This window comes from Lepidochelys kempii, chromosome 2, assembly GCF_965140285.1.
Source record: "Lepidochelys kempii isolate rLepKem1 chromosome 2, rLepKem1.hap1, whole genome shotgun sequence".
NCBI lineage: Eukaryota > Metazoa > Chordata > Testudines > Cheloniidae > Lepidochelys > Lepidochelys kempii.
This window is the reverse complement of record NC_136381.1, coordinates 56,286,888-56,358,976: the sequence shown is the minus strand read 5'-3', so window position 1 is coordinate 56,358,976 and position 72,089 is coordinate 56,286,888. Positions and strand designations below refer to the sequence as shown.

At 41.4% G+C, this 72,089-nt stretch overlaps 1 protein-coding gene across 1 annotated transcript; it reads left to right on the top strand.

Annotated features, from left to right (window-relative positions):
* Positions 1-28,765: 28,765 nt before the first annotated feature.
* PI15 (peptidase inhibitor 15) lies at positions 28,766-55,218 on the top strand. The gene is made up of 6 exons (XM_073329382.2): positions 28,766-28,917; positions 29,479-29,820; positions 51,235-51,353; positions 51,693-51,825; positions 51,986-52,101; positions 55,083-55,218. Exons 2-6 carry the CDS (start codon positions 29,548-29,550, stop codon positions 55,216-55,218), a joined length of 777 nt encoding a protein of 258 aa, XP_073185483.1. The 5' UTR covers positions 28,766-28,917; positions 29,479-29,547.
* The last annotated feature ends 16,871 nt before the right edge of the window (positions 55,219-72,089 follow it).

Here is a 72,089-nt window from a genome sequence, read left to right as displayed (position 1 = left end):
TATCATTTTCACTATGAGAAATTCAGTATATAATTTCTTAGGATAGGAAATAAAGATCTATACAGTTGAGAAAATGTATGATTTTATGTTATAAAATAGTTGATTTTCTTCCAAAACATTTCATGAAAAGCAAGTTAGATTCTGTTACAGCAGGCATATTTTTGTAATCTGTTTTTATCATTGTAGGCACAGTACAGTAGAAGCAGGCAAAGCTGTCTAAGATTTCCAGCTCAATTTACTCACTTTGCAAACTCACCACAGACTGATTAAATCAGGTGCTGCTGGATCTCTTGCATTACCAAAAATAGCAGTTTCTTTTGGGCTGGGCGCTGTTCACACCAGCTCTTTTCATCAGTAAAACTTTTGTCGTTTGGGGGTTGTGTTTTTTAACACCCCTAAACGACAAAAGTTTTGCCGACGAAGTGCCAGTGTAGACAAAGCCAAAGGGATCCAGGTTCTGTTTCTACCTGTGTCACAGACGACAACACAAGCTCAGACATTATGGCTGTAAGTTTCTCAAGCTGGACACTGAATCAAGAATAAGTGATCAGTAAACTTCTGCAACTCTTGAATCCATATTTAGGCATCTACATAAAGCTTTTATTAGGTGCCTAATCATAAATTCAGGAGCTTATCTTAAGGCTCTTAAATTTCAGTTTTGGATTACTTTTTCTGTTATTTAAAATGAAATATAAACTTTAAACCCTAGAAAATCATAAATATCAAATTAGACTGAGTGTTTTAGTAGCTGTCTATTCGTTCATGGCAGTGCTAATATTTTAAAATGATACACACACATTATTAAGATCTGTTTTCCATGCCTTATTTTGAGACTGCAGATGGGATAAAATGGCCAAGTTTACTGATTCAACAGGCACTGCTTCATCACAGCAAGATGCCATATATGTGAACAGAAAGAAATAAAAAAGTCACTCCCTTTCCCAGTATTGTCGTATGATTTCATAAGCACAACTTTGGGAGATATAATAAAATAAACAGATTGTTTTTTAAACAGATGTTTTTATGCTGGTCTGCATGGGAACAGTTGATATATGAGGGAATAGTCTAAGATCTAGTACAAAAATAATATTTAAATTGGAACGAGTGCCCTTGTGATTTACACCTAATATTGCTCTCCCTCTGACAGACAGCCAAATTTTAAGGGGGAAAAATCCACAATGTATTTCTCATTTCAAAGCAGCTCTGAAAATTTGTAAGGGAAAGCAATCCAAGGATCAAAGATATTTTATATATTTTGCCATAGGATGCTTGTGCATTGATCTACAGTACTACTATCTCTATATAGAACAGTCAAGGCATCACATGTTAAAATAATGTTTTTTTGATAACTAATTTGGTTTAAATGCTAAGATTTGTAATGGGTCCTAAGGGAGTTAGGTACTCAAATCCCATTAAATTTGGATTCTTAGCTATATTTAAAGATTATGGATCCAGTCTTGTGAGGTTATGAGCGATTGGGAGTTGAGAACATTCAACAACTTGCAGGATTAGATCTTATGTCAACTCCTACATCTGTCCTAAACAGAGCTAGTATTGTAGGTCAATGACAGAGCCCCTCATCTGCAATAGCACTAATTAATGGAAAAGTCCTTTGGCTTCTGCATAGTCCACACCCTTTTCATTCAGTCTGTAGCATTAGTATGGGCCCAGAATAGGCAAAGAAAGTGGTGGGGAAGGACTGCTTCAAGCAAATCTGGGGCCCTGTGAAGACTACTGACTGCTAGGACCCAGATTAAGAGCTTGGGAGAGGCTTGCCTTGGAGAGGTGAGAGTGGGAGAGAGAGAGTCCAGAACTCATGTGTGTTTGTGGACGGAATTAGGACAATAGTGGGTGGATGTTTCCTGTTAAAGTGGAGGAGGGGAAAATGTGCCCCCCACAGGACTGGACCAGCATTCCAATTCCCCTGTGGCTCAGGTTATTTTTATCACTCAGATCTGTCAGTCTGCATGCAGCAGCACACACTCCAGGCTATGGATCTGTGGCACAGGAGCAGCAAACATCACACGAACATTTGGGATGGGCTAGGGCTAAGTGCTGTATGTGGCTGCAGATTTGGGAGCATTGTTTAAAGCGTGTAGGACCAAGGATTTTGGCTCCCAATCCAAAGGAACATGCCTACCTGTTCTGGAGCACTGCCCAGCAGTGCTACCTGTCTAGACCCTCGTGCAAGGGTCATGGTCAGGGTAAAGGGGGATGCTTCTAAGCCTGGTTAATCTCCAGCCAAGATGGCCCATTGAGGCCATGGGCTGCTGAGCATGAGTTGGAGAAGCATTGATTCTTCTCTAATTTACTTCAGGGATCAATTTGATCCCTAACTGATCCCAGGACTGGGAGAGCATACTGCCATCTTTGATTCCCCAGCTGGACTGGAGGAGCTAGCTCGTCATCTCTAAACATTTTTTCATGGCTAAATAAGCAATTGTCTCAATATTCAATTTATTTTAAACAGTGTAGATTTATCCTCACATTAGGGAGTACAATGGATTTGACTACAGCACAGGGGACCATTTCTTAGTAGGGAGAGATCAATAGGGACAATCTGTAAAATCCTATTCTTACATTTGGTCAAAGAGACAAAAAGAGGCATCACATGTCTCCAGAGTAAAGGAAGAAATGTCAGAGTTTTCTCTAACACAGACAGAGCTTTCTTTGACCCCTTGCAATGCGTATTCACAGAATTTGGTGTACTGCATGGCCAAGTCGTTCAGGTACAGTGGTAACAAGGATTAATTCTCTAGCCACTGCCAAACCTTGGGTTGGTCCACATGCTACTGGTAGGGCTAACATAGAATGGACATAAGTATTTGTATAGTGGTTCTGGATGGCTAGTGCAATGCATGATGAAATGACTGTGCCCTTGCCAGTATGGATTCAACCCAAACACGCATAAATTGGGATACCTCAGAGCTGACATATTACCAATCCTCCAAATAATATTCAAAATATTAATATTCTCCTTTTTTCTTACTTTTTTTTAACGAATGGACTTTAGAATTCTCCCAATCTCCTTTAATAAATGCAGCATGGTCCATTAACTAGATGTCTGGAAATGGGTCAGCCTTGGGACAAATGTTGAACTGGACAAGCTGTTCTTTTACCTCCTTTATCCATTAGTCTAGTTTATGTAAATAACAGATCGGGGAGGAGTATATTAACAGGTGGAGGAATGTGGGGAATAGTGGCGAAGTGAATTTGGGGATTCATTGAGAGGTGGGTGATAAATGGGGATGAGTGGTAGGGGAGGTGAGAGGAGTTGGGGGCTCACATGCGGGGTAGGGACACTGGGAATGAGATGGGGGGGTGAATGGCAAGGTAACTGGGGAAGAATAGGGGCAGGGACGCCTCTCTGTCCCTCCTTCTCATCTTCTGTGTGTGTGCAAGGATATGGGAATCTGAGCCTTGTCCCTTCCCTCTCTCATGTGAGCTGGAATCTGGGGATCCCTGCCCTCAAGGGATATTAGAGGCCCATTTCCTGCCCCCTCAGATAACCCAGGTTCTGGGGCAGCTTGCCTTCTGGAGATATCTGATCCTCTTTCCCTACCCATCCTGTGAGCCAGGATCTAGGAAAGTCCTGCACCTCTGTATGGGGAATTGAGAACATTCGTGCACCATGAACACACTGATGAGACTGGAATGAGGATCTGAGAATGGATGTTTGACATATATCAGAAACTCTCCAGCACTGGGAAAGGGGGAAGGGAATGCCCACTGAGATGAATGGAACAGTTCACACACCTCAGAGTTATTGTTTTAAGCTGTAGTCCTATCCATGGGATAGTCTCTTTCAACTGAGAACATCTAATTGAGATGAATGGGCCACTTACCAGCTCTTTGATCCTGCATCTCTGGAGTTGGAAATCCAGTCTGGGCAGAAATCTGAGAATAAACTTTAAACCCTGGGGAAAAGTCTGTCTGTCAACTTGTTTTTTGTTTTTTCTTGGAGAAACGTCATCTGAGTACATCAGAACATTTCCAAGGGGCTGAAAGTACTGTTAAAAAGAAAATAAATTACACATGTGAATGCTTACTGATGGTGAGGGGTGATTAGGAGAGCAAGATTAGGTGATAATAGGGGAAGAGGCGCTTGAGTCTGCAATGAGGGCTTGGGGTAGGGATTATGGGGAGTGGAAAAAGACAAGAGGGGTTGGAGAATATGAGGGGTAACAGAAGAAACTGGTAGCTTAGGGGTAGGGTGGGATTCATCAGGCCAGAATTCTCCCCTTCCATGCATATACTGGGATCTAGAAGAGTCCTACCTCTCCACAGGGGTTAGAGCCCCCCTCCCTGACCCTCCATGTGTGTTAGGATTGTCAGACTGAAGGTAATGCAAATTTAAACATCTGAAATCCAGAAAATAAATAATTAAGATACACATTGCCCGTGTTTAGGGTAGCAACCCAGTTTGAAGGAGGCACTGTGCATGGTTGGGGAAGTCTGGCTGAAGCCGAGGGTGAGTGGTGGCAGTAATGGGCTTTGCTCAGGATGCAGCTCAAGCTACATAACCAAGGTAGTGTGCAGCCCTCCAGTAAGCTGCTGCCTGTGATATGTATATGCAGCAGCACAGGGCGGGAGACAGCAAGAAGCAACTTCTTACATGTTATTGGCTTCTACATTGCCAACTAACCACTTAATGGGCTAGGAAAGGTGGGGAAATGATGATGGGGGACCACATGTTTTGGGGAATGGTGGGGCAGGGTGAAGAAGGAGAAAGATGCATAAGTCTTTTCTCTGATACTTAAAGTTATTGTAACCACCAAGTAATATAAGTTGCAAGCTTTTGGAACATAGGGCCAGTGAGAGAAATCTCATCCTGGGTCTGTTAAGCATTCAGACATTGCAAACATTTCAAAGCATGACCATTATTTCCATTCCACTATAACAAAATGTACAGGAGAAGCATTTTGGATGGGTTGTACATAGCAACTGTGTAGAATAGTGGAAAGGCCACTGGACTGGGACTATTCCTAGTTCTGCCACTGACCTGCTGGGTGATGTTGGGCAAATCAGTTAGCCTCGGTATGCCTCAGTTTCCCATCTTTAAATTGGGGATAATTATCTAAAGTTCTTTGAGATCAGCTGATGAAAAATGCTTATATAAAAGCTAGGTCTTTTGATTATTACCTAGCCACAGTAGCATATCAACTGAAGACCTAGATGAGAACTATAACTGTCTAAAAGACCATTAACTCCTACCAGTGAACATTTGGTTTTTGTTTAAAAACTAGGAAATTAAATGGCAAAAATATTTAACACAGATTTATGGTTGCCTGGTGATAGCTCATACTTTCCAGAGTGCTAAACTCAGACTTCTGAAAAATCAGGAAATACAGAGTGAAGGTAAACATCCACACAACTGTAACTCTGCCCTGTTTAAGCAATGCCCCAATATGTCCATATCTCACATGCTTCCACTCTGCCTTTTCACCGCAATGGATAGGTGCTATCTGAACAACTTGTGCTCTGCTCAAACATTGAGCCCCCCTCACAGAATGCCCCCTGAGCTGGCAATAGCCACTGGACATTCTCTGTATGCATTTTTGTCAAGGCTGAGTCCCCACTCTGACACTTCAAGTGCAGAAGGTGGGGGCCCGCAAGGATTTTAAAAATTAATACTGGCCACTCCAGGCTTGTATTAAACTCCCCAGGTTACAGCTTCTCTCTGACCTTGGGTGGGTAGATGCTGCAACCACCCAAATGCAAAAAAGCCCTTGGGACCCAGGAAAGAGCACTTGGGAATTCCTTCCTGTGGGGTACTCTCAAGCCCTTTCACCCCCGCTCCAGGAAAGAGCTGAGAAAGAAAACAAAGGAAATCAGCTGTTGCCACCAGCTAATTAAGCAACCTATGCACACCTCTTTGGACACAAAAATTCAATTCTGTTCTTTAAAAAGGTAAATTTTATTAAAAACAAAAAAAGAAGAAAATACATTTGGAACTTAAGCTTTTTGCTAGATTGAAAAAGAACCACTTATAAGGATTAAGCATCAAAATCTTTCTAGAGGTCCATCTTAAAGGTTACAAGCAAAACAAAAGCACCTGGGGTTAGCACAGAGGAGCCCACAAGCCTTACAAAATAAAAGAAATAAACCTAATCACATTTTCCTAAACATTTCCTGATCTACTTCCATATCTTATCTACTTACTTTATCAGATAAGTAGTTCTTGGTATGATCTGATGATTTTTCATACCTGGCTTAAAGCTTCTTATGGCATTGCTGATATGTGACTCCTCTCTCTGGAGAACAACCACAGGCAGACAAAGGGAAAGTTTTTTTCCCCCAATTTTAAAAAGTTCTAGTCCTCCCATTGACTTTTTTGGACAGGTGCACACTCCCTTCCTTTTATCTGTTGACTTGTTAACCCTTTACAGGTAAAGCAAGTAGAGAACAGCTACTAACAGGGATTTTATAGCTAACTGGCTGGCTGGGTGTCCATAAAAAGGGAGCTACCCTCCCCACCTCATTTATCACAAGTCTATACTACGCTATTCAGGTTCTTATACTGCGCTCATCACTGTAGTATCTGAGTGCCTTCCACTAAGCTACATGAGTATCATTTGTCACATGAGGTGTGTTCTCTCTCTTATCTTCTCCCTAGAGAACAACTGTGTGTGCAAAGTTGTGTTTTCTTCTAGTGTTTTATTAATTATTTATTTTATTATGATATGAACACACTGTGCTGTGTTTATATTACAGAAGGCAAGGTCACAAAGTGTGTCTTTCACTTGGAATAGAAGTTGGTAAGGTTTGTGATGATCCTTAGTTCCTGTGGGTGTTTTTCCCCTGTTCTTGGACCAGCCTCCAACAAAACTCTGTTACCTACACAGATGGCAAACAGTAAGGGAACAATAAATAAGTGACACTTAAAATACCCATAAAACTTTTTCAGTAAAAATGGTACCTTTTTTCCTCAACAGATCTGCTCCTTGTGTGTATTCTGAACACTTGCTTTAGGGACAAAAATAAGGCTTTACTGCATTTTACTCCTTCTAACCCTACAGAGCCAAACAGCTAACAGAGAGATAGCTACCAATTCTATACCATCAACTCAATTGTTTGCTGAATTCCAATCATTTAGGCCCCACTCCTGCACCATTTAAGGCATTGACTTAATGAGCATAGGATCAAGCTCTAACCCTTTTGCCACCATGCTGAAGGCACTGGGGCTGCACAAATTTTTCGATTACTTAATTTAACCAGCACAGTTTCATTACTGTTGATGATGCACAAGATGGATGAAAACCAGCATGACTTGAAGAATCCAGTCTGAGTGTGCAAGGCTGGCAGTTAGAAAAAAATATATATTTTTGCTTGTAAACAGAGCATATTTGATCCATAAGTCATTAAGACATAACACATATAGAGCACCATGATGCCATTTTTAGAGGCACCATTCAGAGCAAAACTATATTTTAAGTGGTACGCAGATGTTTGTGAAGGCCCCTCTCTAGTGGTGTCACTTTTTCACTGCAATACTTTTTGATATACTTTATAAACAGGACATTTCTGCCAGCGACAAGTAACTCAATACAGACACGATATATTTTCTATTAGGGCCGGTTATGTTTATATCATGAGTTAAAGACTTAATTCACTAGGTTCTATAGATGTGAATTTTCCTCTGAAGTGAAAGGTTAAAGGAGCTGTGCAAAACTTATTGATTTCAGTTCACAGAGTCTCATGTAAAGCAAATGTTATCTTCACTGTCAGATGGATTCACAAGAATTCAATTTCCCTTTGAGTTTCAGGACTGAATAAATTCAAAGCAATGCAAAATGCAGGAAAGACATGGCTTTGATACAAAATGACAAATCAGATGAGATTTCTTAGAGATTGGGCCCAGGTTCACTCAAAAGAGTCATGAACCCTTTGATGAATATGGGATCAGTTTTGAGTGTGTAATGATATATAAAACCAGACATGTTTCAAATGGGTTGTAGGTTTTATAATGAAAGTTTTGCATATCTCTGATTAACAATCGCTTATTACTCAAATCATTGAGAACAATGGGCTAACTTCAGTGGTGTAACTCACTGAATTCAATGGGATGAATACACTGTAGTAGGGATGAATATAACCCAATATTATTTGCACAAAGCTGATGTTTTTGTTTTTATTTAAGGTCAGGTTTACAGGTATCAATCAGGAGCAATGCTATTAGGAAAACAAAAGTAACTAAGGAAAATCAAGAACCAGCTAAAGAAATTCACCACTCCTTACTGACTTTGACTGGAATTACTGCTTGTCATTATTTCTCTGAATTTTTTCTAAATAGGTCATTTCAAATAAAGTGACCATAGAGTTTGTTTATACAAATATTTAGTTCGGGGCAAGATGGGATATAAATCTATCCCGCGGAAGCCTGCTATGCATCAAGTGTCTATGTGGATCCTGTTGTTATGCACTAAGGGTTCCCAGGGTTTAATCTACCCTGCTTTGAAACGGGAGTAGATCAAAGTACACTAAGGAACTGTTAGTGTATGGCAGCAAGGTCCAAATGGACACTTAGTGAAAGGCAGACTAGAGTGGGGTAGAATTAATCCCCAGCTTGCCACAAACTAAATGTTCATATAGACAAGCTCTTAGTGAGCTAAAAGTGAGCTAAATGCCATCCATACCACTCTCAGCTCCAGCTGAAGATCTTTACTTCCATCTTTTTTGTTTCTCATTTTCTACTTGGGGATGGAGTAAATGGATGGAGGACTCCTGGCGTGTTACTCTTCTCTCAGTTATAACTTTTTAATGTTACTATAACACCATTGTTTGCAAAGGAGTTACTCTTAATTTACATTGATGTAACTGAGATTCATATGTGGCCCTAAGTATTTGTATAAGTTACAGAGTGTTGCTTTTTCAGATTGTTGTAAATATATATGCTTAGGTCATTCCAGTCTGAAGCCATCCTAGGTATGTGAATTATTTCAAATAGTTCAGCTTTTGAAGCAGTGAAAGTGCAAACAAACAAAAAATATAAAAGGACTGATTCTTGTCTCACTTACACCAATGCAAATTGGAAGTAACTCTGTTGAAGCCAGTGGAAATATATTGGTGTAACTGAGAGGAGAATCAGCTTTCTTCCCCCAGTAAAAGATGAGAAAATAAAAGAACTGAAGGAGAGATTTTTACAATGGGAATTTAGTGTGACATAAATGACATTTATTTCTCTTTTAGCACGCTGTGGACCCTTTATTATTTTTAATGACCTATTTAGAAACATTTCAGGATAAAATGACAAGCAACATTTCCAGTCAAAGTCCGTAAAAGATTAGTGATTGTCTTTAAACTGGTTCATGCGTCATACTGCTTTCATTTGTAATTTATGCTGGCAGCTGGACAATCTACTGAAGTGAATCTCACTTGGCACGACATAAACCTGGCAAGGATTTCTGGACCGTTATGTGCATTCACTTTATGAACAAGTACACCATTCTGTGCACTACCGTATACTGTAACAAATTAAACAGCCTCACATCATCCTCTCATTTTGCCTGCAGTTTTGCTTTTGCAGACAATTGCTGGTGCAAATGATGGTAAATGATTGCCTAATTACCACATTGCACTCACAGATTTAATTGCCATCATTTACACCTGCAATTGATTTTTGAAAATTTTGCCCCAAGGCCTGTGTGATTTAGGAGTCTTTACCTCATTGACTTTCAGTGACCTAAGTGACTTAAGAGCTTCTGAACATCAACCAATAGCAACTACAAAATAGGAGGACAGTTTTATAAATGAAACCTTATGCACAAAACTTGGTGCCTAAAGTTACACAAGAATCCCATGTTTAGACACTCTGTATAAATGGCCTGATTTTCAGAGGTGCTGGAGTCAATGGGAACTGCAATTGCTCAGCATATGACTTTGACAACCCTGCGTTGCATACGAGAAACTGAGGATTTTCTGGACAAAACTCAGGATAGGCTTCTAGGGGCACAAAGCTCTACAGATATAGAGCAGGTTGCACAGAGGAGCCAAGAGGCCAGTGAAGAAGCTTGGCAACATGTGACCTCCAGAAGAGGTAAGCGGAATGTCCGGGTTCCAGTAACACAGACACAGGTAACTAACCGCTTTCATGTTCTCTCCACAGGTATCGTTGCGGAGAGTGGACCAGATGATATGTCTGGGGCGAGAAAGCAGAAGGAGACTCTGCTGGTTGGAAGGCATGAGATGCGATGTCCTGAGGTTGGGAGTTCCACGACCACCACTCCCAAGAGGAGAAGGCAGGTGGTGGTGGTCGGGGACTCTCTCCTCCGGGGGACTGAGTCATCTATCTGCCGCCCTGACCGGGAAAACCGAGAAGTCTGCTGCTTGCCAGGGGCTAAGATTCACGATGTGACGGAGAGACTGCCGAGACTCATCAAGCCCTCGGATCGCTACCCCTTCCTGCTTCTCCACGTGGGCACCAATGATACTGCCAAGAATGACCTTGAGCGGATCACTGCGGACTATGTGGCTCTAGGAAGAAGGATAAAGGAGTTGGAGGCGCAAGTGGTGTTCTCGTCCATCCTCCCCGTGGAAGGAAAAGGCCTAGATAGGGAGCGTCGAATCGTGGAAGGCAACGAATGGCTATGCAGATGGTGTCAGAGAGAAGGCTTTGGTTTCTTTGACCATGGGATGGTGTTCCATGAAGGAGGAGTGCTGGGCAGAGATGGGCTCCATCTTATGAAGAGAGGGAAGAGCATCTTTGCCAGCAGGCTGGCTAACCTAGTGAGGAGGGCTTTAAACTAGGTTCACCGGGGGAAGGAGACCAAAGCCCTGAGGTAAGTGGGAAAGCAGGATACCGGGAGGAAGCACAGGCAGGAATGTCTGTGAGGGGAGGGCTCCTGCCTCATACTGGGAATGAGGGGCGATCAACAGGTTATCTCAAGTGCTTATATACAAATGCACAAAGCCTTGGAAACAAGCAGGGAGAACTGGAGGTCCTGGTGATGTCAAGGAACTATGACGTGATCGGAATAACAGAGACTTGGTGGGATAACTCACATGACTGGAGTACTGTCATGGATGGTTATAAACTGTTCAGGAAGGACAGGCAGGGCAGAAAAGGTGGGGGAGTAGCACTGTATGTAAGGGATCAGTATGACTGCTCAGAGCTCCGGTACGAAACTGTAGAAAAACCTGAGTGTCTCTGGATTAAGTTTAGAATTGTGTGCAACAAGAGTGATGTAGTGGTGGGAGTCTGCTATAGACCACCGGACCAGGGGGATGAGGTAGATGAGGCTTTCTTCCGGCAGCTCACGGAAGCTACTAGATCGCATGCCCTGATTCTCATGGGTGACTTTAATTTTCCTGATATCTGCTGGGAGAGCAATACAGCGGTGCATAGACAATCCAGGAAGTTTTTGGAAAGCATAGGAGACAATTTCCTGGCGCAAGTGCTAGAGGAGCCAACTAGGGGGGGAGCTTTTCTTGACCTGCTGCTCACAAACCGGGTAGAATTAGTGGGGGAAGCAAAAGTGGATGGGAATCTGGGAGGCAGTGACCATGAGTTGGTTGAGTTCAGGATCCTGACGCAGGGAAGAAAGGTAAGCAGCAGGATACAGACCCTGGACTTCAGGAAAGCAGACTTTAACTCCCTCAGGGAACAGATGGCCAGGATCCCCTGGGGGACTAACTTGAAGGGGAAAGGAGTCCAGGAGAGCTGGCTGTATTTCAAGGAATCCCTGTTGAGGTTACAGGGACAAACCATCCCAATGAGTTGAAAGAATAGTAAATATGGCAGGCGACCAGCTTGGCTTAATGGTGAAATCCTAGCGGATCTTAAACATAAAAAAGAAGCTTACAAGAAGTGGAAGGTTGGACTTATGACCAGGGAAGAGTATAAAAATATTGCTCGGGCATGTAGGAATTAAATCAGGAGGGCCAAATCGCACCCGGAGCTGCAGCTAGCCAGAGATGTCAAGAGTAACAAGAAGGGTTTCTTCAGGTATGTTGGCAACAAGAAGAAAGCCAAGGAATGTGTGGGCCCCTTACTGAATGAGGGAGGCAACCTAGTGACAGAGGATGTGGAAAAAGCTAATGTACTCAATGCTTTTTTTGCCTCTGTTTTCACTAACAAGGTCAGCTCCCAGACTGCTGCGCTGGGCATCACAAAATGGGGAAGAGATGGCCAGCCCTCTGTGGAGATAGAGGTGGTTAGGGACTATTTAGAAAAGCTGGACGTGCACAAGTCCATGGGGCCGGACGAGTTGCATCCGAGAGTGCTGAAGGAATTGGCGGCTGTGATTGCAGAGCCATTGGCCATTATCTTTGAAAACTCGTGGCGAACGGGGGAAGTCCCAGATGACTGGAAAAAGGCTAATGTAGTGCCAATCTTTAAAAAAGGGAAGAAGGAGGATCCTGGGAACTATAGGCCAGTCAGCCTCACTTCAGTCCCTGGAAAAATCATGGAGCAGGTCCTCAAAGAATCAATCTTGAAGCACTTGCATGAGAGGAAAGTGATCAGGAACAGCCAGCATGGATTCACCAAGGGAAGTTCATGCCTGACTAATCTGATCGCCTTTTATGATGAGATTACTGGTTCTGTGGATGAAGGGAAAGGAGTGGATGTATTGTTTCTTGACTTTAGCAAAGCTTTTGACACGGTCTCCCACAGTATTCTTGTCAGCAAGTTAAGGAAGTATGGGCTGCATGAATGCACTATAATGTGGGTAGAAAGCTGGCTAGATTGTCGGGCTCAACGGGTAGTGATCAATGGCTCCATATCTAGTTGGCAGCCAGTATCAAGTGGAGTACCCCAAGGGTCGGTCCTGGGGCTGGTTTTGTTCAATATCTTCATAAATGATCTGGAGGATGGTGTGGATTGCACTCTCAGCAAATTTGCGGATGATACTAAACTGGGAGGAGTGGTAGATACGCTGGAGGGGAGGGATAGGATACAGAAAGACCTAGACAAATTGGAGGATTGGGCCAAAAGAAATCTGATAATGTTCAATAAGGATAAGTGCAGGGTCCTGCACTTAGGACGGAAGAACCCAATGCACAGCTACAGACTAGGGACTGAATGGCTAGGCAGCAGTTCTGCGGAAAAGGACCTAGGGGTGACAGTGGACAAGAAGCTGGATATGAGTCAGCAGTGTGCCCTTGTTGCCAAGAAGGGCAATGGCATTTTGGGATGTATAAGTAGGGGCATAGCGAGCAGATCGAGGGACGTGATCGTTCCCCTCTATTCGACATTTTCCAGGGAGGCCTCAGGTCAGGCCCAAGGAGCAGGAGTAACGGAAGCTCTCTAAAAGTTGGGGGGCCACGGGTGCCTGAACTATGGCCCAGGCCCTGCCTCTTCCCTCTGAGGCCTCATGCTGTGCCACCACTTCTCCTCAAGTAGGGTTGCCAGGTGTCCGGTTTTTGACCGGAATACCCAGTCGAAAAGGGACCCTGGCGGCTTCAGTCAGCACCACTGACCAGGCCATTAAAAGTCCAGTCAGCAGTGCTGTAATTCTAAATCAGGCTAGACCCTACCCGTCAGAGCACAGCGCTGTGCCCCAGAAGCAGACAGCAGATCTGGCTCTGAGGCGGGGGGGCACAGGGGCTCCGTGCACTGCCCCTGGCTGGAGCACCGGCTCTGCATGCCCATTGGCTGGGAACCACGACCAGTGGGAGCTGGAGGGGCGGTGGCTGTGGGCGAGATCAGCACACGGAGCCTCCTGTCCTCTCCCCCACCTAGGAGCCGGACCTGCTGGCAGCTTCCGGGGCACAGCATGGAGCTAGGAGAGTCAGGGAGCCTGCCTTAGCCCTGCTATGCCACTGACGGGAGCCACCTGAGGTAAGCCCATGCCCCAACCCTGAGCCCCAACCCCTTGTCCCAGTCCTCAGCTCCACCCAAGCCCAGAGCCCCCTCCTGCACCCAACCCCCTGCCTCAACCCACAGCCCCCTCCTGCACTCTGAATCTCTTGGCTCCACCCCCCAGCCTGGACCCCCCTCCTGCACCCCAAAACCCTCATCCTCAGCCCCACCCTAGAGCCCACCCCTCCAGCCCAGAGCCCATACCCCCTCCTGCACCCTAACCCACTTCTTCAATCCTCAGCCCCCTCCCACATCCCAACTCCCTGCCCCAGCTGAGAGCCCCCCTCCTGTACCCAGAACCCCTCATTTCTGGCCCCACCCCAGAGCCCACAACGTCAGAGCCCTCACCTCCTCTCACACCCCAAACCTCTTCCCCAGCCCAGTGAAAGTGAGTGAGGGTGGGAGAGAGCGAGCCACTGAGGGAGGGGGAATGTAGTGAGCAGGGGCAAGGCCTTGGGGAAGGGGCGGGGCTAGGGTGTTTGGTTTTGTGCGATTAGAAAGTTGGCAACCCTACCTCCAAGGCCCCACCCCACCCTGCCCCTTCTCCCCAAGGCCCCGTCCTTGCACTGCCCCTTCTTCCTGAGGCCCCAGCCTCATGCTGCCCCTTCTCCCTGAGGCTCACCCTCTCGCCATGTCTTCCCCCGAGGCCCTGCCTTCACGCTGCCTCTTCCCCCCAGAGGCCCTGCCTTCACGCTGCCTCTTCCCCCCAGAGGCCCTGCCTTCACGCTGCCTCTTCCCCCCAGAGGCCCACTCCCATGCTGCCTAGGGTTACCAACCCTCTAGGATTGGCCTGGAATCTCCAGGAATTAAAGATTAATATTTAATTTAAAATTATGTCATATGATGAAACCCCCAGGAATATGTCCCACTAAAACTGGCAACCATAAGGCTGCCTCTTCCCCCCCGAGACCCACCCCCCACACTCGCTTTTCACCGCACCCTCTCCCCCATCACTTGCCATAAAAAGTGATGGGGCCATGGCACCATGGCCCCCATGTTCCAGAGCTCCTGCCAAGGAAGAAACAAATTCAAAACACTAAATAAAGGGAAATAACTTTACCTACCTCCTCTCTGTATGTGTGTAATCTTGTTATTGGCCCCAGAGTCCCAGTCCTTCTCCTAAACAGGCAGTCAGTTCGGCAGCTTTCCCTGAAGGGAGGAGAGCAGCGTCCTACCCTAGAGAAGTCTTTCTCCCTGAGGCCATACTAGCCCTGCAGCAGCTTGTCTTTCCTCCTCTCTCACCAGAAGAGGGGTTTGTAAAGGTCTCAGGCAGCCCTTAATTGGACTCAGGTGTCCCTAACTGACATGAAGTTATCCCTTTTCAGATTAAAGGGAAAGCTTTATTCTAGGTTTAACATACTGCCTTCCACCACTCTCTTACAGCTGTCCAGCCTGACTTTGTCACACAGGATGCTTATTTAAGTGTATAAATATGAATCTAGCCATCTACCTTTGAAAGGTAGACATTTGGGCTTCTTTCCAATTTTGACATTTTGGCCAAAGTGTTTTGGTGATTGTTTTGTTTTTACTATTTCATTGGTATGACTGGATGATGGCTCCATATAGGGAATTTATGGGAAGGGTAAGTGAAGGAGCAAAGTAGTTTTGAACCTACTCATTAGGATGACTCTTAGTAGGGGGGACTGGAGAAGTTGCTTCATTTTAGGGTCCTTTGAAATCTTCCCATGGAATCTACTGAGAATTACCTATATTGCCTGGGTGGAACAGATTCTTCCTGCATAATTGTGGTAGGATAATGGCAGGCCATTTCTGAATAAATCCAGCACTTTTGATTATTCTATTATTGAATGTCACCATAACCCTACTTTGGGACAGCTGGGTATTCGGTGACCCCTCAACTTTATGGAGTTTGAAGAAATTGTGTAAATTATGGTTCTGCTGGTGTACAAATGATCAGGTTCTATAACAAATTTCAAGGTTCTCTGAGCGGGTACTGAACATTGTTCTTGGAGTCCTCATAGATTGGAGTCCTTGGGGACTTCACATTGGGGTAGATCTTGACTTCCTGACTGAACAGTTCCTTCCCAGTCTTAAACATCTGTTATGAGGAAAGGGTGATTGAGAAGGCAATGACTTTTAATTTCCAGGAACACCAATGACATATGGTAGGTTCTGGTCTGAATTCAGCTTCCTTTGGAGTTGTCAGGTTATGAATGCTCTTCTGCTGGCTTTAGGTTATGGTCAGTTGGACTCTCAGACCATGCTGGGCCTCTCAGCAACTTCTGATACAATCGCTGCTTTAGCAACAAAAGGATGTTTCTCTTGCATCTGGAACTACCAATTCCCTGTACTAAGACTTACAAAAGTTTCTTCCCTTAAAAAATGGACCCTAAAGATTGGAAGCATTTCAATGGTGAATGAACTTATTCCTGTGTATAACTTGCAAAACACTTTATTATCCTTTTGGATCAGGATTCTTATGTAATATATTGTTATCAGTAATTACAAGAGTACACACAGTAACCACATAAAAACTTGGGGCTTTATTAAACCCAGGTGTAATCAGACCAACTTAAGTGACTTCATTTGTATTATGACCCCCTTGCCTACAGCTGAATTTGGACATTTATGCCTATGCTTAAAATAATTCTGTGAAAGCATTCTAGTTAGCATAGTATATAAAACATTTCATTTGTTTGAAAAACAAAAAGGATTTTAAAATCTGAATTATTTAGATTTCATTTCTTGAACTTTGATTGAAAAAGAAATATCTTTACTTGCTAAATTATCATCATTGCTGTATACAACTGGGGAAAAAACATTTTGAAGTACATCAAAATAATATTGTACACAGTCTCACATTAATACAGAATGTAGAATTCCAGAATTTGCATCATTTGGCAAACTCACTATAAAAACAAACTTGACACCAGCATTCCCATTTTAGAAAATATTTTGTCTAGTTGTATTACCAGAGATCTTTGTTTGAGATCTTTGCTTAAGGTCAAAAAGGCCGTTGTTTTGTTCTATTCATAAAAGCGTAAATAATCTAACAAGACATAGAAGATTGACAAGACTTGAAGGTGTCTACCTCAGCCTTTGCCAATTTTTCCCAAATTGAATGCAGATGTGCTTAGGGGAAAGCTAATGATGACAGGAAAGATATCAAAAGGAATCAGAAAAAACATTACACTTCCAGTGATAATATTATTGATTCAGGTGATATAAATAGTTGAAATGCATTTATCTTCAAATCTTTCAGCCTCCAAGGAACAAGCACTACAAAATTACTTACAACTATATGAACAGAAAAAAATATAGCTCTGTCCAAAGTGTTTCAGCTTCAGAAATTGAGTTTATTATGGCCATTCTCACCATTTTAATCTCATTAGGGTGAAGGTCCTTTAACCCATCCTGTCAATTTCTTAATAGTTTCCCTTGAGCGTTTCCATTCAATGGACCACTGACATTTTAAAAATGTCATTTACTTCCTGTGCCCCACAGACTATTCACAGCTAGACATTACATACTTACATGAAGCTAGAGAGTCCCACAGACTTTGCCTAAAATGAAGTTGATTGCATATACCCTTGAGGATGTGGTTTTCCAAGCAGTGCAGGAGATTTAGCCGTGCATCTTTCACTAATTTTAATGAAAGGTGCATTGATAAATCCCTTGTACTGATTTGAAAATCTCAGACCTCATCTTTAATGCTAGGACCCATGAGAATAGCATGAGCATCCTAGTTCCAGTGATGCCTTATCTTGATCCAAGATGTCTGACTATGCAACTTGCATGGCCTCTTTGCTCAAAGAGCACCATTTATACTGTCTGTGGCCTGAACCTTGTTGTTAAAACTAAGGGGTTCTGGGTGCCACATTATAGAACATGGTGTGCCATATTTGTCCAGTGGGCTGCACCATTCTTTAGTGTGAAAAATTTGAGCTAAAATCAAAAATATATTTTGCATTTATCATAAACCACCAAAAGCATTTGAGAACCCAACTAACGTTAAAAATGGCAACATTTGGAGTGAACTCATGTAAAGCAAAAAAATGGTAGTCAACATTGCACATAAATCCAATGTAGCTGGCCTTCTCTTTCTTTGCTTATAGTTAAGATTGGACTCCTGTTTCTGTCTTTGTTGCCACACTTCTATTACACTAAGGACAGGAAGAGAAGACCAGCTGTGACCCCCAAACAGGAAGAGGAAAAGGCTAGACCAGTGGGTTTTTTTCTAACATGAATCCTAGATCTTGTTGCATTGTTGTATTTTATGCTTCATAAATGCTACTGCACTGTGAGAGAGCACACAGTCTGCTGGGAAGCAAGTGCTGAGGGGAGCATGGAGTGGGTATGAATGCAGTAGCAGTAGTCTATAGCTGTATGTGAATCAAATCAGCCAGTAGTCCTTTGGATATGCCCTTATCACAACTTGTAGCTCTAGCTTTAGAGAAATAATTCAGCTTTAAAGAGGGAAATTCAGGCCTATAGTTCTGTGACTTCAGCTTCAGTGACAAAAATCCCAACATGAGGTTGACTGAATCCAGTCTTGAAGAAGACAACATCCCAACCATTAAGTGATTATACCCCTGTAGAGGGAGACAAAACCTTTCTAATTACTGACTGTCCATGCCTTAAGGGTGAGGAAAAAAAAACATTGTTTAAATGAGTGAATTTTACATCAGGATGTAAAGTCAGTGGCTTTACAAAGTCAAAAGTGGGAATTTTCGTAACCGTAAATATTCTTGTTGTAGTGAAAGGCCATTTGTGATGGAGAATTTTGCTGTATTTATGTTCCACATGAAGTAGACTAAATTAACTTCATTGAATTCAGCAGAAGCCAATAGAATTAGTTTACCCACTACATTGTTAAATCATTTGGATACCAACATTATACAATACAGCTGATGCTGGGGAAAAGATATGTACCTTTAGGAAGAAAAGTCATTGCAGTTAGCTCCAGCCCTTGCAATTGAGCTTTTCAGTTCTGCTAGAATGGTTTCTACCACAATTTGTCTATCCTGTGCAGACAAAGTCAAACTGTGTCATCTTGGGAATCAAGAGTTTTACCTGGTCTAAAGCATGACTTTAAACAAGACTTTTCAATGGTTTGGCACCGTCCGCATTGGTCAACCAAATCGTGAAATCATGTTAGAAATCATTATAAGTGGAACTACATTTAAACAGAGTTAAAACATTATTCCAAAAAGTAGATAGAAGCATCCTTCCCTGGAGCTCTAGTCTCACTTGTCATGGGGTTGAGATGTTAAGTCAACATCACTATTCCTGACCCTCACTTAGTAAAATAACGAGTGAGGGTGAGCCCAAATAATAGCTCATCAGGAATATATATATATATATATACACACACATACCCTCCCCAGCACCTGAGAGTGAAGAGAAAATCTGCCTGTAATGGTTCCCTCCAGGCACAGATTCTCAGAGAACAATCTTCTGGACCTATTAATAATTTATCCTGCAATAATAGGCTTGTAATTTTTAATTGCCTGCTTTGATTACCAGACTCCGATCTAATTTTATATTATCTTAATTGATTTTTAACCTGTACATTGGCCAGCATTGTCAAACTGGGTGCCAAAAGCTGGGCACCAAATCCACATTTAGTGAGGGGTGGACGAATGCCCCAGCAGTTAGGGCACTAGCCTAGGACTTCCAGATCTGGCTTCTATTCCTTGCTCTGCCACAGACTTCCTATGAGACCCCATAGGTTATACCCATTTTACAGATGGGGAACTGAGGCACAGAGAGATCAAGGGACAGATTTTTAATGGTATTTAGGGACCTAACACATTAAAATCAATGGGAACGAGGCTCTGAAATTTAAAAATGTGTGTGTCTCTCCATGCCTCAGTTCTCCACCTGTAAAATGGATAGAACAGTACAATGGTTTTGTAAGGATAAGAATATTAAAGATGGTGTGGCACTGAGATGCTATGGGAATGGGGGACATATAAGTTTCTTAGATAAATGTTCAAAGAATTAACTTAGCTCTGTTCCCTCTGAGGTCAATTATTTGTATTACAGTAGCACTAAGATGTGCAAACCAAGATTGGAAGCTACATTGTGCTAAGCACTGCATGGACACATATATTGAGACAGTCCCTGCCATCAAGAGCTTATACTCCTAATAAACAAAGGCTTGGAGGGGAAATGACTTACCCAAGGTTATCCAGCACTTAGTAGAAGAGACAGGCATAGAACTCAGTTCTTCTGACTCTGGACCCAGGTCAGTAAACTACTAGTAATCCACTAGACCACACTTCCTCCCACATAATAATTTAGCAAGGATTTTTTCAAAATTAGCTTTCCACACACAGAAATCATTGGCCATTTCTGAGTAAAACTTTATCTATTGTTCACAGAAGCAGCATACTCAGAAAGGTGAGTCCTCTATGTCAATAAGAAATAGTGATGATGAATAGCCTTGCATTTTGCAGTGCTGATGCTGGGTCTTTGTCCACCTCTTCATAAGAAAAGAAGTATTAATAGTGTTGAGTAAAGAAATAGCACTCAGATCAAATTGTGCTTCCCTGGATTTATATCCTTGCTGTCTGGCAGACAGCAGAATATCTATTCAGATTGTCTTCCCTTTCTCTTCAGTATAGTATTCTTTGCTGAAATGGCTGCTCAGTCCAACAGAAATTAAACATATAAATCTCTGTGCTCAGTATGAGAAATCTTACCTTTTTTAGTACTGCAATACACTAGATTTTTTTCAGTGACATCTGTAGTTGTAAAGATGCTTAAATATCTCCAAAGGACCATATAAAGGGGAAACATTACTGCAGAGCTATGAGACAGCATGACAAAAATGCTTAGGCTCGCTCACCAGGAGTCAAAATGATGAGCAGTGCAGACGCTACGTTAATGGATTGGGAGACTTTGTTTTGTAATTTATCTACACCAAGACTCTCAACTCTAATACATTCATTTGTTTTCGTTTTGCTGGTTACGATAAGAACTCTAAAGGGACATTATAGTACTGCACAGAATGGTGTAATATGACAGCAACCAACAAAACATCTGGAAAATGTACTTTTAATATGACAAGTACACTCTGTCTAGTAAATACTCTTGATACTCTCTTCTGTGCTGCTGATGTTCCAGTGAAATTATTTTTATATCTATGTCCAAAAGTATGCTAGTTGCTTCAAATCAATGGAACATCATAATACACCTAGTAAGGAACTTCTGGCAATACGGAAGGGACATTCTAGGAGACATATCTGCATCTGGTATGCTCAAAGCAGTAATTTTTGGTGAAGTGGGATTCTTGCCAGGAGTCGTTAACATTTCCTCCATTAATTATTATTCATTATTATTATTATTGGTAGTAGTAGTAGTATAGCACTCAGGAGTCCCAGTTTGTTGACATATTTCTGGTACTGAGATGACCAATTTGAAGAAATTACTCTAAGTGTCTTTCAGATGCCAGCTTTGCTACTGCTGACATCCATATCCTCAGCCATAACCACAAAACTAAACTACAGCATTTTCTACATGAGGCAACATATTAAATCAAATGGGAAACTGAAGCTGGTACTCAAAGTAGCAGCCTGCTTGGTCAGAAGTCTGTTTAATTCTGAGCACATGACACCAGTGCTTCATGTGTTCCATCTTCATTCCCTAGCAATTGGAGTTTAAAGGCAATTAGGATTTTACCTATACAGTCATAGCTGGCTTGGGACTTGTCTGCTTGAAACTGTATCCATCCTCCCATGTGATACTGCTGAAGATGAGTTCAGCACAGGGGGTGGATCCTTTTGGTGCAACAGAGAGGGTGGCACAGCGCCCTTGACTTTGGAATTCATTCCCTACTTTGGTCTGACATAGTCCTAATCTGTTGACCTGAAGGTCCAGTGTGAAATTCATCTGTTTTCTTTAGGCTTCAGTGCAGTGGGTTGATGGCTGGGAATTTGAAGATCTGATATTTTTCACTCATCGATGTTCTGCTTATTTATTTTTACTGGGGCTACAAGGTAGGAACAGGCTGGTGAAATTGATTTTATTTTTAAACATTTTGTAGAGTTTTAAAAGTTATGGAAAAGGTACTTGGAACCTGAGACAGCCATTTTAAAAACATAAATATGCATCAAAGTAAATACATTAGGCTAAATCTTTCAATCCTGAGTGTCTTACATTGATCCCCAAATCCAGCCTTATGCAGCCAAGTAAAATTGATTTGATTTGAAGGGGTCACCTCAAGGGGTGAGATGATAGTGTACCTTCAATACTGGCTCAATCCTTGACCCGCCCATCTGGAGAGAACACCAATAAAAGCGCCAGCTAGAATGGTAGCATTTGTAATGTGTGTACTTTTTCACTGAGAAATCAATGGAGATCACCCATTGAATGGCTGACATTTAATATTCAAACCTGGATTCAGATTGGTAATTTAGAGTTAAATGACGTCATATTTCATAACCAAGCCCCAAACAATCTAGTCTGCCAATATGTTATAGTGTATGTAAAATTTTAAAAAAAATGAAAAAAATCCATTATTCTTCATCTTTTTACAAACACTCAGCATAATGAATTCATGTTGAAGAGGTTGTTGGTTTAAATGAATGGAGTTGTGGGTCTATGGCCTGTGATATACAGGAGGTCAGACTAGATAATCACAATGGTCCCTTCTGGCCTTGGAATCTATGAGCACATTCCATTTAAGGCAGGAATCCATCCAGGTTTTTAGCTAAACCAGAAATTGAGACGTGTCTGTTCCCACTACATGCTTTTCTCCCTCACTTTCAGTTTCCAATCTGTTATTTCAATACTTTCTTTTAAACTTTATATGCCCTCTCTTTTCCCTCATACCTTGTCTCTTGTAAACCAGTAGTGGACAGGAGTAAATTTACTACACTTCTTCCACAGATGCATTTATTAGCAAATGTGGGCCACCTGGTCTTCTTGCATAGGCATGGGAGGTTATAACAGTAGGTATTACTAATGTGAAGGCTCTTGTGTGACAAATTGATGTGCCTGCTGATGACATACACAATGCAAGACACATCTCTTTCACTTTCACCCATGCATACACATAGGGAAATCTGGTTCTTCAGTTTTGAAACCGCAGAAGGCTGCTACTTCAGTAAAAGGATGCAAGGCTTGGATGGAAGCCAAATGTTGACAATTCGGAGATACAACAGGCATCACAACCCTCAGCCTCATCAGCCCTATAGGCCACTGCAGAAGAACCAAGGGTCCTTAGCCTCACCACTTTATTTAAAGTGACATTTCCAGGCACTAGTGAGTTTCATACTTCTGTTTCCTATTCTGTTTCAAACAAACCTATGGCCTGTCTCCCAATTAAAATCTGTATCTCTGGCTCTTACAGCATTCTGTCATTTCTGCTGTTTTGATCTGGGTGGACATTCTACCTTGTGAAACCATAGACAAGACCATCCAATCCTGCAATCTGTCTCCCTATCTCTCAGAAGATAATCTTCATCAATTTTCCTTTACTGGTGACATTTGCTGCCATGTGGATTAAAATCATGAGACATTCCCCATCATTCTTCAAGCTACCCAATAACCCTTTGGTGGAATCCTGTCCTGGCACACTCTGTCATTAATCAGGCTCACAGATATCTTGGGCCATATTTCTAACTACTAACTGATTAACCTCTTTTTACTCCCTATAATCTCCCTTTAACACTGGTCAGATTGTTACCTCTCCCACCCCTGCTTGGGCTCCTTAGTCTGATGCTCCCCTGTCTTGTGAAGTGCATAATACTTTCTTTGCGTATCAAGGTAAATAGTTCAATTCAAATTTCACTTCTCTTCTTACAGATTTTAGTCATCCTTGATGCTACACTGTTCTGTCCTCCTTCATTCTTCCTTACACTCTCTACCTCTGTCCCTGGCATAAACATCCCTGGTGACTCCTGGCAACCACACCCCCTGGAATTTAGCTGATTTGGCTTCATCTGTCTTTCATAGTAACTTCAACTGCAGTTCAAATTCTTGACTCTTTTACGTCAGAACAAAACCTAATTTAGACCTCATGCATGTGATTGCCTAGGATCCTTCATTTAAAATTAGGTATAACCCAATCCAGTGCTGGAAGTTGAAGCTAGACAAAGTCAGACTGGAAATAAGGCATACATTTTTAGTGGTGAGAGTAATTAATCATTAGAATAACTTACCAAGGGTTGTGGTGGATTCATAGAATCATAGAATCATAGAATATCAGGGTTGGAAGGGACCTCAGGAGGTCATCTGGTCCAACCCCCTGCTCAAAGCAGGACCAATCCCCAATTAAATCATCCCAGCCAGGGCTTTGTCAAGCCTGACCTTAAAAACTTCTAAGGAAGGAGATTCTACCACCTCCCTAGGTAACGCATTCCAGTGTTTCACCACCCTCCTAGTGAAAAAGTTTTTCCCAATATCCAACCTAAACCTCCCCCACTGCAACTTGAGACCATTACTCCTTGTCCTGTCCTCTTCTACCACTGAGAATAGTCTAGAACCATCCTCTCTGGAACCACCTCTCAGGTAGTTGAAAGCAGCTATCAAATCCCCCCTCATTCTTCTCTTCTGCAGACTAAACAATCCCAGCTCCCTCAGCCTCTCCTCATAACTCATGTGTTCCAGACCCCTAATCATTTTTGTTGCCCTTCGCTGGACTCTCTCCAATTTATCCACATCCTTCTTGTAGTGTGGGGCCCAAAACTGGACACAGTACTCCAGATGAGGCCTCACCAATGTCGAATAGAGGGGGACGATCACGCCCCTCGATCTGCTCGCTATGCCCCTACTTATACATCCCAAAATGCCATTGGCCTTCTTGGCAACAAGGGCACACTGCTGACTCATATCCAGCTTCTCGTCCACTGTCACCCCTAGGTCCTTTTCCGCAGAACTGCTACCTAGCCATTCGGTCCCTAGTCTGTAGCTGTGCATTGGGTTCTTCCGTCCTAAGTGCAGGACCCTGCACTTATCCTTATTGAACATTATCAGATTTCTTTTGGCCCAATCCTCCAATTTGTCTAGGTCCCTCTGTATCCTATCCCTGCCCTCCAGCGTATCTACCACTCCTCCCAGTTTAGTATCATCCGCAAATTTGCTGAGAGTGCAATCCACACCATCCTCCAAATCATTTATGAAGATATTGAACAAAACCGGCCCCAGGACCGACCCCTGGGGCACTCCACTTGACACCAGCTGCCAACTAGACATGGAGCCATTGATCACTACCCGTTGAGCCCGACAATCAAGCCAACTTTCTACCCACCTTATAGCGCATTCATCCAGCCCATACTTCTTTAACTTGCTGACAAGAATACTGTGGGAGACCGTGTCAAAAGCTTTGCTAAAGTCAAGAAACAATACATCCACTGCTTTCCCTTCATCCACAGAACCAGTAATCTCATCATAGAAGGCGATTAGATTAGTCAGGCATGACCTTCCCTTGGTGAATCCATGCTGACTGTTCCTGATCACTTTCCTCTCATGTAAGTGCTTCAGGATTGATTATTTGAGGACCTGCTCCATGATTTTTCCTGGGACTGAGGTGAGGCTGACTGGCCTGTAGTTCCCAGGATCCTCCTTCTTCCCTTTTTTAAAGATTGGCACTACATTAGCCTTTTTCCAGTCATCCGGGACTTCCCCCGTTCGCCATGAGTTTTCAAAGATAATGGCCAATGGCTCTGCAATCACAGCCGCCAATTCCTTTAGCACTCTCGGATGCAACTCGTCCGGCCCCATGGACTTGTGCACGTCCAGCTTTTCTAAATAGTCCCTAACCACCTCTTTCTCCACAGAGGGCTGGCCATCTATTCCCCATGTTGTGATGCCCAGCGCAGCAGCCTGGGAGCTGACCTTGTTAGTGAAGACAGAGGCAAAAAAAGCATTGAGTACATTAGCTTTTTCCACATCCTCTTTCACTAGGTTGCCTCCCTCATTCAGTAAGGGGCCCACATTTTCCTTGGCTTTCTTCTTGTTGCCAACATACCTGAAGAAACTCTTCTTGTTACTCTTGACATCTCTTGCTAGCTGCAGCTCCAGGTGCGATTTGGCCCTCCTGATTTAATTCCTACATGCCCGAGCAATATTTTTATACTCTTCCCTGGTCATATATCCAACCTTCCACTTCTTGTAAGCTTCTTTTTTATGTTTAAGATCTGCTAGGATTTCACTGTTAAGCCAAGCTGGTCACCTGCCATATTTACTATTCTTTCGACACATCGGGATGGTTTGTCCCTGTAACCTCAACAGGGATTCCTTGAAATACAGCCAGCTCTCCTGGACTCCTTTCCCCTTCATGTTAGTCCCCCAGGGGATCCTACCCATCCGTTCCCTGAGGGAGTTAAAGTCTGCTTTCCTGAAGTCCAGGGTCCATATCCTGCTGCTTACCTTTCTTCCCTGTGTCAGGATCCTGAACTCAACCAACTCATGGTCACTGCCTCCCAGATTCCCATCCACTTTTGCTTCCCTCACTAATTCTACCCGGTTTGTGAGCAGCAGGTCAAGAAAAGCTCCCCCCCAGTTGGCTCCTCTAGCACTTGCACCAGGAAATTGTCCACTACGCTTTCCAAAAACTTCCTGGATTTTCTATGCACCGCTGTATTGCTCTCCCAGCAGATATCAGGAAAATTAAAGTCACCCATGAGAACCAGGGTGTGCAATCTAGTAGCTTCTGTGATTGTCCATCACTGATGATTTTTAAACCAAAATTAGATGTTTTTCTGAAAGATCTGCTCCAGGAATTATTTTGGGGAAGTTCTATGGCCTGGGAAATACTGGAGGTCAAACTAGACGATCACAATGGTCCCTTCTGGCCTTAGACTCCGTAACCTTCGTAGGAGTTACTGCTTCAGCATTTGCTATTGCTTCTTATTTAAGTACTTGTTGGTACATGTGTGTCTCACTTTGATGCACCAAGAACTGTCGTGTTTGCAGTTTGCTCTTCATGGCTATGCCTGCTAGGATTGCATATAGTTGTGTGTCTACTTTTACATGAGCATTTACTGTAAATGGCCATTAGACATGCAAACTACTAGTTAAACAATAACCAAAAGTAATGGAAATAAAGGAAATCTCACAAGCAAACCTGTTCTTAAGAGATTTGCAGCCAAATTTTACAAATGTCAGTGGTGTTGATATTTTATAATGTTTGCTAATACATCATATTTGTATAGTGTCTAGCACAATGGGGTTCTACTTCATTGTTGCCTTTAGCCACAATATAAATGTTGTAACAACAACATAAATGTTAAGTAACAATTATACCAATCTTAAAACATGATTGCTTTACAAAATTAATCCTTTGAACTTCTTAAGAGGTTGGGTCAAATTCTCAAATCATTGACAATTTACACTATCTGAGTATTTGTCTTGTTACATTCAAACAAGGAGATGATCGTTACTTAGCGGTAATATACACAAATATGGACTTTATTAACATAGGGGGAAAATTAAATAAAACAAATGATCCAATATCGAATATCATACACGCAAAATATGCCTGTGTTCAAGATTTCTTGTTTGGTCATCCATATGAATATTTTGTGGGTATAATCTTAGGCACCAGTGTTGGACAATTGGGCATACATAATAACACTATAATAATCATCATAATAATACACCTTATCCTTACATAACACCTTTCATTGCAAAGTGCATCAACAAAACCCAATTATTTGAGTCTTACAACATGTCTGTGAAGGACTATTGTACATATTGCACAGAGAAATGAAATGACTTTGTGTAGACCACACACAGAGATCCCTGGTAGAGCCAGGGATAGAGCCTAAAAGTCTTGGCTTCCAGTCCCATGAACTAACCATTGGATCACACTTCCTGGCTATAAATTCATGTCATGTTTCTTCAGCTGAAATACTGTAAACTCGTGCACTAGCAAACTCAGTGATAATGTATGGTGTATAAACTAATGATGAGTCCTCTTTTGAAAGTGTTTCCATTCCCCATGTCCTGTGAATATTCCACATCTTGTTTATGAAATCACAAAATAATTTGAGGGGTCTTGTCTTACCGAGTGCCCAAAATTTCCTACTCCTAGAAACTCATTCAGCCTGACATTGAACGTGCTCCAATCTCTAGCCCCCTAATATCTGACTGCTGGCTGCTAGCCACTGGCTGCTGCTGCTGTTACATTCTTCATGGCCTCAGTATTGTGCCCTCAGCTTTGCAGTATGAGTGGCTGAACCATCCTGTGCCTAAATAATTCCAATTTATATGCTGTTAAATCTGAAACAGATGGTTCCCTGGCCCTCTTTCATGCTCTTAGTCATGCTGTTTCTGTAGTTTCTCAGAGATAGAAGTTCAGGTAACTGACGTATTTGTTAGTTAAAAGCTTTATTGATCCTTGCTTTCGAACTTGTAGGTGTGTGAGAGAGAGAGGGACAGAGAAAGCCAGAGCAAGAGAGTGAGTGAAAAGGAGCAGGGCTTTGAGTGTCTGTTGCACTCCACAATGAATGAACTAAATACTTCTCTTTTATGCTGCTGCTTGCATGCCCTGTAAGCTCACTAACACAGATCAGTGACAAACCGTTCTTTAAAGGCATTCCCATGGACTGTTCTGAGCACTAACTTTGTATGCTGCATTGTATGTTGTCTGAGTTACCAGATCTACCTTATACTCAGTCATTGCCTATATAAATTGTATTTCCTGTTACTTGAATACTGATGTTTTAAAACAAAACATATACACCTCCCATTATCACCATAAAATAATATTAAGAAATCAAGATGAATTTAATCAAATGAGGCTGGGGGGAAAACTGTAAGAGAAAAGGTAAGAAGTACTGAGAAAAAAGAGGTTTGTCTTTTGCCTCTTTGTTGTATAGCAGCAGTGGGTGTGATACAATATCTTAACCACCTACATTAAAAAGATGCCACCCAATCATTGTGTGTTCTGTGCAAAACTCATCCCCTCCCATTTTGGCTAGGAAGAGACTTAGAGACTGCCCTTTCTGGATCATACAGTCTGTAATATATAAAAGCTGTTAGTAGCTCCTGTAGCCAGCAGCTTCAAAACTAGCAGAGTTTTGTTCTTTGAGGGTTTGTAACAAGACACAGTCCTCATTATAAGAGTTCACACTACAGCATACGAAAGAGCTGTATAAATTGGGATCACAGTGTACTGTATTGATTTTTGGTATTACACAGAGGTAAGCCATTCAGCTCAATAAGTTTGCTTTGCATGCATTTTTATTACGGTTCATCACTTTTTGCTGGAGTGAGATTTGAATATTATTACTAAGCTGTCCTATTTTCATGCTTTTTATGTTCTTTGCCTGTTAGTTTGTATGTGAGGCATTATCAGAACCATGAGTGCAAGCAGTAAAAGACATGCCCTGGAATGTATTTTTCATCCCCAGTAAATAAAATTCTGTGAGATTCCTTGCAGTCTGCCCAGTTAGAACAAGGGGTATGGTGTGTAGTAAAAAACGGATGGTGTGTATTAGTACAGTCAGTGTGCAGAATGTGTATCTGTAATTATGGCAGTCCATATATGATGGCATTTTATTTGACCTTAGTTTTTAAACCTTCATATGAATGTTCACTTTCATACACTGTGTTATGAAGGAATAGTTCTAGATTGCTTTGTATCAGAGATTTAACAAGTTTGGGGGGGGACTTTTGATCTTAGGGGGAAAAAAGTTTCCTTTTTGCTATCAAGCCATAAATTTGTGTATAGAATCACATCTTTTGACACCTTTTTTCCACAGATCTGCTCTCTGCTCTCCTGCCTTAAAGCTGAGCAACCCTGTGGCCTATCTTCCTCCCTTGGCCCTAAAATGACAGTAATCTCTGCAATCAGTTGTGCCTTCTTATTTTTCATTCTATGTGAAACAAGTGCAATAGCATTACCCAATTCCACTGACCTATTCCTCTCAAACAAAAATTTCACTGACATTGAAGCAGCTTTGGCAGCTCACTTGGACTCTGAAAAGATCCCCAAAGTCAGGAGGAAGCGATACATTTCACAGAATGACATGATTGCCATCCTTGATTATCATAATCAAGTCCGAGGCAAAGTCTTTCCACCTGCTTCAAACATGGAGTATATGGTAAGTGGTTTTTCGTTTACTTCTGAGAGGGGAATAACATTTCATTAGACCTGCTGGAAAATATAAGAGACTATAAATCAGTGATTTCATTTTCCAGAGCCAAGCCAACATTTTTTAGTTCAGTAAACAAATGATTTGTAACCACTGTATGGCTTTACTATAACATGTTTTTTTTTTAGCTGAAGTATTGTAATGAACAATAATAAGAGCTAAGAGCCAAATTGTGAACCCTTTACTCACCCTGGTGAACATTTACTCTCACAAGTAGTTCCAATAAAGTCAATGGGACTTGAGTCAATAGGGTTACTCATGTTAGTCACTGCTCATGAGGGTAAGTAAGGGGTATACAATCTGCTTTTAAATAATTAGCATCTAAACCAAGTGATTAAGATCCTAATTATTAATAGTTCAGTTACTGAATTACTAGGGAGAACACTAAGTCCTAACACTGGTGTATTTTTTAAAAAAATTCATCCCATGAACATTGCTAGTCTCTTCCACATATATTATTTGCAGAGATTGATTTGTCTGGTGATCATGGTTTTCATTTTGCATGCATATTTTGTAATTCATATAATGGTTTTATTTCTCTGACAGATACAGTACTTGTTTAAAATTTTTCTCTAAACATGTTGTATTTACTCAGAAATCAGTGTTCATGATATCCCTAGGTATTTTTTCCCTCTATTGGCTAAAGTTCTTCCTGGGAAATATCTTTCCCTACAGTATGCTAACTGAACACACTAGTTATTTCCTCATTATGATTTCATGCTTTGTCATTGAAATGACTGGTCAGCCAGTGTATTTGTAATATGTGTTTCAACTTTCAATGCATGCATACTTTACTACTCTAATGTAAAAAATAGGCCAGTTAAGCAGAAGTCCTTTTACTTACTAAGTAAAGAATTCACATTGTTTTTAAAGGGCAGTCAAATTTTGTTTATGGAGTATAATATTCACTTAAAGACACAGGAGCATCTCAGATGACAACAGCTGGTTAACAGATTTAAGAAACATGACACCACTAACATGACATGCAGAAAAGGGGATGATGGTAGTAAAAACAAACTCCTCCTCTTTAGTAGCTAATGATTAACAATTTGGACTTCTCTCTGTCACAGATGTTACCTAAATCTGGGTTTGATCATGCAACATGCTGAGTATCTCCCAAGGGCACCTCAGAGAACTGAGATTGTGCCAAACCTTGCAGCATCAGGCTTGTGTCTCTGATGGAGATTGAGTTTGACGTTTGGTTAAGTGGAAAGGTCAAAGGCAGAAAAAAATAAGAAGGTCAAAAGTCAAGCTCAATCAGCCTTTTAATTATTGAATTCTGTGACTGATGTGTTTCTATTGATTCTGTATAAATAAACATCACTGTGATGTCTGGGAGAAGGGCCGTCTAGCCTCACCCTCCCTTTGCCTTGTGTCTTTTGGAAATGTACTGTGCAATTGACTACAATGAAACCAGCTGAAATTCGCTTCAAAAGCAATGTCAGGAAAAAAAATCATATTCTCATGGGTTTTGTAAAAGAATCATTCACAAGACAAAAGTAAAGAAATTGTGAAGAGCAGGAAAGAGGAGGATGGCGCCATTCATTTAATTTATTTGGGTGAATTAACACCTTTCAGAAACTGCTAGGGCTTCATTGCATATTGCTGGGCATTCTGCTGGGCTTCACCCCGAAGTGGTGACCTTTAGAGCTGACAGGTCTGACAAAGAAGCAAGATCCTGCCGATGGCAATAGGGGTGAAATTCATGACAAGCTACATTTTACTCCTTTTCTTGCCTTCCTCACCTAGAATATCTTGCAACCAGCCATCCAGCAGTTGTATCTATGCTGCTTTCAGCATCAGCCAGTTCAGTAGCCACCAAGACAAAAACTACGCTTCCTCTGAAGCACTGCTTCCTGTTTTAATTAGTCAGCAGGGGTCACAGTGGCAGTGATGTGTTCCATTGTTTCCTCTTTCAGAGTTCAGAGAACTTGGGCAAAAGGACTAGAGATCACAATTCAGTTAGATCTGCAAGTTGTAGCTCAAGACACTACCAATAATTCACCTAGCTGCCCACTCACCCAACAGCATTCTATTGGAGTCTTATGGAAAGCTTGGATTCCATTGTGAGGCCTCCATGTAATTTCTTCATGAAATTTCAGTATGTATAATTTCATCAGCAATGTGCTGTTGGGAACATCAGGTCTCTGTTACATTTATGAGGTTATGATATTCAATATCCATTCCTACATACAATATTTGGGACATATTGTCATTGCCAATAGACCAAATGTATCATGCTGAACATTCACAGAATTATGTCATCCTACCCTGAGGCCCCTGCAAAAGGGCAATCATTGTCTTAGTCACCTTAAGATAAGGGAAAAGCAGGTCAGATGCAGGAGAACTTTGAAATACCTGAGGATGCTGTTTCAGTGCATTGAGTAGACATCTTGGTGAGGCAAGCTGAAAGTGGATCATTTCATATAGTACATCAAAATAGGGATGGGCAAACTGATTTGGAAAAAAAACCCCAAAAATATGTTGTTTCTCCTTGTTTTTTCCCCACTGTCCAAACAAATCACATTCTGCTCTTTCCCCCTGATTGCATCCTTTTTTTCCTCATAAAGGCCCTATATTCTTATTCCTTTCCACTTTCTCAGTCCCTTCTACTGATAAGGGTTTAGGATTTAACACAGGACCCCATACTCAATTCTCATACCCCATCAATTCTCTGCTCCTCCCCCCATGCATGCTTGTCTCCTTTAACATCTTCCGACCCCAAGTCTGTTCTGCCTCCCGTGCAATCTCTACATTTAGTAATACTTTGAATCCATTGGGCATTATGTCATCTGCTGTGCTGAGACACCTGTTGTCTTAAATTCTTACATGTTACAGGGCTTCTCTTGGCTATACTCCTGATATGAGGAAAGGCCAAGAATGCACAAGATTTGTATACGGTAGCCAGCTAACTTATTGCCAGACCTCTTGAGATTCCATGACACATTTAGTTTGATAGCCAAATTGATAAGGACAATGGGATATATTTTTATTGTTGCCATGCATCAGTCTCAGACATATAAAAGTAAAACACATACATTCTGGTCCTAACATTTTTATTTGGATTTTGCACTGGCAAACATGAAAGGTTTGTGTTATCTGACATTATTATTTGAGACCTGGTTTTCTTCTGCTTATATGGGTTTTACACAAGTGTAACTCCATTGATTTCAAGTGAGTTACTCTTGTTTTACACCAGGGAAAGCAATAAAAGAATCAGACCTATTGTATTAAGCAATATCTGATGCAGAGTGTTAAAGAGAGAGATAAGGTGTGTGAGGTAATATTTTTTATTGGACCAACTTCTGTTGGTGAGAGAGACAAGGTTTCAAGCTCCACAGAGCTGATTTTCAGGTCTATATAGCTCAATAGCTTGTCTCTTTCATCAACAGAAGTTGGTGCAATAAAAGATATTTCCTCACCTACCTTGTCTCTCTCATATCCTGGGACCAACATGGCTACAGCAACACTGCAAACAGATTATTAAAATCAGTTAATCTATTTGGGCCCAGTTCTGATTCTACTGGTAAACATACATTCCTTTGCTTTCCTGTTTCACAACTTTTGCCTACTCAGGACTGTGTGCATTTGAACATGTGCTAACAATATCATACAGGGGAAATTCATAACTTTGCCTATAATGTTGCTACATACATTTCACTGTGATATTATTGACCTGCAAGTTATTAGTTTCCAACTGATATCTCACCCAGTGTGTATTTAGAAAGCATCTTCAGGTTCACCAAGAGCTGTATTGAGCTCCCAAATTCATTTCACAGAATGCCATAAGTATCCATTGAATGGTCATAACTTTCAAATACTATTAGTTGGATTAAAACTAGAGAGCTAAAGGTGAAAGTCTCTGTATAAACATTCCTAGCCATCCAGTTACTCTTGAAGATGCTTTTGAAGTACACACTGGGTGGTGGATAGGTCAAGTAAATTGAAGCAATTTTGCTTACCATTCCAAGCACCTTAAAGAGGCTTATTTGACACCTGAAAACCTTTCATCATAAAACAACAAAGTGAGATTAGTTGGTTTGTCCTACAGCACTCTGGCACTGCTGATAAAATGCCTTGTTGTTTATAGACTTTGGCACATTAGCATTATGCAACTAGTACTGCTGCAGGTGTCAATGTACTAGTTTCTTTTTTTCTTTCATATATTTCAGAAGATGTTTTGTTTCTTGAGCTGTTTGCCTTTGCTCATGTGCATGATCCCATTGAAATCAACTATGCTTGTAAGGATTGTAGGATAAACTCCCTTAGGAGTCATATATAATGGGTTGGCCAGGATCTCTTAGTTCATACAGTCTGTCCCAACCCCTTGCAGAACTGTCATCTTCATTAAACACATATGGCAGTCTACTCTTGAACATGCATAGTGATGATGTCTCAGTAACATCTCTTAGCAAATAATTTGCCTTAGTATAACCTGTGAAATGTTTTTGGCTGAACATCATGAAATAAGAAAAAGAAATAGGGGCTACATTAGCATTAGAAATGATTTCCAAATGACTAACCTAAATATTTCCAAAGAGATTATTACTCTTTATGTACTGTTTGTAACCATCTAATCAAATGTATCTCCCTGTTCCATTTCATATCATTACCTCTCAAGTATTTACAGAAAGTTGTCTTCTTTGCATCATTTCTCTAGGTTGTATGATACATATCAAATGTCTTTAATCTCTTTGCATAGGTTATGTCCTACCATGTTTTTATTGATAATACATGTAAATTACAGTTATATCCACTTTAAGGCTCCTTTACCAGAGCAGTGAAAGGCAGCATTTGTGTAAATGAAAATTAGGCCCAATAATTTTAATTGGTGGATTGCTAACTACCTCAATAGTACCAACACAGGAATAACATACAGTGGACTTTGTTCAAGAAGTTATGTCTGTTGAATTGTCTCAGTCACATAGTTCTCAAAAATCTCAAAAATATAAATGGTAAAGCTTGAAATAAAGTAATGGACAGACAAGTCACAGATTCTGCCCTATGTTAAGGCTGCTTTCTGTCATGCCAGCAGAACAAATTGGCTCTAAATCTGGCGTATTCAGGACTAATGTACAAGGATCTGGTGTCTGGACAGGGGACATTGCAGTGTAAAGGGGCCTTAGTTGTGGCTTCCCTGTGCCCCAGTGGTCCACTTCTGCTGTATTGACCTCGGGGACCACTGGCAGCCAGCATAAGTCAGAGCAGCTTTTAGGATGCTCTCACTTACCTGAGGGAGTGAATCAGCATCCCACCAGACCAAGTAAAGCTCTTACTGTGTATGTCAAAAATAAAAGCCAGGAAGTGTTTCATAGTGAATGATTGGAGAACAGTTTGAAAGATTAACAGAAAAGACCTCCACTGGAAAACATCCCTTCTCTGCAAAATTTGAAGAACTTCTCAAACAATAAAATGGTAAGGAATGCCCTGTTTAAATTTGCTTTGGCATGAGAACTCCTTTCACTTGTTTTAGGCATAAATGTTTTGGAGTGTCTATGGTAAAGTGTGGATGAATATTTACATTATGTAAATGTAATATCAGCAGAAAGCCTTCTGGGAGTTTGAGTCAGAGGGGGAAAAGAAAAACCTAGTGAGGTTTCTGATAGAAAGGCAGTAACTCTGAGCCCTAGGAACTGAACATTCATTCATTATTAAATATAGCACCTCTTGAATTTCTTGGCTAAAAACAAAGACAGACATTTTTCACAAGACTCCTGATTCAAAGTACACAAAGTACTTAGCTTCATACATGAATGGAGAAGGTAGTGACTTCAAACCTCTACATTTTTATCCTCTTTCTACCTCTGAGACAAAACTGAGAAAGAGAATGTGTTCTCCAGAATTGTGGAAATGTGCATGCCAAAGAGAGCAAGAGACAAAAACTGCTGAGACACCACCTGCTCTCTATTAGATGGTGCAGTCCAGTTATGCTTACTATAGTTCATACATCCTCTGCAGTTCTCCAATGTGGCCCAGAGCCAGCTTGACCCTGAGTGTGAAGGTGTGGCCCAGAGAACAATGGTTCTCTATATCTTCATTCAATGCCTGTCAACTTGTATCAAGATGGAGCATCACATGTTGAGACTTATCACTCCTTGGACCATATTTCTATTCTGAAGAACAAAGCAGCTCCTATAGGGTCTTTTATGTATGTTACATCTCTCTTTCTGATAGAATTGTTTGGAAAATGGTAAGTATTTTCCATGAACATTTTCAAAGGAAATGGAAGAAGTTTTTTTCTCTGAAATGTTGTTTTTCAATGAAAACCCCAAAACAACAAGTTTTTGATATACCAAAACTAGAAAAGTTTCAGGTTTTTCATATAAAAGAGGATAATTTTGAGAGAAACAAAATTTCCTTTAACATTTTTGTTCTTGAATAAAAGACATTTCTCTTTGAAAATATTTCAGATGAAAGATTTCAAATGACTCTTCCTTCAGGCTCTTGGCAAATTATCAGTATGATCATCAGTTGGATAAAGTTAGATCCCCTTGGTACCTCTTCCTGAGTAAGATCGTGCCAAATAAAATGAGTCTTGGAGTAGGTTAGGAAAACACTGAATATTTTGAGGTTTGTAACTCTTTCACTTGACTTTTCCAAAAGATACACAAATAATAACATATGAAAGAAACTTATTACTATTACATTTGTCAGCCTACTGATTTTTTTTCTTTGCTTGTTACTGTTTTAAAGCCTAGTTCTAAAGATGAGAAGAAAAACAGAGAATTGAAAGAAAACTATTTGGCCATTAGTGATGGGCAAACCTGAAACAGTTAGGAGTATAGGTTTGGACTGAATAGGTACCCAAAAATGTAGATATTTATATAAAACTTTATCTGTCCCTCTTGTTTCTGCAAATTGGCTTGAAGTCTCATGACAGCAGGCTTTTTGTTAGATTTCGAGGACATCTGATCCTGGTCATGCTGGAAATGAATACCATAGGAGCGGCCCTCTTGTAGGATTGCCAGTTTTGGTTGGACATATTTCTGGAGGTTTCATCACATGACATAATCTTTCATTAAAGATTAATCTTTAATTCCTGGAGACTCCAGGACAATCCTGGAGGGCTGGCAACCCTTCCTCCTTGTAGTATTTCAGCAATTCTGCTTACCAGAAGTTCAGAGCTGTGTTATATATTTTAAATGTTAACCAACTGTCTTTGAAACTCAGAACAATTTCCCTTTGGGTTATTTTATGTGAACCTGTTTGCTCATATTTATTTGCAATAATATCCAAAATGGAACTACATCTTACAGGTGGCCTTGTGTGATAAATGAGCATTTTTTCTTTACAAAGTGGACTTTTAGAATTTCTACCTACATTTTCAAATGTATGCTGCATGTATTAAGGCAGAATTTAGACACACACTAGGTACTAATTAGTTACAGTATGCGTAGTAATATTTCTAACAGGTGGCAGTTGAGAGCAAAGAAAGTATTCTTATTCTTAGAGAGAGTCAGCCTTGAATCCAAATGATCTCACAGCCCAAATAAATATATAAAGCTTGCCAAATCTGTCTATATAAATTCCAATGAGCTCATATGTTTTCATCACACAGTATGTACTGAAAGAATGAGAGAGAAGAGAGGAGGCATTTTCAATCACCCTGCTAAAAAAGCATGCAAGCAGAAGGAATGCTGGTTGTTTTATTAAGCTTAGGGCCAAATACTGGGTGTGGGGGGGGTCCTACATATCCACAGAATATCTGAAAACATTTTAAAAGTTGCGAGTCCACTGTACAGAGGGGCCAGCAGAGAATCTGTGCAGGGGAATTCTGCATCTCTCTTCACAATGTGGTAGGTCTCCATAGAAAGGGGTACTAGGTGCGTGCCAGCATGGCCAGTTGGGATCTGCACACTGAGTGAATCACCTTGGACAAAGCCCTGCACAATGGGACAGCAGCAGGACATGTTTGCTGTTCCTCCCCATGATTACATTTGTAGCTGTACTCTAGCTGTACAGACAACAACACATGACAAATATGTAGTCACATTGCTTCATGCACCGCAGGAAGGAGCTCAGATGCTACAGTGATGAGCATGGTATAAGAACCTATATAAGAACAAAATAGACAGCCTAGCTGATAGGGGCCAAGGATTTCATTCCTCAGTCATCTCATTTCCCCCTCCCATTCCCCAATTATTTCTTTTTTGTCACAGAGAGAAGTCTTTTTGCAAAGGATTTTCTCCTTCCCTAGGCTTTACTTTTTATGAAGAAGTATTTCCGATCTGCACAGCCAGTTGAATAAATAAGCAAAAATGTTTGTCTTGTGAAAAATAAAATGGGCAATTTGATGTAAAAAATGTAATGGTTTTGATGGACCATCAGTAAAAGTACCTGCCGTTTTCTCTTTGGGCCATCGTGGTGGTTTGGTTTGGTTTGTTTTTTGTTTGTTAACTGAAAAGAAAAATCCATCAGCAGCCACAAATATAATGTAAATGAGGCCACAAATATAAAAGAAGTCTGCATGTTAGTAGCCAAGAGGATGTTGCTTATATTTGCATGACAATATGGCTATGTCAACACTTAAATCGCTATAGCAGCATAGACATTCACTACAGCAACAGGAAGGGTTCTTCTGTTGCTGTAGTTAATCCATTTCCCCAAGAGTTGGTAAACTCTTGGAAGAATTCTTCCGTTGACCTAGCACTGTCTATACTGGAGGTTAGGTCAACTTTACAACATTGCTCAGGGGTGTGGGTTTTTCACAACCCTGAGCAACGTAGCTGGGTCAGCCTAATTTCTTAGGTTTCAGAGTAGCAGCCGTGTTAGTCTGTATTCGCAAAAAGAAAAGGAGTACTTGTGGCACCTTAGAGACTAACCAATTTATCTGAGCATAAGCTTTCGTGAGCTACAGCTCACTTCATCAGCTGTAGCTCACGAAAGCTTATGCTCAAATAAATCGGTTAGTCTCTAAGGTGCCACAAGTACTCCTTTTCTTTTTCCTGATTTCTTAGGGTACACATGGCCTCACAATTACTTATCTCCTCATTTTATTCACAATCTGATGCTGTAATTATGCATGTGCAATTAAGGTTTCAGGTATGTATACAACTACACATGAAAGACTCTCTACTCCAAAAGTTTACATCAAAGTGATTTATTTAAATTGGTCAAATTAAAATATCTCTCTATTTGGGCAAGTTTATTATCTGTGCAAGGAAAGATTAAGATCTCATACCAACATGGGACCAGTAAGAAAACAGAGGTGAGTGTGGCTAAACTCCATCTGTACTTGTCCCATAAACCTAAGATCTTTCCAGTATTCCAGAGTAGTTCAACATTTCTCCTAAAATGATCAGTAGTTTAATACTAATGTAATTTAAAGCATTGTCATTACCTTTCAGAGTTAACATCCCATTAATATGAATTGGCCAGTTAAGGCACCTGTCTCTTAGCAGGGAGACAACACTATACTTACTCATATTTATAAAATTTTATTTGTGATTATAAGGGCTAGAAACTTAAATATTTTAAATGAAAGCACAAATTATGCAGAAATATACGGGCGCATGACAGAAGTGCCAGTACTATCACTGAATACCTTGCCTGATTTGTCCCTTTCTACACGATGCCCTCTTACCTTTCCAGCACCTCTTGCTGCTCCAGACAACCTTCTACCCTTTGTAGAGTAGGAGAAAAGAAGAATGCTGTACCTCCTATTTTCTCTTTTTACACATCATAGTAAGAGAGGATTAAGATAAAAACATTGGCACTGGTCAAAAAATTTCCATCAAAACTTTTTTCCAACGGAAAAATGCCTTTTCAACTAAATTAACTTTTTTAAAGTTACTGATTTCCTTGAAAAAAAAGGAAAATATTTTATTTATGGATCTTGAGTCTGACTTCTCACAAATTCGGAGACTCATTTATATATTTGCTGGAATACTTGCTTGCATTCAATCGCCAAAATCAGGAATTCAATCACCAAAATATAACTCCTACGCAATAGACACAGTTAAAGAGCTGGCTTTAAAAACACCATTTCAACTATAAATAGGTATTAGTGGCTTAAGGAGCTATTCACAATCTCAAAAATAGAGATACTGCCTGAATCGATGCTATTTTACCTTCCCGTAAAAAAGCTCAAAGAAATTTTTCTACTGTAGTCCACTTTTGGAGTAAGCCACTAAAAAGAAGATCGTAACAACACTCCTAAGCATAAGAAATTTAGTAAACTGCTGACAGACCTTGCTGGTGAATTTGGAATAAAGCAGTAATTTCTTTCCAAGGGGAAAAAAAAATCACAACACGTCTTGCAGAATTTAAAAGTCAGATCATAAATCTCAGTGATGATAGGGGCAATATGGGTGGTTAAAATTATGCATCTTCTTATCTTTGTTTCTCTGATAATGCATTAAGGAGATGAGGTAGAAAACTACCTCTTTAGTGAGCGATTGATTTATTGAGTGGCTATGGATTTTTCCTTTGGTACAAGATTATCCAGTGGTGGAATTTTGATAATTTTTCATAACAGGGAGGAAACGATTGTGTCAGTATAAATCAAGTCAAAGAAATATACTCTATTATAACATTTAAAAGCAATATATGCACATACACACAGAGGTGTGGGATTGCCTGTTTATTTTCATCAAGTGGAGTGTGGTGTTCTCCATGCACCAGTCTGAGGTTCAAAGTTCTCTACTGGTTTTCCCTTTTGACTTGTGTTAGGCTATGAGACTTTGAGGCTGAATGTAGCTGCCTCCAGAACTGGTCAATACCATTCTAAGCTGTCTAGAGAAGTTGATGGGGTGTCATGTGAAGAGCCCTATGCTTCTTCCAGTGCTATCCAGGGACTGAAAGAGGTCTGTATACCAACTCCAGCTCCTCCAGGGCTGTGACTGGGACTGAACCAATGCTCACACATGGGCACTTCTCTTGTAGACCCTTCAATCTGCACAGATTTTAAGCTTCCATTAAATATACATAGAGTGTGTGTGTATTTCTAGCCCTTCTAGTTAAGAAAACCTTCAGGCTGTCACCTGATGCAGTGTGGTTCATGAGCTACCAGGAATTCCTCAAACAGACAAATTGAAACAACAGTTCTGAAAGGAATTGCTCCATATAGTTTAATGTGATGCGAACTCTGACATCTGACAGTAGCAGTTTAAACATCAGCATGGTTTGCATATTGTATTGCTGAGAGCATTTAAGCTGAAACATTTAGCTGTGCTTGTTAACGCTACATGACCCCACTTTTCCATGATGACTGAACATAATGAGGGAATACAATCACAGACTTCATTTTGCCCCCATTGAAGTCAATGGGTGCTGAATTAGACACTGCTTTGAAATGGGAGTAGATTAAGTGCACTCCCAAACTGTTAGTGTGCATCAGCAGGGTCCACATAGATAGTTAGTGCACGGGAGGTTAGCACAGGGTAGATTCACAGACCATCTTGCCGAAAAATAAATATTCACATAGACAAGCCCTAGACGAATGCTTAACTTTGAATCCAGTGATAAATGCATAATGTGTCGTTTCAAGATAGGTTACAGTGGGACGTTAGTCTGCTCTACACTGAAACCAGTAAGTACTCCTCCAAAAGAGCAAACCTAAAAAAAAGGTGACATGAATTCTATTATAACTGAGTATTCATATAGCAGGCACTCAATGAATGCAAGAGAAAACTGCTGAGGTGCGTGTACAGAGTGAAAATGGTATGTGCTCTCTGCAGGCCAGTAAAATCTGAGTCATTAAAGTCTGATATATCCCAATAGCATACTCAGAAAAATGGAGAGTGTTGATTTTACAATTTGTTTTGTTTTAGTCAGTATAATTTAACCATGACTTTGCACATTCATCGTCTACAGATGCCCTTAGCAAAGCTTGTATGTTCAAACTGTCATGAACAGCTGCTGCCAAGTGCAATAGTGTATTTAAGAATAAGCATATTAAATATTTTACTTCACTAATAAAACAGAAGTAATTTTGTTTAGAGACCATTTTAAAAGGTGCACTTTGCTCTTGGGAAATTACCAAGAAATAAATATATCTAGAAATTGAAACCTATGTATAGTATAAGTCAGCAGCTCTTTAGCAAGCTTGCATTAGATTTTGTGAAAGCAATGGTGATGGAGGACTTCTGACTGCAGACATCCCCAGCAAAGTTAGAAAATACATTTTTTTTCCTTGTCTCAAAGACATTTGTTTCATGGTGTGACAGGATGCTGTTAACAGCTACAAATTGGGCACTATGGAAGCTACAGTGGAACCTCAGAGTTACGAACACCTCGGGAATGGAGGTTGTTTGTAACTGTTAGCAAACTATATTGAAAAATCCTTATGAAAGAATACTAGTTTCACTTCTTACAGTTCATTCATTATTAGCAGTATTTTTTACACTTTCCTCTGCTATTTGCTGTACTTGATGGGAATGATAGGATTTACTGTACTTCTTGCTTGAAGAGAGTAAAAACAACAACAACAGGGATGAAATTCTGGCCTCACTCAAGCCAGTAATAAAAAGAATTATGTCTTATTTTATGTTTCACAACTCCTAGCAACTTGTACTGTTGACTGAAAATGAATAATGATTAATTAATAAATCAAAAGAAACACAGTATTTTAGGGGTGGTCTCATCAATGCCATAAAAAGAGGGCCTTACTGCTTCCCTGCTCTGATAAGATACTTCTGCATGCACAGCCTGAAATTGTATGCACGTTTCTCTTTTGCCATCCAGACAGAAAGTTAGGCTGTGATCCTGTCTATGTGGAACACTCATTTAAGTCCACAGGGGTTACGTATATGGATGGCTTCCAGAGACAGGCCCTTAGTTTGCTGAATACAATCAATACTTTCTTTCTTTCTTTCTTTCTTTCTTTCTTTCTTTCTTTCTTTCTTTCTTTCTTTCTTTCTTTCTTTCTTTCATAGAATCATAGAATATCAGGGTTGGAAGGGACCCCTGAAGGTCATCTAGTCCAACCCCCTGCTCGAAGCAGGACCAATTCCCAGTTAAATCATCCCAGCCAGGGCTTTGTCAAGCCTGACCTTAAAAACCTCTAAGGAAGGAGATTCTACCACCTCCCTAGGTAATGCATTCCAGTGTTTCACCACCCTCTTAGTGAAAAAGTTTTTCCGAATATCCAATCTAAACCTCCCCCACTGCAACTTGAGACCGTTACTCCTCGTTCTGTCATCTGCTACCATTGAGAACAGTCTAGAGCCATCCTCTTTGGAACCCCCTTTCAGGTAGTTGAAAGCAGCTATCAAATCCCCCCTCATTCTTCTCTTCTGCAGGCTAAACAATCCCAGCTCCCTCAGCCTCTCCTCATAAGTCATGTGTTCTAGACCCCTAATCATTTTTGTTGCCCTTCGCTGGACTCTCTCCAATTTATCCACATCCTTCTTGTAGTGTGGGGCCCAAAACTGGACACAGTGCTCCAGATGAGGCCTCACCAATGTTGAATAGAGGGGAACGATCACGTCCCTCGATCTGCTCGCTATGCCCCTACTTATACATCCCAAAATACCATTGGTCTTCTTGGCAACAAGGGCACACTGCTGACTCATATCCAGCTTCTCATCCACTGTCACCCCTAGGTCCTTTTCCGCAGAACTGCTGCCTAGCCATTCGGTCCCTAGTCTGTAGCTGTGCATTGGATTCTTCCATCCTTAGTGCAGGACCCTGCACTTATCCTTATTGAACCTCATCAGATTTCTTTTGGCCCAATCCTCCAATTTGTCTAGGTCCTTCTGTATCCTATCCCTCCCCTCCAGCGTATCTACCTCTCCTCCCAGTTTAGTATCATCCGCAAATTTGCTGAGAGTGCAATCCACACCATCCTCCAGATCATTTATGAAGGTATTGAACAAAACCGGCCCCAGGACCGACCCTTGGGGCACTCCACTTGATACCGGCTGCCAACTAGACACGGAGCCATTGATCACTACCCGTTGAGCCCGACAATCTAGCCAGCTTTCTACCCACCTTATAGTGCATTCATGCAGCCCATACTTCCTTAACTTGCTGACAAAAATACTGTGGGAGACCGTGTCAAAAGCTTTGCTAAAGTCAAGAAACAATACATCCACTCCTTTCCCTTCATCCACAGAACCAGTAATCTCATCATAAAAGGCGATTAGATTAGTCAGGCATGACCTTCCCTTGGTGAATCCATGCTGGCTGTTCCTGATCACCTTCCTCTCATGCAAGTGCTTCAGGATTGATTCTTTGAGGACCTGCTCCATGATTTTTCCAGGGACTGAGGTGAGGCTGACTGGCCTGTAGTTCCCAGGATCCTCCTTCTTCCCTTTTTTAAAGATTGGCACTACATTAGCCTTTTTCCAGTCATCCGGGACTTCCCCGGTTCGCCACGAGTTTTCAAAGATAATGGCCAATGGCTCTGCAATCACAGGCGCCAATTCCTTCAGCACTCTCGGATGCAACTCGTCCAGCCCCATGGACTTGTGCACATCCAGCTTTTCTAAATAGTCCCTAACCACCTCTATCTCCACAGAGGGCTGGCCATCTCTTCCCCATTTTGTGATGCCCAACGCAGCAGTCTGGGAGCTGACCTTGTTAGTGAAGACAGAGGCAAAAGAAGCATTGAGTACATTAGCTTTTTCCACATCCTCTGTCACTAGGTTGCCTCCCTCATTCAGTAAGGGGCCCACACTTTCCTTGGCTTTCTTCTTGTTGCCAACATACCTGAAAAAACTCTTCTTGTTACTCTTGACATCTCTTGCTAGCTGCAGCTCCAGGTGCGATTTGGCCCTCCTGATATCATTCCTACATGCCCGAGCAATATTTTTATACTCTTCCCTGGTCATATGTCCAACCTTCCACTTCTTGTAAGCTTCTTTTTTATGTTTAAGATCCGCTAGGATTTCACTATTAAGCCAAGCTGGTCGCCTGCCATATTTACTATTCTTTCGACTCATCGGAATGGTTTGTCCCTGTAACCTCAACAGGGATTCCTTGAAATACAGCCAGCTCTCCTGGACTCCTTTCCCCTTCAAGTTAGTCCCCCAGGGGATCCTGGCCATCCGTTCCCTGAGGGAGTCGAAGTCTGCTTTCCTGAAGTCCAGGGTCTGTATCCTGCTGCTTACCTTTCTTCCCTGCGTCAGGATCCTGAACTCAACCAACTCATGGTCACTGCCTCCCAGATTCCCATCCACTTTTGCTTCCCCCACTAATTCTACCCGGTTTGTGAGCAGCAGGTCAAGAAAAGCGCCCCCCCCCAGTTGGCTCCTCTAGCACTTGCTCCAGGAAATTGTCCCCTACGCTTTCCAAAAACTTCCTGGATTGTCTATGCACCGCTGTATTGCTCTCCCAGCAGATATCAGGAAAATTAAAGTCACCCATGAGAATCAGGGCATGCGATCTAGTAGCTTCTGTGAGTTGCCGGAAGAAAGCCTCATCTACCTCATCCCCCTGGTCCGGTGGTCTATAGCAGACTCCCACCACTACATCACTCTTGTTGCACACACTTCTAAACTTAATCCAGAGACACTCAGGTTTTTCTACAGTTTCGTACCGGAGCTCTGAGCAGTCATACTGATCCCTTACATACAGTGCTACTCCCCCACCTTTTCTGCCCTGCCTGTCCTTCCTGAACAGTTTATAACCATCCATGACAGTACTCCAGTCATGTGAGTTATCCCACCAAGTCTCTGTTATTCCAATCACGTCATAGTTCCTTGACATCACCAGGACCTCCAGTTCTCCCTGCTTGTTTCCAAGGCTTTGTGCATTTGTATATAAGCACTTGAGATAACCTGTTGATCGCCCCTCATTCCCAGTATGAGGCAGGAGCCCTCCCCTCACAGATATTCCTGCCTGTGCTTCCTCCCGGTATCCCACTTTCCCACTTACCTCAGGGCTTTGGTCTTCTTTCTTTCTTTCTTTCTTTCTTTCTTTCTTTCTTTCTTTCTTTCTTTCTTTCTTTCTTTCTTTCTTTCTTTGAAGTATCTTGGTTCTTTGGATTACATTTTATCAGATGCATTTGTCTGTGGAGAATATAACCTTGGGATTTCTTGTCTATATTTTCAACCTTTCCAAATCCCTTGATTTATTTATTTTTTTGTCCTGATTCATGTTTGCAACATCTCCCCATTTAGTGTCAACTGCAGCTACACTCTTTGTTCTCTATTCCAAGTCACATGCTGAATAAAACTAGCCTAAGCACTAATCACTGCAGTATATCACTGGACACATTTATCCATCTCCAAATGCAAAAAGCATTGTTATTTATCATTATCCTTTGCCAGTTTACAATCCATTTCATAGTGCTCATATATAATCCTATTTAAAGTCTAGTATTAGATAGAAATCTATGGAGACCATGTTGTCACCATGTCTCAGTGAGTCACAACTGAGAATACCAAATGCAGGACAGACTGATAAGAAATAAGGCAGACACACCCCAAACTGGTGGTCATTCTATCATTAGAGTTTACCAAATCAGTAACATAAATGAGGTTCGGTATCACCACCCTAGTTAACAAGAAGCCAAAAACATAGCCCCCTTATGCATTCCAGCCCTTGGCTCTCCACCCAGACACTTAGACTTTATGATGAGTGGTTACTGAAAATCAGTTTAATCAGAATTGGGGTCCTTCCAATCCCAAGGGATCAGCCACTTAGCCAGGTCAATATATAACTCAGATCTTACCCAATAATCATGCTGGTGCCAGTCCTTCAGTAACTAAAATCTAAAGGTTTAATAATAAAAGGAGAGAGTTATAAATGGTTAATAGATCATATACATACAACTAATTGCAAAGTCCTTGTACCAAGTTTGTAGCAGTGATGGAATAAACTGCTAACTTGCAATAGCCTCTCTGGAATCATTCAAACAAATTGGGGTAATCAGTCCTTGTTTAGAACTTCTTTGTTAGAAATCCAGTCCAGAGAAATGAAGCAGGAAATGAAGACAAAATGGAGATGTTTCAGTTGCCTTTTTATATCCTCTGTCATGTGCATGGAAATTTACTGTCCCAAAGCCTGCAGCCCCTGTTTGTGGAAAGTTACTGTCCGAAGATGGAGTCCAGGGTCACATGAGCATATCACATGTTCTTACATGGCTTGCTGACTCACAGCGTTGGCCATTGGCCCCCTCAGTGCCTGAGGCATCCTCAGGGAGAGCTATATGGGCAATATGAAGTATTTTTTATGGCCCATTGTTAGAGTGAAGTATCCTTAATGAGCCATCCACATAGAATTGATGCATCCGATGAAGTGAGCTGTAGCTCACGAAAGCTTATGCTCAAATAAATTTGTTAGTCTCTAAGGTGCCACAAGTACTCCTTTTCTTTTTGAGTATACACTGAGACATTCATTGAAACAGCAATTTCATAAAATCAATTAGCATTCATAAATTTTACATAGACAAAATTCTGAAATCTTCACATGCAGTCACAGATGTGAGTTAGAACTATAGTACCATTTTATTCCAGGACAACCCCATTACTGCAGCTCTGGGCACATAGGACTGTGAACTCAGCAAGTTTTGAAGGTTCACTTTGGAGGGTGCCTTTTTGGAGGGACCTTTACTGTAATTTTTTCCACTATTAGCCTTCTAAAGCATGGCCTTTAAATTGTTCCTTATGTAACTCTCCTCTCTCTCCCCCCGCCCCCTATTTCCTTCCCAGGTTACTCAGGGACAGGCAACCCTCATCTGTTGCCAGAGGTAACACATAACTGTGGATGGGGGGAGAGGGGTGGCACAGCTGAAAGATTCTGGGGGGACAAGTGACTACCCCACATATTACCTCTGCATCCAACCCTGTGACTGACCACAGTGGGCAGTCTGTAAAGCAAGCAGTGGGAAGCACTGGGACTCCAGCAACAGGGAAGGAGTCCCATGTAGCGGGGTAGGGGGGAGCTCAGCCAGTCGCCCTGCTGCTGCCTCCCTCCCTGCGTTGTACAGACACATGGCCAGCACCACTGCAAGGGGGAGTCACTGCCTCCTTGCTGCTGGGAGGCGGCCTGAGAGGTGGCCTGAGAAATCTGGAGAGGGGGCATGTGACCCCATGTGACTACCCCCACATTGCCTCTGCCTTACATCATTAAGGATAATGGAGACCCTGGGGGTCCCAGATGAGATGGACAATTAGGTGGGAATCCTCTAGTCACCCACAGACTCATAGACTTTAAGGTCAGAAGGGACCATCATGATCCTATAGTCTGATCCCCTGCACATTGCTTGACACAGAACCTCACCCCCCCTCTGCATTACTCCTCTAATTCCTATGAATATTGATAGCTGGCGGTGCCTCTCCCGGGACAGGCACAGTATACACCTATGGGTATACCTTGGTGGCCTCCAGGTACACAAATATGAATAATGGCTCTTATGCAGATAATAAACACCCAGAATAAAACCAACACAATTTTACTTAAAAGTTATCCTACCAACATACAATACAAAATGAAACAGACTCATATAGACTCGTGCTATATCTACACCAAAACAGTAGTGGTGCTGTAATAGCTCAGCTAATGGCAGCAGCTTTAAACAGCAAGTTTCAGCATAAACCTCACCCACACTCTTGGCATTATACCACCCCATCCCTGACTGTGCGCTCGCCCTTAAGTTTACAGTCCTGAGCCCTCTCTTGTGTTGGTGCAGTGGCCGAACAGGAGTTCAAGCCAGCACTCGGTAAGTCCAGCAAAGGCAGTCCAGGTGAAACAAGGAGCGAGGCACTTTTGTATTGTGACCAGCTTCAGTTGCACAGTAGTAGGTTGCAGTAACAGTTGTTATATTAGAGAGCCATAGCTTAGGGGTAACTTGTTCTTTACTCAGTGGTCTCTAAGCCAGATTCAGATCTTCTGCACAACCGACAGTCTTCAGCTCCTGCCCTCAATGCCTAGCTGTGGAGACAGAGACCATGAGCAAGGGCTCAGCACTAACCAGCTGTCATCTGTAGTGTAGTCTTAGCCCTGGTCATGTGTCTTCAGCCCGGCAACTCAATCACAGGACTCTGTCTCTGTTTCTCCTTGGCCCAGATCCAAAGGGGAGAAGCAACTGTCTGTTGCAGTTCCGTACTCACAAAATGGAGGCCGCTGACCCCCTGAAATAGTCTCTGACCCAGGAAGCTTTGTCCAGTCCCAGAGAGCATCCAGGGAGTGCATCATAGGATTTGCAATCCTTCAAAGTCAGCATAAAGTATCTAGAGGTTTGTCTAATCAGGGTATCTGTGAAAGGATTCAGAGGCTCCTCAGACAGGCGTGCCTATACTTACATAGTTCATTGGCTTTTATTTGTCCACTTGGCATTTAATTTGCTAGTTACCCAAATATAATTAGCTAGTTACCCAAATATAATTTAATTTTGGTTAGGTCTTTTTGAAATTGCTCAGATTCTTCTCTAGTCTAATCCAAATGTCATCCAAATATGTTACATTCTTGTGGATCCCTGGAGCATCCTACCTAAAATTGGCTATTTACTTTCTTACTACTCTTAGCTTCCTGACACAACCAGTTTTAATCCATGATGAGACTTCCTTCCTTCCAGTGGCTACTAGAGTTCCTCAAGAGATTCTTGTAAGGTTCTTCATCAAAAGCACTTCGAAAATCCAAATTAACTTAAAACTATCAATTCCTTCTCCTGCATCTCATATTTGGTTACACTAAAAGAGGGCACCTTTGAGTCACTCCATAATCCTAACGTCAATGATTTTTCTCAACTATTTTTCTAAAACTGAGATCATTCTCACTGGTCTGTAATTCCCAGAATCAATTGCAGCTCATTAGTTCATTGTCAAGAAATGGGCATTATGTGCCAAATTGTCCTCTATGATGTTTATCCCCAATTGTCCATCTTACATCATATGTGACAAAGTGTATGTTCCATTCTCCAGCCTCATTGGATGTTTTCGGTTTGCTTTTGTTTTTAGAGATATATTTTTGGCCTGGATAAAATATTTATCCGGATTGTTTGTTTTTTTCTTGCATTTCTATTTGTTTTTGTTAAAACTGATCTGGATCAAAAGCCTGAACTGGAATACCCTGAACATTGAGGCATTATGAACATGCATCTAAGTCTGGAGCTAGACTTTGTTACTTGAGCACAACTTTATTTTTTAAATATATTGGGATCTGCGCATATTCTATGATATTAGTAAAATATTCATTATTAGAGGCATTACCCTGAATATGTGTTCATTCTGTAAGAGATTATTGATTGCTGCTATTTATATTATTTGACTGACACATTCCTCTGTTTATGACTTCATAACTGTTTGTGGTTGAGTCAAACCAAAGATCTATGTGAACAAATGAGAAACAAGCAGAAGACACTATTTAACCCCTGAGGGGAAAAAATTCCCCTTTAATTCAAATATCCCTAGTAATAAGAAACTGTGTGCTGGATCATTTGTTCTCACAGTAAAAATCATGGAAGAAAACTTAGGGGGAAGAAATCACTAAAAGAACTCCTCACAGAATTGTTTGCTGATTATTGAACTGGGGAATAGCATTTGATCCCCTGTGGGATGAGCTATGGAAACACGTGCTCAGTGTGGATCCTGGAGGATGAGTTCCAAGGACACCCTCTGCCTCCACTCTGGTCCTTCACTTTCCTGACAACCTGGCTTCAAAGCAGGGCTGGCTCCAGGCACCAGCGTTCCAAGCAGGTGCGTGGGGCGGCAGTTAGAAAGGGGCGGCAGTGTTTCCGTGGCAGTGTTTCCTCTGTCCCGCCGGCCGCGGCGGCAATTCAGCTGCTGCCTCTCTGTTCTGCCGGCCGCGACAACAAATCGGTGGCAGCTTCTCCCTTTTGCCGTTCGCGGCGGCAGTTTTTTTCACTGCTTGGGGCGGCAAAAACTGTAGAGCCGGCCCTGCTTCAAAGAAGCCAGGCTGGCTATTCCACCTGCTGTGTGTAGGAGGTTTCATGGAATATGTTATACCATCTGAGGTTGCATTATCCTTTCTAGGATGTTCCACAGGACAATGTGTGTCTTCTTAGCCCTGCTCCCCAACAATTCACGGGATCCCCACTGCCCACTCTGGACTCTATCCAATACAGAGAGCTTCCAAAGACTCCTGGAAAGTGGATTGGGAGAATAGTGCCATAGGATGACCCTTCCTCCTACAGGATGGGGCACAGGTGCATACTTGGGGTGCTGGACTTTTGTGGTGTGGTCTGGCCCTCTGATAGATCTGACAAGTCCCTATACATGCTGTAGCCATGTTCTTGTGGATGCTGGAGATCTCTCACTGTATTTTATTTTTTATAAGACAGACAACATATTTTTCATGGGAACCACAGATTTAACATCAAGCATTATAAAAATCTTCTTCAAGTGTTGAGCTGTTAATCTGATATGTTATATTGACCTGATCATATCATATCATACCTGCATCTTGCATTTGTCTACATTTTTCACGACCATTGCTAAGGACTTTTTACTTTGTCAGGTTTGGGATGAAACTCTTGCCAAGTCTGCAGAGGCTTGGGCTGCAACATGCATTTGGGACCATGGACCTTCCTACTTACTGAGATTCTTGGGCCAAAACCTATCTGTAAGAACTGGAAGGTAGGTAGCTGTCATTTTGTAAATCTTTTATTTTATAAAAAAATTGAGGGCCATATCCTCAGCTGGTGTCAATTTCAATGGAGCTACACCAGTCTGAACATTTTAGCTACTGCGATGGCAAGAACTCAATTTGTTTACAGCTTATAAAGATTTTCATTCCATTCAGGAATATGAGAATTAATCATTGGCAAATATTACTGTAACCAAGGATTTCAGGTCTCCACAGAATAGTAGTTTGTGAATGACTGTACTATGGATGCCAGGCCAAATGTTCTAACATAACAAGTTTTGAAAAATCAACTTTCCCTCCCCCCCACGTATGTCTTTAAATTAATCTAGGTATCGATCCATTCTTCAGCTGGTAAAGCCGTGGTATGATGAAGTGAAAGACTATGCTTTTCCATATCCTCAGGACTGCAACCCTAGATGCCCTCTGAGATGCTATGGACCCATGTGCACACATTATACACAGGTTATATGAGTTCCATTCATCCTTCACCAATCTATAGTTCAAAATTGGACTTGTCTGTGATGTGTGTGTGTGTGTGTGTGTGTGTGTGTGTGTGTGTGTAAATAAATAATATTTCTTTTCAATGTTGACTTCACCATAAGAATAATGATTATTTATTCAGATGGTTTGGGCCACTTCCAACCGTATAGGCTGCGCAGTCCACACATGCCACAATATGAATGTCTGGGGATCTGTTTGGCGACGAGCTGTTTACTTGGTATGCAACTATGCCCCAAAGTGAGTTGCTTTCTTTTCATTCTGTTTACTTTTATACTTCATGCATGTACGGGTTATTTGATAGGACTGTTTACTCCCTTTTTCCAGCTAGCATTCCTGTCATGCTTTTATGCTGGGCCTGCTTCCCCAAACAAATATAATAATTGGAATTATAAGAATGTACTACTTCTGTATATAAACAAACCAAAGGGGAATAACAAGATGTGTATTTAACAAAAGCACATCTCATGATCTTTTATTATTGTAATGCTCATCCTTTGCATTATTCCTTTCCTCCACCTGTTTCTCCTCATTCCCTGGCTTTGTTAGGGAATCCAGTTCTGCAATCCATACTTTGGTTGATTTGCACTTACTGACATGAGCTGGCCCATTGTAGACGGGGGCCTTAAACTGTAAGCGCCTCAGGTCTCTTTTTTATTTTTTTTTTCTATCGTGCTGTATAAAACAACCCAAATAAACAATGATGAGTAGTACAGTTTTGATAAACTTTAAATGTCACAGACCCATAAGTGGTAAAGAACAGGGCAGTGAATGAGTGTCAGTAATTTCATTGTCCCAGCTGCCATATACATAAGAAGATAATTTTTAACTGTCTCTAAAGAGTTGCAACCCCCAAACAGGGAAATTTTGGGGAAAAAAACCCCAAAGAAGAAACCACTTCTATTTTGGGAGACAAGACTGCAGGTCCTTTATATTTACTAATACAATTAATATAAAAAATCGTGGCAAAGGAACTAGAGGGGGATCAGACAGTAAAACTAGAGCTGACTCCAATCTCCACACTTTGGGGATGTTTGGACTGATATTCCAATCAGGTTCCAAATATAATAACTTGAGCCTGTCTTTAATAGCAACCCAGGCATTATAGTGTATGTATGTATCAAAAATTACAAAAACAGAAAGTAATTACAAAATTATTAGGGTACATCATTCATTTCATTCAATTATGGCAAATGAATAAGAGGCATTGTTGAGAACTGCTGAATTATTTGATTCATTATTTGATGCATTATTAACCCTGTAATAATGATATGTTACATTTAGTTTCCTTTGTTCTGAAAATCCTGACATACTTTGCAATCTGTAGAAGAAATCCTGAGGTCCCAACTCAGTTTTTACTAGGCCCTTTCTCTATCAAAGTTATTAGCTCATGGCCGCTAAATATGGATGCCAAGGCTTAGAAGGATTTAAAAAGGGGTTAGACTGCAGTTACACCAGATAAGATAAAACAGTGTTTTAAATGAGATGTGAGCTATCATCCTTCAGAGCTTAAGCCAACTATTCACTGACTAGAGGTAGGAAGAAACATCCCCTATAGGCAGGTTATCCCATAACCTAAAGGGTTTCTAACATCTTCCTCTGAAGTATTTTGGGTGAATTCCTGGCTCCAGTGAAGTCAGTGAGACCAGTATTTTCATCCCTAGTATTTGGCCCTGTCAGATAAAGGATTTGGTATTACAAGGACCACTATTCTGGTCTGGCATGACAATTCCTATGTCCCTGTTTTGATGTCAGTGGAAATTTGCCTGAAAAGAATGAATGAAACTTGGCAAGGACTTCAAGGTCAGGACCTGTATATCTACATATAGGTCACACTTCACTAATCACTAAGTCATTTGCACCTCTCAACTACACAACATACCACAGAACTATACAATAGTTGAGGGCAGGAAGTGAAGGACGCTGTAACCGTTTTAAATGAGAGGGGTTTTAGAGGTGCAGAATAACATTATTCAAATTGGAATTTTCCTAGGACATCAGTGCTATACCTCCTATTAGCTGATGTATACCCTACTATAAACTGGTTGAAAAATATGCCAGGAAGTCCACATTGTCTTGAGTTTCTGATTTCAGAAACAGTGTTAAGAAAGGTTGTTTAAAAATGTGTGTATGGTTTAGACGTAATTAACTGATATACTTAATGTACAGCTCTATTAATCACCCATGATACAGTGAATGAAGCCAACATTAAACTTGTGGCACTTCCTCTAGATTACAGTATCTGTTCCCTGCTTGTGCCGTCTGCTGTGCCCATTTGCAATAGGAATAAGAATGTGTAAAGTATTTGAGAGACTCCTACTTTCTTCCAAGACACAACCCAAAGTTAGGCTTTTTGATCCATCTTTATTGGCTGGAAAGGGGGGAACGAGAAAATGCTTCACAAATAACTGCATTACTCACTGCTGTAGCACATCACACATATATTAGAAGGTTCTTTTCTTAGTGAAATGCAACATTTAAGTAGAAATCTAATTTTAGCTTTCTTTCTCCAGTGACCATCCTGTAATCCCAGAGTCAATAGTGATGGATCAATCTCTAAAAGTTTAGAGCTTTTTATAAGCATCTGGAAGTCTGGATGCTTATTCAGGTGACTCATTTGAGACTTCCCCACTCCTCATGCTTGCCTCTGCAGCCTGCTACCTACCTGTACCCTCGGTCCTCTAGCAGAAACTACGCACCCACAACCTCCAGACAAATCCCTGGTCCTCATGAAATCTCAATAGACCCCTGACTTCATCTTTCAGTGAAACTTGCCAACCATCTCACAGTTCCTGCACTCTTTTTACATGCCTTTGTGACTAGTCCTTTGTTTTCCCAGTTCCTTTGAGCAAACCATCACGAGTTCACACTCAATACCCAGCAAAATGGATCCCAGATCAGCTAAACCCTATAACAAGATCCTCAAAAGACCCACTCCCTTCTTGAAAATAAACATTACAAATATACAATCAATGAAAGTTTTAAAACTTTGCAACAACATTGTGACACTAATATCTTATTAACAGGAGCCCTCCAGTTGGTTTCTCTTTCTAGAGAGCAAAGTTGCAAAAGTCATTCCGAAAATAGTGTCTGTCAACAATGCAATATGAAAATATTTTATAACTACATGATGGGAAATCCATCACCCATACTTAGTTTGCACTTATTAAGTGATATTTTTTCTTAAGTTACTAAAAATATGTATTACTTTATATTTTCAGGGGCAACTGGATTGGAGAAGCGCCATATAAAGTAGGAGTCCCATGTTCCGCTTGCCCTCCTAGTTATGGATCAGCTTGTACTGACAATCTTTGTTTTCCAGGAATAACATCAAACTACTTATATTGGTTTAAATAAGTTAACACGAGTTTACATTATTTTTAAATAATATGGCTGAGAAACAAAAGCTTGTATATTGAATTTTGCACATATTATATATATATATATATATATATATATAGTAATAATACCCTTGTTTTCTTTTTATATGCTTTTGTATAATTAGCTTTCAGAGTACAGTATAGATTCATTTTTAACTCTTTGGAATGTATAACTATAATTCTCCATTTCAGGCCATGATCATGTAGAGAAGGATAATCTTATAGCATCTTAAGAAAGTGTAACGTCCTAAAGAATAGGAGTTCTTGTGGCACCTTAGAGACTAACAAATTTATTTGAGCATAAGCTTTCGTAAGCTACAAGCTGCCACAAGCTGTAGCTCACGAAAGCTTATGCTCAAATAAATTTGTTAGTCTCTAAGGTGCCACAAGTACTCCTTTTCTTTTTGCGAATACAGACTAACATGGCTGCTACTCTGATTCGTAAAGAATATGTTCTGTTTGATATTAAAAGCAAATTTAAAAGGGCACTGTCAACTTAAGTCTAAAATTTGAAATTATAGATACAGGCTCACTGGCAACTACACCAGTGCTTTAAAACTGAAAAATGTACAAATGTACAAAAAAAGTACAACTCCTCCCCCGCCCCGAATACATTGCCCTCATCTTGCAAATGGTTACTCCCATTTGCACTTTTGCTTACTCCTGCATAGTCAATGGGACTCTGAGCAAGAGAAAACATATGTGCAGGAGGAACTCCAGAATTCAGCCTTACGTTAGCTCCCCCATGCACAACAGTGATTAACTTAAAGGTATTTCAGGAGTTCCACACACCACTGCTGCTATCATCAATGATGCCTGTGTGGAGATAGAGAAGTAAAGAATAGGAAGCCCTCCTGGCCCTTGTACCACTAAGAAATATGATGGAACTGCAAGTGTTCACCAACCTGACTAAAGCTTTGTCTAAACTAGAAAGTTGTATCACTTTAACTATACTGTAGTTAACATTGTAGAACCCCATTAGTGTGGATGCAGTTATATCAGTGTAAAGGCACTTTTTACCATTATAACTATTCCATATAGGAAGGGGAATAACTATATTGGCATAAAACACCTTTATACGGGTATATCTGCATCCATACTAGGGCTTTTACCTTATAAATATGTCAGTTTAAAAAAAAAAGATCACATCCCTAGTTGAAATAGTCCTATAGGTAAAACTTCCAATTAGGCCTAAGTGTTGCACAATTTTGACTAACGGATATCCCAAATAAAAAGCACAAAGTGAAAATGGAATTTTTATTTAAAAAATGGGGGGGCGATTTTTTAACAGTGTGCAACAAAAAAACAGAATCTGTAAAACAGTTGACAGAGTCCTTTACATAATCTGGTGAGGCTATTTCCTGAAAAGTATCTTTATAAACCAGCGAAGAAAAATATCTTTATTCTCCCCAAAAAACCAAACTTCTTGTGGGAGCTAAGTAGAAAATTTATGGAGAAAGGGCCTACAGCTGAAACTAGAACACTGTATATATGTACAGATAGCTTTCCTGAATGGTATGCATAACAGACCAGGGTCGAAATTCTGCCCTCAGACACATGTGTGCAACTGTCACTGAAGTGACTGAGAGTTGTACCTTCATATCGCAAGGCAGAATTTTGCTCCTGATGAACAGGGAATACAAGTGATTAGTTGTTTACAATTTCCCACATTTCCACTCTGCCTGGCACAGATGTGTTGGGAGCTTTGAAGTTCATGAGCTTTGGAACAGCCAGATTCAGTAGAACAATTAGAGTGGTATAGTATAGCTTCACCAGAATCAATCATATATGCATTTTATTTTAAAGCAAAGATGTCCTCTTCCCAAGGCTGGTTAAGAAAGCCTGCCACCAGAGTACAGGATAACTTTACTAAAATTACAAATATGGGAATAATTTACATGTAGTCAACCCTATTGCCAAAGGGATCAATTATATGGACAGAATGAGTGATGTAGTATATGCCAAATGGAATTATCACTCTTCAGATCTCTATGATTTGACACTAACTCAGAGAAAGTCATTTATTGTACTGTAGCTCTTCAAGCATATCTCTGGGTGACATTCCTTTGTCTGACAAGACAATAATTAGAGAAGTATACAATGCCACTAGGCATCAGAAATTAAAAACCAAACCAGGTGTGATGTTTCTGTGACTATTATTTTAGTAACAATTTAAATGTTACAGGTTTTCCTCACTGTTAACAATGGGCTTGAGGTTCTGCAGTCCTCACTTGGTCAAATAGTCCAACTGGGTGAAATTCACCCCTTTGCAGAGGGAAAACACAAGGTCTCTGCAGCACTTAAGGCTCTGTTTGAAAGGTTTAGTTTTAAGTGGTACATAGGCCATGTTCTGTAACCCAATGGGAGTTTTTGACTAAGGAATATAGAGGCAAAATGCATTTTTGTTCCACATGACAGATGTTTTTTGGCAGATGAAGGGGGAACAGATAAAATTGTACATGTTTGCATTTCCTTACATTTGCAAACATTTGTAAAAAATAACAGGCAGAGACTATGTTAACACAAGTTCTAAGCTGCAGAGCCTAAGGATTGGAGTTAATGTTTAATAGCTATGCACTTTGTAACTTGCAATTTGTACGTTGTGTGGCACACTTTCCAAACAGAACTAGAAATTGTAAATTAATTTATAATTCTGGGATTCAGCTGAAAGTATTATAACGGGTATATATGTTATTGTATCTGTTACTTTTTTTAACGTGGTAATAATAAGCTGATCATTTGGAATATTTTGTTTTCTGTAGATATAAATAACAGCAAACTTTGCTACTATCAAACAGGGGTGCAGTTTTTTTCAAAACACAGTAATGGTGCTACGGATAATTATATCTGTCATAATCACACTGTAATTTACAGCAGCAGCAGGAAATAATCTGGATATAAGCTATTTCATAAGAGCAGCTTTTGAGAAAACCAGCAACAAACATTTAGTTTAACATATTTCATTTAACAGAGAAGGTTACAACTAACTGGACATTTGACTAACCAAATGCAGTTTACTCTTCAATTTTTTATAAACGTGCATTATCTATTTGAATCCCTGTAATTTCTCTCATCAGCTTTCCCTTGGGTTGAATAATGACAATGCCAGCAACCATCTACTTTGATAGCCTGTGTCAATGCTGCTTGATTGATTACCTGACACAAAATGCTGTTGGAATAAAAATAGCAGAAATGTGCTGAAGACCAAAGGTGTCATATAATATTCCCTCACCATTACAGAGCTACACTGAGAAAAGAGAAACCCAAAAAACCCCAAATACCATGGGAATATACCACCCATTTCATAGGTTTACAAGTCGGCACTTTTTTTTTCCCTACAGAGCAGAATAGCAGTGTGCTTTTATAACAGTAGACTGGCTATTGGAAAAATATTCCTTTTGGATACAATATCTTTTGTTCTACTTTAAATATAAAACAGATATTTATAAAATTGTACAAAAAATAAACTAGGGATGAAGAATAACTGTGATTTAAAATAAGAGACACTTATTAGAGTTATAGGAGTACAAAGCTAAAAGGATGCAGCAATGCCATTAAGAACCCAGTGGAGCCCTTTGTGTTATAATAATTGCCTGTGATAGTTTTGACTCACTGTTGTGTCATTTACTGAGCAAATGGCTAGCAGAGGCTGCCTTTTTGGTGCTAAACTATATATTCTGGTGCTGGAGACATTTTTGCAGAAGATTAGTTTTATTTCTGATGTTACAATACATGCTCTAGTGCTTGTGAGCCATGTTCAGTGGAACACAGCATCTGTGGGTAGGCCAAAGAGTCATTGGGCCAAATGCTGCTTTCAGAAGCATGCATATGGCTCCCGTTGATTTAAATAAGAGCCTTACATGCATCAAAGGGGAAAGTTTAGACGGGTCTAAAAAACAAAACAAAAAACCCTGTCGTCATTACACTTTGCACTTAAGGAACTTTCTCATTATTGTCAATAAGTGTCCTATGTGAAGATTGGGAGGTGGATAAGGTCCCTGTCAGTAATAATTTCAAATTGCCTATGAACACATTTTAGTGATCCCAAATCTCCTCCCAGGGGAATAATCTACTTCAGAAACGCTAAGGTTCACTTTGCTCAAATGGCCCTGTGAAGCCATACATCCCCCTTCCTAGGGATCAGTTCACTCCCCACTGAATTCCCAGGGAAAGGGATTAGGCCTCAGTTGAAGTCAATGGGAATTTTGCCACTGATTTCAATAGGTCCAGAAGCAGGAATTGCTGTCTTTTCTTTAGCATAGATATAAGACCCTACCAGTTTTTCTGTGGAGCTTTCTTTTTTCCAGATTCGTGTGCTTAACTCCTAGTTTCAGAGTAATAGCCGTGTTAGTCTGTGTTCGCAAAAAGAAAAGGAGTACTTGTGGCACCTTAGAGACTAACCAATTTATTTGAGCATGAGCTTTCGTGAGCTTTCGTGAGCTGTAGCTCACGAAAGCTCATGCTCAAATAAATTGGTTAGTCTCTAAGGTGCCACAAGTACTCCTTTTCTTTTAACTCCTAGTGTTGCTAAGAGAGTTATGTACATATGAAGTCTAATTCTACTCTGTTACATCCATGCAACTCCATTGAAATCTAGTTTTCTTCCTTATCTTCTCTTACCTAACTGTCTGATTCTGGATCTATTGAAATCAGTGGCAAAATTCCCATTGATTTCAGTTGAGGCCTAATTCATTTCCCTTGGAATTCAGTGGGGAGTGAACTGATCCCTAGGAAGGGGGATGTAAGGCTTCACAGGACCATTTGAGCAAAGTGAACCTGAGAGTTCCTGAAGTAGGTTATTCTCCCGGAGGAGATTTGGGATCATTAAAATATGTTCATAGGCAATTTGAAATCATTACTGACAGGGACCTTATCCACATAGTAATAAGATATTTTGTAAAGCCTTGAGTCTTGTGAGTAAAGTTTCCCTCAATTACTGTTGATTTCATTTACTAAAGTGAATGATCTTAGCCAACCTGAGGGCAGCTCACAAATGACTTGCCATTTTTATTGGTGGTTTTCTGTAAATGTGACATATATAAATTCCTGCATCCTGGCTTTTAACTATGCACTCGTTCTGATAACCAGAGAGTATGTGAACCCATACATTGGGTTTCAGAGCTTCCATCAGAATTCACCATTGTTATGCCTACAATGAACATGGTCCCCTCAACTGCTCATTTCTTCTAGAGGAAAAAGAATACTTCTGATTAATTTATGACATTTTAGTTTATTATTAATCATAATTTCCAGGCCTCCCTTCTGCTCAGTCTTTGGTTACTGAGTTTGACTCAGGATACGGTTATTGTCTGGCAAACAGGAAGTACTTCCTAGTTATATTGTTATGGATTGCAATACTTGATTCAGACTGATTAATGGAATGGGCTTCAACTCCTGGTATAGGAGCAATCCACTTCCAACATGCTTAGCAGCATTACTGTGCAGAGCTCTCCTTTGAGAAGCACTACAGAGACAACAGGAATAAAACATTTTGAATTCAAAATTATTTTCTTCTGCAAAATGACAAAAATCAAGGTGGAAAATGGGTTTCCCCATGATTAACTCATAACAATATAGTGCACCCCGCTATGCTGTTCACCCTGATAAAAATCTTCCTACAAACTCAGTGGAGCTTCAGCACATCATCACAAAAGGCAGAAACTATTTAGATACAAAGTTCAAGATAATACCCTCCTCACAGGGAGTTAGTGGCAATACGGGATTGCTCTGAAGAAGTAAATCTTTGTTTCCTGTGAGGTCTTATTGGTTCATTAAAGAGGTGCTTGAGTGCTGGGATTCATTTAATAAGTAAACTGATTTCAGATCATCTATAATTACTAAATGCTTGTATATTTGGTTTTCTCTTCATTTTCTTCCATACCATACCATACCATACCATAAACAGAATAGAAGGTTTTGGCATTCATACATACAACAAAAGATTTGGTTCTTGCTATTGAAAACCAACCCCAAAATGTTTTAAGTATTTATGCAATGCAATTTCTTGTTTCTCACACATTTTTAGGATTCTTTCTTTCTTTTCACAAAATGTTTGTCTGAGAAGAAAGTTCATTTGACACAGGTGTTGCAGTGAATTATTGAACATATTTTTTCCATATTATATGATGACATATATATGTTACAACTGAGATATCTATTAGTATTCCTGTTTCAATTCTTGATGTTATGAAAACATAAAGTAATATAGATTATTTTGAACTAATGTGTAATGTCTATGCATTTAAATAAATAATTACAATGATCCATATTTACACCTGATGTTCCTTTGAGGCACTTTTGTTTGTTTCTTTTGCTGTTTTATTTTATTTATCAAACTAAAACCCTATGTAATCTATTTGGATAAAGAAGTCAAATTGGAAAGCAAGTTTTAGGGGATGTAAGGGTAGACATAACTGTAATTTGGTTTGAAAATGTTTAGATATTTACCTCCTCTTCCTTCCTGAGGCCCAACAGGCCTTTCTGAAATCCCTCTTTGGGTCTCAGCAGGTCTGGCCATCTCTGCCAGGAGGGCTGTCATCTTCAAGTGTCATGTATTTGAAGCCTCAGCTTGAATTAAAGTGTGAGGAAATGTATTCTGGCAGTTTCTGACCAGAGCAAACTAATCTCATGAGATTTCAACAGAGCAGCCATCCAGAGCCAATCAGAGAAAGCCACATCTCAAAAGCACCACAGTCTACCTACAGTACATAGAGACTTACATGGTCCTCATTATTGTAGCATAAGAACATATATTTTTCAGTATTATATCTAATCTAACTAATGTGCTGTCATCGGGCATGTTGGAAACTGTTTGGAGACAAGGAGAAACAGGATCAGAGATAACAGTAAGAATCAGAGAGAAGGAACATCCTTGGGGTCAGAATAGGGAAACTCTCAGGGGCTTACTGGAGCAGAAAGGGATTTGGGGCTTTGAGAGATGATGTGGAACTAAAGGAACAGAAAAATAGGTGTGATGGGGTGTTCGCGCCACACAAGCCCTGAGTGGGTTATTGTGAGCCAGAAGGGGCCAACTAACCTTATATGCTGCACCTGGAGGGAACGCAGGGACTGATAAATCCTAACTGCAGATGAAGCCCAGGAAGTGAGACCAGAAGGAGGCTTACAGGGAAGGGGCCTGCAGTCACTCTCTAGAGGCAAAGGGTGTTGGTCAGGAAGAAGGAGGAAATCTACTAGGAGAATAAGCCCCAGATTTGCCCTGGCCTAGGGAGTCTGGCAAGAGGCCAATGGAGGTGAACTAGTCACAGGGATCAGAGGAAGCTCTGGTAGTAAACCTAGGGATAGACCATATGATAGTGTTATACCAATAAAATAAAAACTAGCAGGATCTTATTAAAGGGGAAAAGGCAAAATGCCACATTTATTGTGAATACAGAAAGAATCATAGTAAGCAGTTAGTTATAGCTATAACATTCCATTCAATTTCATATTTATTCACACATTCATTCATACACACACACACACACACACACAGGTTCTGCAAGGTTGTTATCATAGTTACCAGCCTTAGAGTTGCTCATGCCAAGCCACTGGTCTGGTGGCCTGGACATGAGGAGGGAGCAGGGCCTTGTCAGATGCTCATCTGATGTTCCTGGAAGTTGGTTTGCAGAATCAGACCCCAAATTTCTCACTTCCTAGAGTCAATTTTTATAGGAATTTCGTCCTATGCCAGTCTATGGGAATTGCTTCATCATGCCGTTGCTGAATCAATCAGCAGATGGCACATTCCTGACGGCTCTGTGCTGCCAGATGTTATCTTGTTCGTTGGTTCTCCCATCCTTGAGGCTGTTGGGTGGATTCCAGTCTGCCCTCTGGGGGTCCTCTGGTTATTTCCACTTGACGCCTTCTTCAGCCGATGGACACTGGATTCTTAGGCTGGCACCTCCCTGATCATTCAGTTATTATCCACACCAAGCATCCATCCACATACATCCTCTATCTCTATTTTAATCACAATTGTTAACGAAGCAAGATGAATACAACAAAAGGGTGGGGTGCTGTTTCTGTTGTTACAGAGTATTGCTTTGAGTCTCTCTCTGTGTGAACAGTTGTTGTTAGAAAGAATTGCTTTGAGAACAGACTCTGTCTTAGAATGTACTAACACAATTAGCAGCTTGCAAGTTTCACACAGAGAGGGAGAGAAACAGCACCAAAACCCAAGAGACCTCTTAATTAGTAATACCCTGGAATTTAAACTATGGGGAATCAAACTTATTTGTGATTTTAATACAGAACTTCTTTAATATGATCCAACAATAGAGATGTGGGATAGTAAGGAGCTCAGGTAGACAGCACTAGGGACTGACACTGAGATTACTAGTCATAGGGTCCAAGGGCTGGAACCTGGAGTTGCAGGCAGACTTGGGTTCCCTTACCAGCTATTGGAAAATGGCACAGGAACTAGAGCTGGAATGAAAGATCATCTGAGGTGGCATCTATGTGGGATTATCCATCTGGTGACCACCCTATCCTTCCTATGGGTGGTAGTAATCCCCTCAGGCTCTACCTGCTACCCTCATGATCTGTCTGGATCGAAATCGGTAATACGGACACCAGAATGTTGCTTCAAGCACAGACGCAGTGGGGTGACCTGACCAGCAGATAACTCCCTCTAAAGAACTGGTAACAGTATATGTATTAACAATTGACCAATCAATACTGAGCATGAGGGAGTTATTGATAGGTAAACAAATTAACAAATCAGGAACTGTTGCTGGGCAGACTAAGAACTGTTGCTCAGCGGAGCAAGACTAGTGCCCTTCACATGAATCATCACCATAACAAGACTCTAAGACCTGCAATCTTCGGGCCAGGAGTCCATTCTGCACATGTGCAGATCCACAAAGGTCACACAAGAGGCACCTTGATAGACAGCCCTTAGGCTGCACTCATTATACTGACACTATACTGTTAGTGCAGCCTGCATTCCACTCCTTTTCTTTGCTTTCCCGATGGGCCTGTCTTAGGTTGCCCCTATCTTTTAGGGATCTTACTCATCATTGGCTCACCAGCCCTCAAGGGAGGATATTCCTTAGGGTTATGCTTTATTTCAGGTCCTATTTACAATTTGCTTAACTAATTTAACAAGTTCATTTCAATTTTCATCTTCTCTTGAATGCTTCACAGTCCAACATACATTCTTTTGGTCCAACAACACATTAAAACCATACTTAATACACAAACAATTTGTATAATGCATAATACAACTATAAGATGTAGCATTACATTCAAAACTCCCTTTGTGGTAAGTGACCATTGCAAAACCAATTCTCACCAATTATGCTGGATAATATTTTTGATAATTTCAATTTGTTTTGCAATTTTTCCATTAACAATATTCATTTTAACCTTAATATTCCCTATCTAATTTTGCGTTAAGTTGTGTAATGTATGTTTGGTTTTCCAACTGAGATAGGACTTGATTACACAATCCCCTTCAAGATGTTCCTGAAATTTCCTGATCCTTTAATATAATGATGAGTACAGTTTACTTTTGGTCCCCTACTTGAATTTCTTGAATACTTTGGTTGATGCACCAGGTAACTGCCACCACAGTGCCCACAACAGTAATATTTTGAGTTTCAGTTTGAAAATTAGCAAATTCTGTAATGTGGAAGCATACTTTACCTTCTCCCAAATAATTGAAGTGTTTATCAATGCCTGATGCTGAAACCAATTCACAATCCCCTGGCTGATTAATACATGTAGATTGGTGAGTGTCCCATTTCCCAAATACAGTGCCAATCTATAAAAAGGACATAAGGACAACTGGGGGAATTACAGACCAGTCAGCTTAACTTCAGTACCTGGAAAGAAAATGGAGCAAATAATTAAGCAATCAATTTGCAAACACCTAGAAGATAATAAGGTGATGAGTAACAGTCAGCATGGATTCGTCAAGAACAAATCATGTCAAACCAACCTGATAGCTTTCTTTGACAGCGTAACAAGACTTGTGGATGTGGGGAAGCAGTAAATGTGGTATATCTTGACTTTAATAAGGCTTTTGATACTGTCTCGCATGACCTTCTCATAAACAAACTAGGGAAATACAACCTAGATGGAGCTACTATAAGGTGCGTGCATAACTGGTTGGAAAACCATTCCCAGAGAGTAAGGAGCCTCTATTAACCTGGGGACCCGCAGAGATTGATTCTAGGTCCAGTTCTATTCAATATTTTCATCAATGATTTAGATAATGGTATAGAGCAGCGGTGGGCAACCTGCCCCATGCGGCCCATCAGGGTAACGTGCTGGTGGGCCCCCAGACAGTTTGTTTACATTTGCACAGCTGCCTGTGGCTCCCCCCCTTCGCTCTCCCACCCTCCCTATACATGCATTAGAAAGCCATGACAAAAGCCAGATGATGGTTGAAGTGTTGTGATTTTGCCCTCTTTGCTCATATGAAGAAATATTTCTTTTAAAGAAAGAAAAACCTCTTCTAGTGGAATTTTTCGGCACTCTGGCTACACATAAGCTAAGATTGGAATCATCACAGGCTGTTGTGATTTGGTGTTGTATTGATTCATTATCAGCTTTAATAAAAGTTCACAAGCATTGCTATTATGATCAATTATTATTTATTTATAGAAATGCCTACAGTGTGCTAGGCCTTTCCAGATAATCAAGCAGAGAAAGCTCCCAGCTCTTGAGACATTTCAATGTACGGTCAGACAGGCTCTTCATAATTCCATTCACAGTCTCATAACACTCCACTGCAGCAGTTGCTCACGTGGAGAAGGAAAGAACAGAGTGCACTTTTTAGCTGTCTTTTAATGTTTTTTAGCAGCTGGAAACAAGGAGGAGCCAGCACAATGTGACCAGCTAATTCTTTGTGGACCATGAGAATGTATTCTGCAGGCTGTGTTTTGAGAAACACTGCTGCAAACAATGCAAGAATACATTGTCCAATAAAATCAAAGAAAACTGTTCTGTCGTTTTGATGGAATGTACAAATCACACACTAGGGAGGTAGAGGTTAAGGAGCTGCTCTGGGCCCAGGCAGATTCACTCCTCCACTTCTGCAATGCAAGCAGAGGCTGGAGAAGGAGTTTAAAAGGAGAGCAGAGTAGCTGGTTTGCTGGCAGAGAGCAGAGATGAGTTGACCAGCACTCTGAGCTCCTGGTGTGTGAGGCCTGACTACAGTGACCTGACAAAGCCTACAAAGAAGGGACCTGTGACTCTCTGAAGATTAGACACATTATCTGTGTGTTCAGTTCTTTGCTTTACCCTTTGGGAAGAGAGGGGATGGGTAGGAGTGATCCAGGGAAGCAACCACATAGCACCTGGGGGGGGTAGGACTTAACTGCCTACCATTGGGCCCCTGGATTGGAGCCCAGTGGAGAGTGAGGGCCTGAGCACCCCTACCACCCCCTGAAGAGAGACAACAATGGAGGTCTGTCCCTCAATGGGGAACCTAGATGGGGGGAAGATCCTGAAGAGCAAGATCCTTGACCATGAGACCCTGACCCAAGGGGGAAGCCCTGAATCCCTTTCTTACTCCTGAAGACCTACCTATTATTGGACTTTGTTTATACCCTGAAAGGGTTGGTCTTGAAAACGTGACCTGACTGGAGGGTTGAGTCACTAAAAGCACGTCTACACAGCAAAGAAAAAGCTGTGGCTGACCCATGCCAGCCGACTCAGGCTCGTGGAGCTCAGGCTATGGGGCTATTTCATTGCTGTGTAGACTTCTGGGCTTGGGCTGGAGCCTGGGCTGTAGGATGCTGCAGGGTGGGAGCAAGAGATTGGAGGGGACTGACCAAAAGGACAAAAGAACTGCTGAAAAGACGGTTTAGAATTCTGAAGAAAATACCTAAAACAGCAGTAAACATCAGCAGTAGCCACAGCATTGGCAACATTGAAACAAAACAACTAAGGGATAAAAGGACAGAGGGAAAAGAAGCTACAGGGAGTAATCTACAAATGTAACAACTGTGACCAGCCAGAGAAGCTGAGCAGCAGCAGTGGTTTAAAGGAATATCAACAGACAAGTAAACTTGCCAGTTTTTAATACAATTTTTAGTGTAGTATAGTCGGTGATTTGTTGCAAACTGGCCACTTATAACAAATTGCTTCGCTTAGAATCATTTGAATTATGTGCTATTGGAGTTTGAATGTGCTTTAACTTGCAATAAGGGATTATGTCAGGGATTTTTAGATTATATTGTATTAGGGATTATTAGTTACTTTAATAAAATATACTTTGTTTTGGAAAGAATACTGCCTCTGTCAATTACTTTATCGGAAGGTTACATCTGTGTCCTTTAGTGTTTCACTAACAACCTCGGAAACTTTTACCTCAGGAAGAACAGACTAAGGGGGCAATTGGCAGGTTATTATACCAGCGTCCCAAAATCCATTTGTCAGAGTAACGGGAGAATAAGCAGCCCCTGAATTCCCCTGAATATAGAAGCTGGAATTGTGTTTAGCTGTTATGTTTGGCCACACCAGGGAAGACTTGTACAGTGTGTCTTACTCGGGCTCATGATTGGTCTAAACTAGGAACTTATGTCAGTGTAATTACAATCCACACCCCTGAGCGATGTAGTTATAGTGACCTACCACCCTCTCTCCCATCCCCCATCTGTAGACAGCACCATGTCAACAGGAGGGCTCCTCTGTCAAGTACCTATGCCATCAGGAGAAACTCCCATCAGCATAGGTAGCGTCTTCACTGAAGAGCTACAGTCGTACAGCTGCACTGTTGCAGCATTTTAAATGTAGACAAGACCTAAAACTTAAGAGTATAATGCTTTAAAAGTGACAACACTTTAGCAAGGCTATACATTCAAAAAGGAAGGCATTAGAAGCAATGTGCTTAAGCATACTGAGATAAATAGTTCCCCAAATGGAGGGGAAACATACTGTAACTGCTAGCATCTGGTCAGTCTAAGGCTATGTCTACACTACAGAGTAGCGTTAAGTCACAGAGTTAAGTCAACTGAAGTTCCTTTGATGGTCATAAACCACTCTAATTAAATTGCTTGTGCATATCCACACAAGGCTTCTTGTGTGGGCGGAGTGCATCCACAGTTGGTGCTCTTGCATGGATGGAGAGAGCTGTGCACCATGGGTAGCTATCCCACCGTGCAACTCACCAACTTCTCCTGCTTGGAGTTCTGGAGCTCATCGTCCCATGATGCAGTTTTCTCTGTCCCATAATTGCATGGGCTTTTGATTATATTTTGTGCTGCTTTTCAACAATCTCTGTAAACTGTGAGCCCGCCATCTCTTTCTGAAAGCATGCATCCTGCACTGCTCTCCAGTCTTGTGCTAAGTGTTATGAACACAATGCAGCTGATCTGGCAGTATTTCATGAGCTGCGAATCTGATAATGACATCCTGGTGTCTGCCCTGCTGTGAGCCATGGAAAGAAACAATTCAAGATTGATATTGGCATTCACAGAGCAGCTGCACATGATGGACAGTTACTGGGCTCAGGAAACAAGTATTGAGTGGTGAGATTGCATCATGCTGCAGGTATGGGATGATGAGCAATGGCTGCAGAACTTTCAGATGCACAAAGCCACCTTCCTGGAACTGTGTGCTGAGCTCGCCCCTGTCCTGCGCTATAAGAACACCAAAAGGAGAGCTGCCCTCCTGGTGGAAAATTCAGTGATGATTGCTATGTGGAAGCTGGCAACTCCAGACTATTACAGATCAATCGTGAATCAGTTTGGAGTTGGGAAGTCTACCGTTGGGGTTGCAGTGATGCAGGTGTGCAGGTCCATTAATCGCCTCCTGCTACAGACTGTGACTCTGGGCAATGTGTGGGAAATAGTGGATGGATTAGTGGCAATGGGATTCCCTAACTGCAGGGGGCAATAGATGGCATGCATATCCCAGCACCTTCCATGAGCCAGTAGCTGTGGGATTGAAGCCCTGATCCCCAGAGCCCCCTGCTGGGTTGAAGCTCCGATCCCTAGTGCCCCCCATTGGGTTGAAGCTGGGAGCAGTGGGGGATGAATTCCAGAGTCCCGAGTCCCAACGGGGCAGAAGCCCTGAGCCCATGGGCAGAGTTAGAAGGACATGGGGTGTTTCCCCCTTTGCCCCCCGAAACTACAGAGCAAGAGCAGTGCAGTCCTGGGGCACTCCACCCCCATCCTCCACCTCCTTCTCTCCCCACCCCTTGGCCAGGTCGGAGGTGGGAAGCCAGAGCTGGGCACTGCAGGACAGCTGCTGCTCTGGCTGGTGCAGGGGGTTGAAGCCCTCCTCTCCTGCTGCTGCTGTTGCAGGGGGTTGAAGTCACTCCTCAGCTCCCAGCCCACTTTGCTCACACAGCCAGTAAAAGCTCCTTGCATCGGGGGACCCAGGTCCATGCTGGCAGAGCCCTCAAGGAACAGGGATGGCTGGGGAGTCCTCCCTGCACTCTGAGTTATGTCCCTGTCTGCACACAGCCCCCATCTACCCCTCTCCCTGCACCCTGAGCTACCCTTCCCCACCCCAGCTGCACACAGCCCCTAGCTACCCCCTGCCTGCACCCTGAACTACCCCCTCACTGAACCCTGAGCTATCCCCGTGCCTGCACACGGCCCCTAGGTACCCCCTGCCTGCACCCTGAACTACCCCCTCACTGAACCCTGAGCTATCCCCGTGCCTGCACACGGCCCCTAGGTACCCCCTGCCTGCACCCTTGGCTACCCCCCTGTCCACCCACAGCCCTTAGCTACTCTCTGCCTCCACCCTGAGCTACCCGCTGCTTGCACACAGCCCCTAGCTACACCCCTGCCTGCACCCTGAGCTACCCCCTTCCTGTACACAGTCCCTAGCTACACCCCTGCCTGCACCCTGAGATACCCCCTGTCCACACACAGCCCTTAAGTACCCCTCTCCCTGCACCCTGAGCTGTTTTCAAACTTTTTTAGCTGAGCCCCCCCCACCTTTGAGTTATAATTTTTGGTTGCACCCAACCCCCTCCCCCCACAACCCAGACAGGCAGGTGGCTGTTAGAGAACTTATTTCTTCACTCTTCCACTTCCCTGGTCCTTCTCACATGAACAGAGAGCAACAATACCTGAAGTCCGAAGGTGCAAACAATTCAATGTTTATTGGGGTGAACTTCCAGCAAGCTTAAATCCAAGTTCCTTTTTGCTTATTTTTGAATCCCAATTTACTTCCTGTTTGCCCCTAATTTATATAGTAATATTCTTAGCTATACCTTAACCAATCCTTCTACTGAAATTTACCTAACCAATCCTAACATATTGTAACATGATTAGCTAACCAATTATATCCCACCACCTTAATTAGTTTACACCCAGCAAAATTAATTATACAGCAGACAGAAACAATCACAGAACCAGACAGAGACCATGCAAATAAACAATAGCAAAATGGGAACTATAATGACAAAAAATACAGAAGTGAGGATTTCACAACTACAACTATAAAGACATAAGGGTTTCCCAGCTGTGTCTATTGATAAGTGAGTTCTTACCAGACAGAAAACAATGAAACTAATTTTTCTTTTGTATCTTCTAGGCTCTTCCCTTTCTCTGGAGGTGATAGATCAGATCACCTTCCTAACACCCCATATTGACTAGTTTGGAATGTGAGGATGTGACTGCTCACTTCCCAGCTTATGGCTGCCTCTGCTGCTTAGCCAAAGGCATTGGCCTAAGAACAGGGCCTCAGACTGTCACAGTGAGAGAAGGCCCTTACACAGATTCTTTCTTGTATACCTGTATTACCAGCTAAATGATAAACATATACCTACATTCTTAAAGTATAGGCCTGTCATAAATATAAAGGGAAGGGTAAACACCTTTAAATCCCTCTGGCCAGAGGAAAAACCCTTTCACCTGTAAAGGGTTAAGAAGCTAAGATAACCTCACTGGCACCTGACCAAAATGACCAATGAGGAGACAAGATACTTTCAAAGCTGGAGGGAGGGGGGGAAACAAAGGTTCTCTCTGTCTGTGTGTTGTTTTTTTGCCAGAAACAGAACAGGAATGGATATGCGTTAGATTCTGTTTTGTTTAAATGGCTGATAAAATAGCTGTGCTGAATGGAATGGATATTCCTGTTTTTGTGTCTTTTTGTAACTTAAGGTTTTGCCTAGAGGGATTCTCAATGTTTTCAGTCTGATTACCCTGTAAGGTATTTACCATCCTGATTTTACAAAGCTTATTCTTTTACTTTTTCTTCTATTAAAATTCTTCTTTTAAGAACCTGATTGCTTTTTCATTATTCTAAAAGATCCAAGAGTTTGGGTCTGTGTTCACCTATGCAAATTGGTGAGGATTTTTGTCAAGCCTTCCCCAGGAAAGGGGGTGTAGGGTTTGGGGAGGATTTTGGGGGGAAAGACATTTCCAAGCGGGCTCTTTCCCTGTTATACATTTGTTAGACGCTTGGTGGTGGCAGCAATAAAGTCCAAGGGCAAAAGGTAAAATAGTTTGTACCTTGGGGAAGTTTTAACTTAAGCTCGTAAAAATAAGCTTAGGGGGTTTTCATGCAGGTTCCCACATCTGTACCCTAGAGTTCAGAGTGGGGAAGGAACCTTGACATGGTGGCAGAAGTGGGATTCGAACCCATGCCCCAGAGAGACTAGAGGCAGTGAAAGAGGCAGAAAAAGCCCTAGAGGCTGCCCACAGGAGAGCTATGGAGGCAAAGGACAAAGAAATGGAGGCAAAGAAAGAGGCAGAAAAAAAACAATAGGCTGCCCACAAGAGAGCTATAAAGGCAGAAAAGAACCAAGAGGCTGCCCACAGGAGAGCTATAGAGGCAGAAAAGAACCAAGAGGTTGTCCACAGGAGAGCTATGGACGTAGAAAAGAACCAAGAGGCTGCCCACAGGAGAGCTATGGAGGCAAAGGAAAAAGAAAAAGAG

Excerpts from the sequence above, each read along its gene's own strand:
- PI15 (XM_073329382.2), top strand. The coding sequence starts at position 29,548 with ATGACAGTAATCTCTGCAATCAGTTGTGCCTTCTTATTTTTCATTCTA. Across the intron at positions 51,826-51,985 it reads TGTGCACACATTATACACAG|ATGGTTTGGGCCACTTCCAA; the intron begins GTTATATGAGTT and ends TTATTTATTCAG. Across the intron at positions 52,102-55,082 it reads GTATGCAACTATGCCCCAAA|GGGCAACTGGATTGGAGAAG; the intron begins GTGAGTTGCTTT and ends TTATATTTTCAG.